Below are 72,089 nucleotides of genomic sequence, written 5' to 3'. Positions count from 1 at the left end.
ACATTCAGCATCAGTATACACATTCTTCACAGCAGCTCGAGAAAGAGTCTCCAAAATAGAACATATCCTATATCACATAGAAATTCTATCCAAATTGAAAGAAAAGTTATTTGAATTCCCATATATTGTCAGACCACAACAGAATAAACTTAGAATTAAAAAAGCTAAAGCAAAAAAAAGTTCCCAAACCCATGAAAACTGAACAACACATTGCTGAATGACCAGTGAGGCACTGAATACATTAGAATGAAAATCTGAAAGTTTCTGAAATTTAACAAATTGAACACACAAAATAACAACTCCTCTTGGAAAGAGTAAATGCAGTACTTAGAGGAAAATTTATAACTCTAAGTGCCTACATCAAGCAATTGGGGAAATCTGAAGTCTTTTTTTTAATTATATACCTGAAAATTCTTGAAAACAGGAAAAAGGCCAAACCCAAAGCACAAGACAGAAACAAATAAAAAAATTAAATCAGAAATATCTAAATAAAGACAAACTAAAACATAAAAAGATCAACAAAACAGAATTGGTTGTTTCAATAAATTAACAGACTTGGCAGACCCTTACCAAATCTAAGAAGAGAACTTACATAGATAGAAAGATTAATAGAAAGCACACAGATTGGGAGAAGTTCGTTACTTGCTCTGCAACAGGCAATGGCCTTACATCTTAAATATATTTAGAGCCCTAGCAGTTAACTCCCCAAAAAACAAATCTTCAAAGAAACAACCCTCTTAATAAGTGGGCTAAAGATTTAAAGACAGACCTCTCTGAAGAAGAAATATCAATGGCCAATTGAAACATGAAGGAATATGCAACATTTCTGGCCATAGAAATACAAATAAAAGCAACATTGAGATTCCACCTCCCCCCAGTTTGATAACCATTATGAAGAAAACTAATAATAACAGATGCTGGTCTGGTGGGAATGTAGCCAAACAGGAATGTTACTACACAATTTGTTGAAAAGTAAACTTGTTCAAATACTCCATAAAGAAGTATACAGGTTCCTCAGAATATCTCCCCTTTAACCCAGCAATCCCACATCTGGACAATTACCCAAATGACCACAGACAAGGCCACACTAAAGTTACCATCACAACTATGTCAATTGTAGCAGTATTTACCATACCTAAGATAGGGAACCAACACAGATGGCCCTCAGTAGATGAATCGATCGAGAAAATGTCATATATATTCACAACAAAATTCTATGCTTCCGTCAGAAAGAATGACATTGCCCCATTTGTAAGGAAATGGAAAGACTTGGAAAACATAATACATCAAACAAGCCACACCCAAAGAATCATAGGCTACATGTTTTCACTCATTAAAAAAACTAGAATATGTCTAGGATATTCTTATAAAAGATCACAACAGCTCAATAGTTATATGCATGTCATCATAGAAAATGATGCTTATTGAAATGAGCTCCAAGAAATGGATACAAGATAATTGTATAGTGAACTGCTTTTAGTTATTTCTATTTACTTTTTCCCCTTTGGATTATTCCCTGTAGTCACTGTTTTTGATTTCTGTACCCTTTGTCTTAAACATAAGTTTATCTGATTTGGGGAAGGGAAGGGAAATCACAGCAATGGTCAGACAAAGAATAACCAAAGCAACAGTGATATACACTAATCACTATGTTAGAAATGAACTTTACAACTTTGGGGAAATGGGATATCAGTGTTGGGGGAAGCAGGAAAAAATGAGGAAGTGATAACACTGTAAAAAAAAGGTACTTTTACTTTTGTAACTGTAACCCACCCTTTGGAATATCAGCTTCATAATAAAAATAAACAAAAAATAAAATAAGAGAGCTGACAGGAAGCTCAGCCTGACTTTTCTGCCATGCTCCCTAGGATAATGGGTGCTATTCAGTCCCCTTCTTGTGGTGGGAAGTCCACTTTTTGTCAGCCGTGGGGCTTGAACTCTGGGCCTGGGCACTGTCCCCGATCTCCTCAGCTCAAGGCTAGCACTCTGCCATTTGAGTCACAGCACCACTTCTGTTTTCTGGTGATTCTTTGGAGATAAGTGTCTCACAGATGTTCCTGCCCAGGTTGCCTATAAAACATAGTCCTCATATCTCAACCTCCTGTGTATTCAGAATTATAGGCCTGAGCCACCAGCACCTGGTTTAAGTGTAATTATGACTCTCTCTCTCTCTCTCTCTCTCTCTCTCTCTCTCTCTCTCTCTCTCTCTCTCTCTCTCTCTCTCTCTCTCTCTCTCTCTCTCTCTCTCTCTCTCTCTCTCTCTCTCTAACTTATTTAATGGATGCTAGAGGAGGTGGCCCAGCATCCCCATGTGGCTGGAACCAATGTGGCCCTCTCATTCTGGAGGTGGGCTGTGGGTCAGGAGTTGTCTTGCTCAGTCTGTTGTTCCAGCTCCATGAGGTAAGCCCCTCTGTGCTCTGGCTAGACCATGATGGCTATTCAATGTCCATCTAGCCTTACTGGACTCAGTACTGTGTTCAATGTCCTTTTCTAGCAAAAATTTCTGGCTAAAATTATGATACATATTTACAGAATGAAAAAGTAATGCCATCTTAAGAAAGCCATTTAGGGCTCTGGGAACAGTACGGTGATTGATTAGCATGCATGAAAACTTTGGTTCAATTCTTCAGTACTACATAAACAGAAAAAGAACCACTGGAAATAGTGCTGTGTCTCAAGTGGTAGAGGGTTAGCCTAGAACAACAACAACAAAAATAGCTGAGGAATAATTCCCTATCCCTGAGTTGAAGCCCCAGGACTGGCAAAACAACAAGAACAACAACAAATATTTAGTTAGTAAATGGAAAATAAACAACTCATACTTGGAATATGTAATTGCTCCTTCCGTACTGATACCTGACAATAGTCCCTAATTCATGTGCTTTACCTATATTAGTATAAAATATTGAAAAAAACCAAAAACTTTTGTTCATTAATTCATGGCAATTAATGCCAGGAATGTGCTTAGATGTCAGGTGAAGATTAATTCTGGAAATTCAAAGTTTCCAGGCTTTTGAGTGGTCACTGCTAATCACAATCAGAAGGATAGTATAAGTGAGATTTGGAAATCTTTTTGATAAGATATGGCACCAAAAAGGGAGAGGCTAATTATAGTTTTTACAGAAGAGAAGGAATAACTCCAGATGGAAGTAATAAATGGTAATAACTAAGTTATACCACAAAATGTTCTAGGGAACCATTTTTTGTTATTAAAGAACTAGTCATCCACTAGGCTTATTCCTCATTGCCTTTAGCATTCTAGTAATTAGGCTAATTCTTTATCTCTCTGTGATAAATTGTATATCCTTCTATGCTGTACTTTCATACCTGAACTCCTTTGCTTTCTAAAAATCTCAGTCTTTTATATTTCTCTATGAACAATTTCTGATACTAAGTCGACAAATACAGACAGAAGAAGATGCTAATATAAGAGTCCCATAACACATGAATCATTAATGTAACAACATGGAAAAGGGGGATAAATTTATTGCTACCTCGATTTTCCTAAAAAGTTGCAATGTCATCATTTGATACAAATTTCCATTCTTTGTCTACATAGTGTCAATAAGTGCACATAAATGCAAATATAAGACGGATGTTGGTGGCTCACACCTGTAATCCTAACTACTCAGAAAGATGAGACCACAGAATTGTGGTTCAAAACCAGCTTGGTCAGGAAAGTCCATGAGACTCTTATCTTTAATTAACCACATGAAACCCAGAAGTGGTACTGTACCAAAAGTGGCAGAGTGCTCAACTTGAGCTGAAGAATTGAGGGACAGGGTCCAGTATCAGAGTTAAAGACCCATGACCAACTAAAAAGTGCAAATATGACTTTAAGTTTCCCCAAAAGGAACTACAAAGTCAATAGTAATCTTCCCAAGTAGAAAAAAAAATATTCCAAAATCATTCAGTGCACCTACTTTTGTTGAGTTATTTAAGGTATGGTTTCTTTGTTGGACATATTCTCTTCTTTTAAAAATTGTCAAATATTAGATTTATATAAACTTCATCTAATATTTCGTGATTCAAAAGAGAAATACAGGGGGAAACAAAGGAGGGGGCTACAATGCTTGATAAGAAATGTACTCATTATCTTGCCCATCTAATTGTAACCCCTCTGTACAGTATTTTCACAATAAAAAATAAATAAAAATTAAAAAAAAGAAGTCCATACAGTTGAAGTCACTTGGATTTATTACTATCTCAATTAAAAGCCAACCTAGGAAGGAGCGTCTGTCTAACTCTTATCAGTAATTAAACACTAAAAAAGCCAGAAGTGGAGTTTAGGCTCAAGCAATAGAGTACTAGCTTTGGGGGCAGGTGGGCAGGAAAGACAACTGTACAGGGACCGGGGCCACCCTCTGGGTTCAAGCCCCCAAACCAGCACAAACTAAATAAACAAACAAGCAAATAAAAAAAACCACCTGTTTCTTTGTGACCATCCTTAAAACATTGGTTTGAGAAGAGGCTCCTTTTGCTGATTGTACTCACTGGATCCTGCTTTTTGGAAACCTTATTGCTATGGAGAACTCAGGACCAGACTAAACAATTGGGTAACTGACTCCTGCAACAGCTTTTTCTTGCTTGTCCTTCTTTTAATGTATCTAACAAGTAGTATGTGATTTTTTTGTTTCTCTTCTATTTTCTTCCTCCATGGTATAACCCCTGTTTTCACTATATTTATTGTCAGAGACCTGCATCTTTCATATACATTTTTCTAATGTGGGGAGGGGAAGGGAAATAACAAAATGCTTAAACAATTATACAGTATGACCTATTGTAACAATGATTTGTATAAGGCACTATGTAGAAAATTAGCTTTACAACTTGAGGAGGGGAGAAGGGAGTTGGGTTGGTGGGGAGGAAAAGGAGTGAAGGAGAAATACAAAAGAGGAGGTAACAACGCTTGATAGATAATGTACTCATTAACTTTCATATGTAACTCTAACCCCTCTTTAAACCGTTTTTACAATAAAAAAAACATCCTGGACTACTTTAAGTTCAAAATTTCCTAAGTGCTCTGTAATTAAGACCAATTTTATGTGGGAAGAATGTTCTCAGAAACATTTTTTATGAGTGTGTTTGTTGTGCATTATTTCCCAAGTGTACATAAGTTAGAAGTAGGAGAAACAATAGGAATAATAAGAGAAAATGAAGTTTTGTGCTTAAGTATAATGGTTCAATACACTATAGAAGACTCTTCAATAAGACAACTTTGAAACAATAAATCCAAGGCCAGTATGTAGATCTATGGGGGTGATATAGGGAAAGCTTTACTACTAAGTGGAATATGAAGGATGAGGCCTATCTTCTTGTCTACTAGATCTAAATCATGGTAGCTAATCATGCAAATTTGTAAAAAGTAGAACAGAAGAGTAATTCTGGTTCCAAAACAAGTCAGATATAAGAGCATAGACAACTGGAAAAAAAGGTCATGTTGAGAGAGCAGGAAATATAGCAGCAATGAACTGGTGGATAAGATCACATTTCTTTTTCTTTTTTGGTTTTTTTATTGTTGTGGGTCTTGAACTCTGGGCCTAGGCAATGTCCTTCCCCTCTTCAGCTCAAGGCTAGAGCTCTACAGTTTGATCCACAGTTCCAATTCATTTTCTGGTGGTTAATTGGAGATAAGTGCCTCAGAAAACTTTCTTACTGGTGCTTGATCTGAACTGCAATACTCAGATCTCAACCTCCTGAGTAACTAGGTTTATAGGTTTGAGCCACCAGTACCAGGCTTAAGATCACATTTCTAGCAGTGTACACTCAGGATTTGTAATGGGTATGTTCATCTATCTTTCTATGAATTCTTGAGTTAAAAATCTAGGCTATGGGTTAGACTTTACATCCACAAAAATGTTTGTAGCTTAAAACCATACTCCTGGAAAAAATAAAAACTAAGAATTTAAAAGAGTCTGAAAAGTTCAGTTTGCATCCAGCCTCGGCAGAACAGTCTTTGCAACACTACCTATAATTAACCAGCCAAAAGCTGCATTGGACGAATGGCTCAAGTGATGGGATATTAGTTATGAGCAAGAGTGCTGAATAATAGCCTGAGGTTTTTGCATACATACATACAAACATTTACATACACACAGAAGATCTTATATGTGCAAACACACATATGAAACAACTCTCACAATGTGTAGAAAAGTTAGAAAATAATAGAAAATATGTCTTGAGTAAGACTAGAATCAAGTGATAATTTTTAATATTAGAAAGTCCTCAAGTGAACTTTCCCCCCAAAAGATTGAGACTATTACATAGGTACTGACCAGACATAGTAAAAGAGCCAAGTAATAATTATTAAAGGGATTGGATCCATGGAAGAATGAATCAGAGACCCCTGCAGGTGCATCTGAAAATGTTCATATCTTGTGTCAAGTGTTAGAACATCTTTGAAAATTGCACAGAAATAGTTTGAGCAGTCAGTCATGGATAAGATCATCGGAGAAATTCAGAATTACTAGCATGTTTGTCGATTAAATAAACCAAGAAACTATGGCAGGGCAATGTGATACAAGTCTGGAATTCTAGCACTCAGACTAATACAGGAGATTAGAGAGTGGATTAAATAGTAATACGTTCCCTGGACTAGGTAGTATAATTTTGCCTCCATAAAACAAACCAAAGAACAAGAAAGGAATACACAGTTGGAAGTTTGGGCTAATTTTGTCATTATGTTTTGAGAAGCCAAGTTTCCTATTGAAATGCAACTCATATATCATCCTCAGTCATGTTTTAAATGCTCTCTTCATTACAGAATACTTCTAGATACAAAATACGTCAGTATTCTGAACCAAAAATTTGGAAAATTTAGCATCATTCTGTTGGATTCCAAAGAAATAATGAAGGATTACAAAAGTTTAAGCCTGGAGAAACAGCAAAGTTATCTAGTGTAGGACTTTGTAGACCTTTCTAAATTCGAATTTAGATTTAAAATAAATATCTTTTGCTTGTAATTTCATATTCTATAGGATACTACAAAATACTTTTTAAGTAGAAGTTTTAATTTACAAATTCACAAATGATTCAACAAATTATTTGTCTAGAATATTCTTTCAAGAGAGTTGTAATTAGGACTTAGTTAATAGTTAATTCCAGCAGTTCATGTATAACATGATAATGTGAATAATCTAGAAAGAGTTGAGAATAAATAGAAGCTATTTATTTATAAATTTAGAAAAAGAGCCATGTTTTGTGACTTTTGTGTAACATGGTATGAAGAGAGTTATTGTTTGAAATCTTTTTTCTTCTACCTGTACATAACATAGGAAGAAATTTCCTTATTTATATACCTATGTATACAATGAGAAAAATGCTAGGTTTGGGGTATGTTTTCATTTTGCTTTTGTTGTTTTGTTTGTCCTAGGGCTTGACGTCTGGGCCTGGGCACTGTCCCTGAGCCTTTTTTTTTGCTCAAAGATACTACCAGTTGAACCTCAGTGCTACTTGTGTCTGGCTCTTCCTGAGCAGTTTATTGGAGATAAGAATCTAAGGAACCTTCGTGCCTGGGTGGGATTTGAACCATAATATACAGATCTTTGCGTCATGAATATCTATGGTAGACGAAAAGACAAGTATAAATAATATTTTCAAGTTTTCTGATCTGAAAGATACCACTTGAGGGAAAACGATGCAGCAAAGTTTAGTGTCGTGTTCTTTCAACAATAGAAAGGGCATAATATTAGCAGAAGTGTAGAATTTTTTCATAATAGTGATAAGCTAGTCATGCTGTCAATTTAGGGAATTTTAAGGTGCGGCTTACAAAGTGTAAACTGTTGGGCTAGAATGACTTTACTGCATAAAATGTTGGGATTGATTGCCATTGAAATAATAGCTTACTATGATGAAAAAATGTTTACTCTAGAGGAATTAATTATTATAGATACTTCATAGTTTTATCTTCTACCAGAATGTGGCTAGTTTCTCTGTTAACCTTTAAATATGTCATGCCCCATTGGAAACTGTATCTATTGAAGAATTAAATAAAATGCATACAGGCACTGTTTTAAATGTCTCTGGTATGGCATGCTCAGAATTTGAAAATGAGTAGTTAGTAGAACACATATATTCTGTCCTCTTAACAAATATTCAGTTTCAAAAATTAGGAGTTTCCAGAAAAATGAACTGTTTTCTATTTAGTATGAGACAATACTAAAATAATGTTTTTTTTAATAATGGCAATATATTGTGAAAATTTTGTATAGTTTGATAGGATTCAAGTTGATGACCCTCTGAAAAAGAAAGGGGCAATTAATTCAAATGAGAAGCCAAATATTGTTCATTTTTTAAAAATGAAATACATATAGAATATCATTTACTATAGAAATACAGGGAAATTATATTTTATGTAGCTTATTTTTAAATTTAATTTTATTGTCAATGTGATATATGGAAGGGGTTGCAGTAATTGTAAGGTAGTGAATATCTAACAAGTCGAATGTTTTATGCCCTCCCTGATTTTTCTCACACTTTTACTTCAACCCAATACCCCTCACAAGTTGTAATGTGAATATCCTACATGTTGTCTTGTGAGTATTGCTATTGCATTGGTTTGTCCTTTGTCCTTTGCCTCTCCATTTTGTTGTTCCTCTTCCCTTGCCAAATTAAAATGCATGTGTATATAATACACATATATGTGTATATATACACATATATGTGTATATATACACATGTGTATATAATACAGCAGGGAATAAACCATAGGGGAAAACACAAAAGAAAAAAGAAATCACATAGTACAGTAAAAACAACAACCACAAAGCAAAACCTCTGTTTCCATGTCTAGGAGTTCATTTTGCTTAGCATCCTCTTATATGTATATTTATACATAGCTATTGAGCCATCCTGCTCATCCGCTAGGACTATCTTAGACATTACCTAATTATTACACATGAGGAAAAGCACGGAATCTGTTTCTTTGTGTCTTGCTTATTTTTCTTAGTAGGATTTTTCCAAGTCTTTCCATTTTCTTATGAATTGGAAGCTTGGAATTCCACTGTGTGTGTGTTTAATGGATTTGTTCATCTTCTGAGTGGCATATTGGTTTAAATCATGATTGCATGTAAGTATCATTAGGGTCATTCAAAAATGGCAGATGCCACCTCCCCAGATATACTAAAATCACGATTTCTAAGTAAGATAGTTATTTATGGTGGTACAAGTGTTGAGATACCTGGATAACTCTAATGTATTTCTTGCAGAGTTAGGCAGGAAGACATCATATAGGATAAAAATGGTAGTGACAAAATATTCCCTTGAAAAAGATATAGGAGGCTTCCAGAAATACGAAGAAATTCAGATAATTTTGAAGAATTTAGAAACTCAAGCTCAAGTAAGTCTCCTTAAATAAAAATATGTTAGTGGAAGAGCAAAAGAAGAGGAAGAGAAGAAATAACTGACAACAGATCATTGTTCTAAGTTAGAGTATAAAAAGACATAATCTATAGCTTCCCAGTTAAAAAGAGACCAATATAATGCGTCCCACTTAATTTAGGTACATGAAAAATATTGGCTTTTTCCTACTTTAAAGCTCGAAAAAAAAGTGAAGACTTATAAGAAAAGTTATGTGATTGCCATTACTTCAATCAGAACACTAACTGTGATGAGCCTTCTTTTTCGTACTTTGCTCTTGGAAAATAGTCCCTAAGTTGATGATGTTGTATTGTGATTAAAGTCAGAGTTAGGGGCTTCTTCTGATAGTTAACCCAAAGTAGTTTAAAGCAGTTATCCACCCAAGATATCCAACTGCATTGTCTGAAGCTGTACTTTGAACACACCCTCAAACGTGAGTACATAATTTGAAATTATACTTCAGCATTTCCTTGACACATTCTACTTTGTGTCTTTGTCTTTTTTGCACATTCCTTTTGAGTTCATAGTTGCTCTATTTCAATTTCATCTTTATAAACTAATAAGAACGTTGTTTAACTATCACTTGTTGTTTGCACACACCCAGTGTCTGTATCAAGGTACTTTGTCTATTTTAAACAATAGGGTAGTACTCACTCTCTGAGGAGAAAAGTTCCACAGTATAACCCTATGCCCATCTTAGAGGATGTAGAATTTAAAGCATTTTGAGACAAACAGTGATATTAGTAGTGAAAGCCTCGGAAGATGGCGGAGGAGAAGCTGGTGGCTAAACAAGCTCTTGCATAGAAAGCAGTTTTAGAGTTCCAGTGAACAGTCCTAAGCCAGAGAATCACAACAAGTGTGCCATCACAGGACAGAAAGTTAGGCCAGAGAAGGAAAATCCAGGCAAGGAGAGAAATCTGAGCTCTTGCCACCACTGCAGTGGCCGAACCCACCATACTTGAATCACAGAGAGTGCGAGACCAAGGAACCAACACTGCAGGCAAGCGGATTCTACTCAACACCAACAAGAACCAACAAGGAGCGGACATCTTCATCCTGCAGTTCTCAGACCAGAAACAACCCTGGAACCAAGACTTGGCATGAGCAGAAGCCTGACATCCTCACTCCTTCTCAGGGAGCAAAGGAGGGAAGGCCACCCCTCCCCCCCCAGTACCGGAGATCTCCATCTTGGATACCGACAAAGCTCGACGGAGCTGCTAGCTCCAACTCAGGCCTTTGAATAAAATTAGAGTCATTTAGCAGGTCACAAGAACTTAAGCCGACCTGCCAGACTCAGCTTCACCCAGGGAAAAGACACCCAGCTCGGGCACCAGCCCCAGGAGTGGCTTTCTTCAACAGGTAATCAGAGCCAGAGGCTGCCCCTCACTTTAGCAGCCTCGACAATCAATTGAAATTCAGTAAACAGAAACCCTGAGAATGGCTCCAGGCTGGGCTCTGTGAGTTTCTCAGAAACTAGCCCCCAGGAAAAGCTACTGTTTGCTGACAGGCCTCAACACTACTCAGAATCTAGCCTGAACACAGCATCTCCAAATTTGAGGAAAAAGCTATCTCCCTCTTTTGTGATATTCAAAGCAGATCCTACTCCCATTGAACTAGCCTAGGAGGAGGAATGCAAAATTCTGGGTAAAGCAGAGTATTTTTCTCCCTGTTCAAACACACTGACTTTAGAAATCAACCAAGCCACAGGACCACAAGCAGAAGAGAGACTCCAACAAAAGGCTGGTTACAGACAAAAGGGAGATACAGGATTTTTTCCATCCCTCCCAAAAAAATGAAAGAATTTTTGGTCTTTTTTTTTGCTACATTTCATAATTTTTTTTCTTTTCTAAAACTTTTTTTTAAATTTTTACCATTTTTGGAAAAAAATTGTTTTCTAGTAACTTTTTTTTCCTCTTATAATTTTTATTTTAGGGATCCATGTGTGTGTGCATTTTTCTTTCTTTCTTTTTTTTTTTAAATTTTTCTTTTTGATTTTTGTTTAGCTCTACTGAACTTCTGATCTTTTTTCTTCCTTTCTTATCCTTTTCACCTTTTCTTCTCTTTCGTTCTTCTTTATGTGACTTAATTGTTGTCCTGCACATCCTCAGATAAACCCGAGGTTGATTATTATACCCTACCCCAATTGTGTGCACACTTAATCCACAAATTTATTACTCAATTCAAAACCTCTAAGACTTAAATTCCTTAATAGCCATACTACCTCTTTATACCTATATAATATTTTAAGTATTTTTATTTTTAACTTTTTCACATCTCCTTTATATCCCTCCCATAGTCTCATTATATTCATGTTCTTCTCTGAATAGTTTGTTTTTGTTCTGCATAATATTATTATTATTTTCTATTTTTTTCTGGTCTCTTTTCTTTTCCCTTTCTCTTTCTTCTTTTTTTTCTCTCTACTTCCATCCTATCCAACCTATTTCCTGCTTTGAGATTAGGACTTAGTTAAGATAACTCTCCCTGTGCCTTCCCAGATCACTTTTTTCATAATTTTTTACGCACATCTCTCCCTAACGCTAATAATTTCTGGTTTTCCAAATTCTACTTTGAGTTTGTAGCCCATAGTTGTTTGATGTTGAATAGATTTATCTGTTGAACTAGATTGTATCTGCAGACTATTGACTGTGCTAATTCAGACTTTGGTTGATGCTTGCCTTAAAATAGCATTCTAGCACAAAACTGGTGTTATTTTCATCCCAAATGGTCAGAGTAAGCCGGAAAAACACAAGCAAAATGGCAAGTCCTGGTATCTCAATTCCCATTCATGATAATCCGGAGACAGAACAGATAATGAATAATCCAGAGGAGAGTTACAAAATAGCTCTACAAACACTGCTAGCAAACTTGATAAATGAAAAGATTGAAAACACACAAAGGACTTTGATTGAGCGTGATAGGGAGAGAGAGGAGGCAAAGAAAAGATCAATGCAGGAAATGATTAAAAACCTACAAAGGACTCTGTATGAGCATGATAGGGAGAGAGAAGAGGCAATCTAAAGGTTTAAACAGGAATATCATGAGCGTGAGGAAGCTACGCAAAAACTGATACAGGAATTGGGTGAGCAGCTTGAGAATACTCAAAGAGAAAGTCAGGAATGGCGTGAACAGGCTGAGAACACTCAAAGAGAACTACAGGAATGGCAAGAAAAGGAGCGGGAGGAAGTAAAGCAATGAGTAATACAGGAATTGAGAAAGCAGGATGAGAATACACAAAGATCACCAAAGGCATTCATGGGATCCATTAACAAAGAGCTGAAGGAATTCAGGGAGACAACAAAGGGAATGCTGAATAAAAACCAACAGAAGGAACGGGAGTCCAAGGAAACCATAACCAATCAATTAAATGATTTCAGAATAAACACTGAACACCAAATTAAGGAAGAAAAGAAGTTCATACCAGACCTAAAAAAAAGCTACAACAAAGAATTTGACCAATCAAAGGTGACCAATTAGAAGGAAAAGAAATAAAAAACAAAGTAGAAAGCCTTGACAGCAGGTTAGACTGTGTAGAAGATCGAATCTCAGGGATTGAAGACAGCCAAGATAATATAGAGAAAGAACATACAAAAATCCAAGACAAGTCCAAGAAATATGACAGAACTATCCAAAACTAGAAAGACACCATCAAAAGGCCTAATCTAAGGATAATGGGTGTAGAGGAGCACATAGAAACAGAAGTTAATGGTCTAGGAAATGTGTTTAACAGGATCCTAGCGGAGAACTGTCCAAACATACAAAAAGACAGGCCTATTCAAATACATGAAGCTTTTAGAACTACAAATAGACCAAACCAGAATAGGACATCCCACCGTCACATTATAATCCACACAGGATCAACTCAGACCAAGCAAAAGATCCTTAAAGCTGTCAAAGAGAAAAGATGAATTACCTATAATGGGAAACCAATTAGAATCACCTCAGATTTCTCAGGAGAGACAATCAAATCAAGAAGAGCCTGGAATGATGTATGCCATGACTTAAAAACAAACAATTATCAACCAAGAATACTGTACCCAGCTAAACTCTCCTTCATAACTGAAGGCCAAATAAAAACCTTCCATAGCAAAGAAAAATTGAAACAATACATCTCCACCAAACCAGTCCTACAAAAGATTTTTAAAGATGTCCTACACATAGAAAACCAACAAGACCACAATAAAGACCAAGAAACTGCACCCAAACTGAGAATCCAACAATCAAACGAGGAACCCAGATTTCACAGCCCCCATGGCAGGAGCTCCCATATAACTCTCAGTCCTATCTCTTAACATTAACGGACTTAACTCTCCAAATAAGCGACATAGACTCTCTAGTTGGATTAAAAAACAAGATCCTTCTGTCTGCTGCCTTCAGGAGTCACATCTTGCCCATAAAAACGAACACATTTTCAATGTTAAAGGCTGGAGCAAAATCTATCAAGTAAACGGCCCCCATAAACAGGTGGGAGTGGCAATCCTAATATCAGATAAAATAGACTTCAAATTAAAATTCTTGAGAAGAGATAAAGAAGGTCGCTACATACTAATTAAGGGCTCTCTCCTTCAGGAGGATATTACCATTCTAAATATCTATTCGCCAAACAATGGAGGACCCAAATTTATCCAAGAAACACTACTTTCCCTCAAATCCCACATAGATCCAAAGACATTAATAGTTGGGGATTTTAACACACCACTCTCCCCACTAGAGAGATCAACTCAGCAAAAACTCAACAGAGAAACCGCAGATCTAAACAGCTGCATAGATCAACTAGATTTAACAGACATCTACCGAATATTTTATCCAGCAGCAACAGAATACATGTTTTTCTCAGCAGCACATGGAACATTTTCTAAAATAGACCACATTTTAGGCCACAAAGCAAACTTGTCCAAATTCAGAAACATTGAAGTAATCCTGTGCATTCTCTCTGACCCCAAGGGAATAAAATTAGAACTCAACACCAAAAGCCACCAAAGAAAGCCCAGTAATACATGGAGGGTGAACAACACACTGCTGAATCACGAGTGGGTCATGGAAGAGATTGGAAAGGAAATTCAAATGTTCAATGCTATTCAACAAAAGCGAGCACTCAAAATTCCAGCTCCTCGGGCTGGGATGTAGCTCAGTGGCAAAGCACTTGCCTAGCAAGTGCAACGTCCTGGGTTCGATCCCCAGTACCAAAAAAGAAAAGACAAAAAAAATACAGTTAAAAAAAAAACCCAAACAAAATTCCAGCTCCTCTGGGACACAGCAAAGGAAGAACTCAGAGGCAAGTTTATAGCGCTGAACTCCTACATCAACAAATTGGGGAGATATGAAACCAACAATTTAATCACACATCTAAACCCCCTTGAAACAGAGCAGCACAATAAACCCCAATCCAGTAGATAAACAGAAATAATTAAAATTAAATCAGAATTAAAAGAATTAGAATCCAAAAAAACTATAGAAAGAATCAACAATACAAAGAGTTCGTTCTTCGAAAAAATTAACAAAATTGACAGATACTTAGCAAATCTTATCAGAAAAAGAAGAGAACACACCCAAACAAATAAACTCATAGATGAGAGTTAAACCATCTTTACAGGCCCATATCAAGCATTGAAATAGAAACAGCAATAAGAGACCTCCCAGCTATGAAAAGTTGAGGACCAGATGGTTTTTCAGCGGAATTCTTCAAGGCCTTCAAAGCAGAGCTCACACCAATACTCCTCCATGTCTTCAATGAAAATGAAAGAGAAAGTTCACTACCGAATGTCGCAACCACATCGACCAGGAAGGAAGACACGACCCGGGATTCTTCTCAATGCGGTTTATTCAGGACCTTGCTGCAAGCTTCTCTCCCGCTTCTCTGCCCGCTTCTTCTCCCCCTCCCCCGCACCTGCGCTCCGGTTATAAGCCTCCTGGATGGCCAATCCCGAAGCGCCAAGTGGCATATAACGATAGGGTCGCAAACACGGAAGTAAACTAGGAGCCAAGTCATAGCCATATAAGGAGTTGTTTTTACAGAGAGCACTCGTCACCGGGAAGACGGAAAGCGGGAGCCAGTGCCATCTTTGGTTGCAGCCGCGCCATTTGGTAGTGCCATTTTTGTGGCCACGCCTTTCGGCCACGCCATCGTTGGTCGCGGCTCCTGCAGCTCTCCAAAGCTCCCCGTTTTTTGTTTTATTAAGCAACAGGTAAGAGTAGAGGTTGGGCCTCTGTCTAAAACATTAATGAGAGGACTTTGCACTGGGCTTCGCCTGAGGGGCTCCTACCCCAGTGATGACCATGCCTGTCAGATGCCTTTTTTGCAGAGGTGGGATCTTGGGCATCAACCCACTTGCAAGCCAACATGCTCTTCTTGGGCTCACGCCAGGGAGTGATTCCCAAGTGCAGTGCATTTGCATCGCACCCTGTGCTATTTCTTTAACGTGGCAAGCCACGTGTAGTGGGACAGTCCGGCCTCAATGGCAGTGAAGGCCTGGACCACCGTAGCCATACTCCTGCTCTGTGAGCTCCTAATCTGGCATATGCACCACAGGCACAGCAAGATCACCAATGCCAGGATACCAATAAGGGAGCCCATTCCCACCCACTCCTTCAAACGATCCACAGCTGTCAAAATCCAGGAGGAAACATCTTGTAACAGGGCATCATCCATCCGGGTAGAGTTTATCGCGACAATGGCCGATCGTAGCTGCAATATCAATTGGTCGAATTCCCCCGTCCAGTTGCCTAAAAGATAACTTGACAGTTGTTTAGACAAATTTGCTGCTTGGGTATAGTTATAATACTGAATAGCAGTAATACAAAGCCCTTCATATTTTTGAACACATCCCAGCTGAGCCAACTGCCACATGATATCAACCTGCTCCTGCACAAGGTCAACCCTTTGATTTAACAGCATCAGTCCTCCTTTTAATTTTGCATTGGCCGCTTGTTGTAAATCCAGAGCTCTGGCTGTAGTAGTCGACAAGTTATTTAAAGTCTGAGCCATCTGCATAATATGTGACATGGCGACAGCGGCAGCCGTCGCACCCGCAGCAGCCACAGCTATAGCAGTTACAATGGCCACAGTGATGCCAAAATCTCTCTTATGCCTAAACAAGGTTACAGCTTGAGAAGCATCTACTGGCACAGGCACCCAATGTGGGATGCGTGCACCTATAGCTAACGGATACTGAGAACTCCAGCAGGTAGCATAATAGCAGGTTTCATTAGTGCAAGCACATACATCATCTGAGCATACAGAGGTGTTGTTAATTCCCAAAAACACCACAGGGAAACCACACACACGGGTGTAGGCTGATAGCTAAATACCGTATAATTCTTACTAAAATGCATTTGGCACCCACAGTACGGGCAGTACTAGTCAAATTGCAAGTCATGTTTGCTATAAAAAAGTGACCTCCTTGCAGCATAACTATAGGCTCGGCATGCAAGCAACTTCCATTAAGACCACATAACAGCCAATTATTAAAGGGATTAATTCCAGCCCAGATTTGTACACTAGCATTGGACAAAACACTAGGGGAGAATGAAAAACGCTCAGACTCATCAGCCCAAACAGCGCGTCGTGATTGGCAACCTGTCCAAAGCCAAGCCTCCCCCATACGGTCAGGCAAGCAAAAAAGGGGCCCATTTAGGTTGCTTTACAATCCACGGGTCAGTACTTAACTTTAAGCTTTCATAATATCTGCCTAAAACAATACCAACAAATCCAGTAGCATTTGCCCAAACCTCAGTTGATCCCAGATTCCCATACCAATATCTAAAATAAGCAGCCGGGGAACAAGTCAAGGCCATGCAACTACCATTAAGGGTCACATCACTTAAGCAAAAGCATAGCATGACAATCAAGCTAATATTTCTAGCTTCACCTATCCCTGCTATTTGTTTATCCTCTGGGTAAAAGGGAAGGTTAAGAGTCTTATTTGTAGTGAAAAATCTAAGGAAAAGAGAGGTGTCATGTCTCACGGGCATGGGCCTCGGGAGTGCAGACAGTATCCCCCATCTCGTTACCCTCTGCCCCTGTTGGATCATCAGGAGCTGTATAATCAGCAATGCAATCTTTTGTTTCTTCCGTGTTCCGTTCATCTTGGACTCGCCGCACAAGTCGTTCGGGCACCCACACTGGATCCGAACGATTCTGAGGAAAAACACAAACAGATCCTCGTGCCCATACCAGCACGGGGTCAGGCCCGTTCCAGAGGCCCGTGAGCACATCCTTCCACAAAGCCGATCCTAAGCCGAAGGAGTGGAACAGTTATGCCTATCCGCCGCTGAGCGACCAGCATTATCCTAATTCAAAAAATTTAGGGTGAAAAGTGTCATGGCTATTCTTTGTCTTGCTGTAGCCATCAGGGGTCCAGCTCCCCCTTTCTGTTTTATTAACATTTCCTTGATAGTACGATGAGCTCTTTCCACAATTCCTTGTCCTTGAGGGTTATAGGGCAGTCCATGCACCAGGGTAACACCCATTTGAGTGCAAAAGGAAACAAAGCGCTGCCCAGTATAGGCCAGACCATTATCAGTTTTTAGCTGTTTTGGCATTGCCCAGGCCACCCACGCTTCCAGGCAGTGAGATATTACATCAGTAGCCTTTACCCCTGACAGGGGGTTGGCAAGTATAACACCAGAAAAGGTGTCAACAGAAACATGTAGATATTTTAAGCGGCCAAATTCTGGTACATGAGTTACATCCATTTGCCATACTTGTAAGGGTCTTAGACCACGTGGATTAACTCCAAACATAGGGGGCTTATGGTAAATAATACATCGGGGACACTCCTTTACCACTTGACGTGCATCCGCTCTAGAAAGGGAAAAGCGGCTTTGTAAAGTCCTGGCGTTTACATGAAATTTGTCATGAAAATCTTTTGCTAAGTCAACAGAAGAAGCATGGAGGGCCCACTCAGCACGAGTGTGTACATCAGGCAGGGCATTACCCTTTGTCAGTGGTCCTGGGAGGCCCGTATGTGCTCAAATATGAATTGGAAAAAAGGTTCCTTGTGTTGCCATATAAGGGATTGTAGCAAGGTAAAGGGAGCTAGAACAGAACTGGTAGCCTTTATTGTACCAACCGCTTCCAATATCTTTAAAGCATTTATTACATAGGCTGAATCTGATATTAAATTAAAGGGACAGGGGAAAGCTTTAAATACTTCAATTACAATCATCAACTCAACAATCTGTGGATTCCCAGGGACAAATTGATGCTGCACGGGGTCTTGGTTACCTGCGACGTATACCCCGCATCCCATTTTGGAACCATCCGTAAAAATATTTATAGCCCCTCCAATAGGCTTTTGGGCAGTTACCTTTGGAAAAATCACTGGATGTTCCTTTACAAATCTCAGTAGGGGGTAATGATTATCAATATCTCCTGGAAACATGCATCTCAAAATGGACCAATTATCAATAGTGGCACATAAAGTCTGAACTTGGTAGGCATTGTAGGGAACAATGATGAAGTGCGGATAAATTCCAAAAAATTGTAAACTCTGTTGAACTCCTTGCAGAGCTAAGCCCATTACCACCTCAGGGTAATACTCCAGTGCCTTTCTGGGGGAAACATGAGAGTGTAACCACATCAACGGCCCCTCTTGCCAAAGTACCCCAGTTGGTTGGGTCTCAGTGGGAAGAATGCATAAATCAAAGGGTTGGCCATCTTGTAGCCTGTTTAAACAGGCAGCACTTAAAGCCTCCTTCACCCTTTTGAGAGCAAATCAGGCGCTCTCAGTCAGGTCTCGTGGAGAGTTTAAATCTATATCTCCTTTTAACATATCAAATAAGGGTTTTAATTCATAATTTGGCAATTTCAAATACCCCCTTATCCAATTAATATCCCCCAACAATTTTTGAAAATCATTTAAAGTCTTTAAGTTATCTTTTCTCAGGGTCAATTTTTGGGGCATGATCGACCTGGGATATATCTTAGCTCCCAGGTACTCTACCACTCTGCCTGTTTGTATTTTTTCTGGTGCTGGATAAAGACCCTGTTCCATTAAGGCAAAAACCAATTCTGCATAGGCCTTTTGTAACCCAGCTTCTTCCTTATGAGCTATCAACATGTCATCCATATAATGGACCACCCTGAGTTTAGGATGCTGTTCTTTAACAGGAGCTATAGCCCTGCCGACAAACAGCTGACACATAGTGCGGCTGTTGGCCATACCTTGAGGCAGCACGACCCACTCATATCTTTGGTCAGGTTCTTCATGGTTACAGGAGGGCACAGTAAAGGCAAAATGCTCACAATCAGCAGAATGCAAGGGGATAGAAAAGAAACAATCTTTTATATCTATTACCATAATAGGCCAATGGGCAGGGAGTACGGAAAGCAAAGGTAACCCTCTTTGTACAGGGCCCATAATTTGCATTTGTGCGTTTATGGAACGCAAATCATGAAGTAATCACCATTTACCCGACTTCTTTTTTTATCACAAATATTGGAGTATTCCATGGTGAAACTGAGGGTCTCACTTGGCCCAGGGCTACTTGTTCTTCTACAAGTTTATGAGTGGCTAAAAGCTTTTTGGAGGATAGAGGCCACTGAGCTACCCATACCGGTTCCTCCGTCTTCCAGGTAATGGGAACTTGATTTTCAGCGGCCCCTATGAAAAACCCAGCCCATGTCTATCAAGTTTTTGGTGGACATCAATAGTCTCTTTCCAGCCTTGCAAGTTTTTTTTCCCAGTCCTTGCCCTGGGCAGTAGCCCATTTGTAACATCATTTCCTTTGAGGTAAGAGAATATTCATTACTAAGGCAAAACCCCATCTCTTTTAGTAAATCTCGACCCCACAGGGAGACAGGCAATTCTAAAACATAAGGCTGGATGTTTCAAGAGTGTCCCTCTCCATCCTTCCAGTTGAGGGGTCTTGCACTTATGTCAGGGGCTTTGGCATAGCCCAACCCTCTCAGGGTTTGTTCTGAGGCCTGTAATGGCCACCCTCTCGGCCAATCCTTTTTGGCAATAATGCTACGATCGGCCCCTGTGTCTAACAGTCCTATAATCATTTTTCCTTCAATCTCCAGCTCAAGCGTGGGTCTCTGGTCTAAATCCAGGGCTAGGTACACTGACTCAATTCCGGAGGAGCCAAAACCCTTTTTACCTCTCTCAGACTGTATGGCAGGAAAATTTTCATGTAGGCTAGGCAGGAGTAACAATGGGGCAATTCTGTCTCCAGGGGAAATTGCTACAATACCTTTTGGAGCTTCTACCATGATTTTAACTATACCTGTATAATCTGGGTCAATAACTCCTGGGTGAATTTTAAGCAATCTAAGAGTAACGGAAGACGGCCCAGTAGTAACCCCACTGTGCCCCGTTCTAGAGGACCTTGAAAATCTGCCTCTATTAACTGAACGCCCATTTGCGGGGTTAGTACGAGTCTGGTGGTGGCGCGCAGGTCCAGTCCCGCCGAGCCTGTAGTGGCTCTCTGCGGTTCTTGGGATGCCTCAGGGTAGGCCATCCTTCTTGGGAAATTTCCTCATTTGGGCTCTCCATTGCCCCATACATTTGCGGGCCCTGGGAACGGGGGCCCCTCTGCCAGTTTTTTTGGCTGCATGATGGGGCCCAAGGGATGACCATTAACATCTTTGACTGATCTACATTCATTGGCCCAATGTTTTCCTTTCTTACATCTGGGGCACAGCCCTGGCTGTTTACCCATTGTAACTCCTCCAGCCCTTCCGGTTCCTTTTCTCTCTAGGCAATCTCTCTTAAAATGACCAGCCTTACCACACTTAAAACATACTCCAGATGTCACTCCAGAGTTCCCCCCCCCCATTTGAATACTAGAGTACTGAGGCAGCAAGGCCTGCATTAGTTAGAGGTCCTCCCAGCTCCCTGCACACTTTCATCCATGCCTCCAACCCTCTATGTTTATACGGGGTAATGGCAACTCTGCATTCTTTGGTGCATTGCTTATAGACTAATTGTTTTATAAGAGGCATAGCCATGTCAGGGTCCCCAAATATTTTGCCTGCTGATTCCACCATTCTGGCCACAAAATCTGAAAAAGGCTCTGTAACCCCTTGCAGGATCTTGGTGAGATTGCTGCTAACTTCCCCTTTATTAGGTAGTGATTTCCATGCCTTAATGCAAACATCATTTATCTGTTGATACACTTCAGGGGGATATCCTGTCTGAGCATTAGGAAAGCGACCTTGTCCTAGGAGCATGTCTCTGTCCCAAGCCTGGTGTCCATTCGCTTGATTGATGGCTGCCTGGTCATTACAAAATTCCAGCATAAATGCCCTCCAATCCAAGTATTGGCCTGGACTCAAACATGTCCTTGCTAGGCTCGCCCAATCAGAGGGGGTCATGCAGTATCTCTTTATAGCTTCCACTTGAGCTACAGTAAAAGAGGCTATAATCCCATATGTCCAAACAGACTCAGCCAGGGACTTAATTACTTTAAATTCTAGAGGCTCATGGAGTCTCTGTTGATTATTGTCTTGAAAAACTGGGAAGGCAAGTTCTGATCGAGCAGTTCGCCAAGTGTCCAGGCAAAACGTGTGCCCATTGGCTCCATGTTGATATGGAGGAGGAGCTAAAGGGGTCTGACAGGAAGTTCTTTCTACGTCCTCATTAAATGCAGGTTGGCTTAGCTTACGTTCCCCTTGTTTTATACGGCTCCTTTTCATCTGTTGAATAAGTGCTCTCAATTTTTCTTCCACTAACTCGCTGGAACTCCCTCTTTCCGATTTTAGCTCGGACAGATCTGAGTATAGTTGCCCCCTTTTGTCCTGTTCATTGTCTCCCTTTTTACTGATCGCCTTCTCTGACCTCTCCTCCTGTAACTGCTCCAGTGCTGACTGTCCATTTTCTATAATCTCACAGCAGCTCTGATCCTCCAGGCAGCCACTAATCAATCTCCTAATGGGGCGGACTCCTGCCTTTAATGTGCCCTGTTCATAGGCAAAGTCCAAATCCCTCCCTAATTTATCCCATGAGGCTATAGTAAGGCTCCTGGACACTATAAACCAAGGAGCTACAATGTTGCATTCTTCAAGGAACCTCTGTAAAGTACCCTTCTTTAACTTTAGTCCTTTCGAGCGTAGTAGCTCTTCCAGGGCCAGAAAAAGTGGATGTGGCGTCACGGCACACATCTCAGTTATTAAAAATTTTATGTTTTGTTACTTTCACTTTAGGACTGTATTTTATTTCTTCCCGGCTTTCCACTCTCTCTTTTATCTACAAAGAAGAGCCCCATATTATGCCCTTTTTAATCGCGGATTCCCACTTCACCTGGGAACTTACCCCCGCTCTTGTCGCGGATTCCCCCTTTTCCAGGGAACTTACCGGTGCACCACCCTGATTGCAGAGAGTTCTGAATTCCCCATACGGGCCACCAGCTCTTGCGACCAACTCGACCAGCAAGGAAGACGCGACCCGGGATTCAGGACCTTGCTGCAAGCTTCTCTCCTGCTTCTCTGCCCGCTTCTTCTCCCCCTCCCCCTCCCCCACGCTCCGGTAATAAGCCTCCTGGATGGCCAATCCCGAAGCGCCACGTGGCATATAATGATAGGGTCGCAAACACGGAAGCAAACTAGGAGCCAAGTAATAGCCATATAAGGAGTTGTTTTTACAGAGAGCACTCATCACCGGGAAGACGGAAGGCGGGAACCAGCGCCATCTTTGGTCGCAGCCGCGCCATTTTTGCAGCCGCGCCTTATGGCCGCGCCGTCTTTGGTTGAGGCTCCCACAGCTCTCCACAACTGAACACATTCTATGAGGCCATCATAACCCTCACCCAAAAGCAGGCAGGGACTCATCAAAGAAAGAGAACTATAGACTCATTTCTTTGATGAATATTGATGCAAATCTTCTCAATAACATATTGGCTAATCGACTTCAACAATTCATCAAAAATACACAACACGATCAAACAGGATTCATTTCAGGGATGCAAAGCTGGCTCAATATAAGCAAATCAATTAATATTATTCATCACATCAAAAGGAGCAAGAATAAGAACCACATGGTTATCACAATAGATGCACAAATACTTTTGACAAGATCCAACACCCCTTTATGATGAAGGTTTTGGAAAAATTAGGAATACATGGAACATTCTTCAACACAATAAAGACTATATGACAAACCTACAGCCAGCATTATACTTAATGGTGAAAAACTAAAGCCATTTCCTCTTAACTCAGGAACAAGACAAGGATGTCCACTCTCTCCACTTCTCTTCAGCTTAGTATTAAAATGTCTAGCTACAGCAAAAAGACAAGATGGAAACATAAAAGGGATCCAAATAGGGAAAGAAGAAATAAAACACTCCCTCTTTACAAATGACATGATCTTGTATGTAAAGAATCCCATAGACTCCACTCCCAAATTACTCAAACTGATTCAAAACTTTGGCAAAGTAGCAGGGTATAAAATTAACCCTCAAAAATCAATGGCTTTTCTGTATGCATGCCAACAATGAGAAAAGTGGGGTTGAAATTAGGAAAGCAACTCCATTTGTAATAGCCTCACAAAAAATAAAATACCTAGGAATTAACTTAACCAAAGAAGTGAAGGACCTCTATGATGAAAACTTTAAAAAAATCAAAAAGGAAATCAAAACAGAACTTAGAAAATGGCAAATACTCCCATGCTCATGGATTGGAAAGATTAACACCGTGAAAATGGCAATACTTGCCAAGGCTATCTACAAATTCAATGAGATACCTATCAAAATTCCAAACTCATTCTTTAAGGAAATACAAGAGGCAATCCAAAAATTCATATGGAACAATAAAAAACCCCGAATAGCCAAAAGGCTCCTCAATGGAAAGAACACTGCTGGCAGAATAGCAATACCAAATTTCAAACTCTACTATAAAGCCATAGTAATCAAAACAGCTTGGTAGTGGCATAAGAACAGACCTCAGGACCAATGGAATAGAATTGAAATCCCTGAAATGAACCTACAGACCTATAGCGATCTAATCTTCGGTAAGGGTGCTAAAAAAATAGAATGGAAGAAAGACAGCCTCATCATTAAATGGTGTTGGCAAAATTGGTTAACTACTTGTAGAAACTAAAGCTAGACCCTTATTTATCACCTTGCACCAGAATCAACTCCAAAGGGATCAAAGACCTCAGAGTCATGAAGACACTCTGAAAACATTACAGGATGGAATAGGGGAAACCCTAGGTCTCCTTGGCCCAGGCTGAAATTTTCTTAATAGAGACCCGGAAACACAACAAATCACAGAAATGTTGGGCAAATGGGATTGCATGAAGTTGCAGAGTTTGTACATGGCAAAGGACATAGCTAGCAAGATCAATAGAAAGCCCACCGATTGGGAGAAGATCTTTACTAGCCATACAACGGACAAGGGTCTCATATCTAAAATATACTTGGAACTCAAAAAATTAAATCCCCCAACAACAAATCCTCAAAGAAACAATTGCCCATTAAATAAGTGAGCTAAAGACTTAAAGAGAAACTTCTCTGAAGAAGAAAGAAGGATGGCCAATAGACTCATGAAGAAATGCTCAACCTCTCTAGCCATAAAAGAAATGCAAATCAAAACAACATTGAGATACCACCTCACCCCAGTTAGAATGGCAAAAATCAAGAACTCTAATAACAATTGATGCTGGAGGGGATGTGGACAGAAGGGAACCTTACTTCATTGTTTGTGGGAGTGTAAACTTGTTCAACCACTTTGGAAAGTAATATGGAGGTTCCTCAAAGACTCCACATAGAGTTCCCCTATGACCCAGCAGTCTCACTTTTGGGCATTTATCCAAATGGTTACAAACAAGACCACACTAAAGCTACCAGCACAACTATGTTTATTGCAGCATTATTTACCATAGCTAAGACGTGGAACCAATCCAGATGTCCCTCAGTAGGTGAATGGATCAAGAAAATGTGGGATATATACACAATGGAATTCTATGCCTCCATCAGAAAGAATGGCATTGCCCAATTTGTTAGGAAATGGAAAAACTTGGAAAAAATTTTATTAAGTGAAGTAAGCCAAGCGCAAAAAAGATAGGTCCCATGATTTCCCTTATTTGCAATACCTACTATATGTATGAGTCAATCAGAAAAGGTCAGATAAGATGATGTTAGGAAAATGAACCCTAAGATATGTATTTTAAATGTTTTTTTCTTCCATGCATTTCTTACTAAGGCAATTTTAAAATTATTTCTTTGTTTCTTTGTAAGTCCCTCCCCCACAGTATAACCCCTGCTTTCACTGTATTTGATGTCGGTATAATTTGTGGAGGGAAAGGGGAAAACAAGTTGTTTAATTAAGAATACAGGTGTACCTGTTGCAACAATGAGAAGTACAAGTTGTCATGTCAAAAACGAACTTTACAACTTGGGTGGGGGGGAGGATTGGGTGAAGGGGAAGGGAGGATGGGAAGGGATGTGAAGGGTAAACAAAGGAGGAGGCTATAATGCTTGATAAGGAAAGTACTCACTATCTTCCCCATGTAATTTTAACCGCTTTGTACAGTATTTTCACAATAAAAAAAAAAGAAAAGTGAGTATACATTAGAGAGACTGCAGAAATAACATTAGGGTTTTTACTGTCTCTACCTATTAATGTAATTTTATTTCTTGGTATTGAAACTCTCCTCTTGTTATTATTGTATATAATCCAATTCAGTTTATAATTGTATTCAATGTGGGAACTCTAGCTTCAAAGTATTGTAAAGTTTTTTTTTCCTTTTCAATAACTTGATCATTGTCAGGCTACACTGTGGTCATCATCATCTTTATCAAAATTATTATTAGCATCATAAGTGCTAATTAATGAAATTCTTATATGTCCCTATGATTTTGCTATTATTTTCTTTTGATTAGTATTTTTAATGTTAAAACTGTGCATGCGTCCATATTAAAATTTTGAACAAATAAAGAAACAAAAAAACTAAACCATATCAAGTGGCTTGACTATGAGTTTATAACAAATTATGGAATACATTTTTGAAGCATTGCTAATTCCTAACCAGTATGAATTAACTTCCTCTCTCCCCCTCATTATACACAAATATTTAAGAGTTTGAACAGAACTTTTTCAAGTAATACACTGTAAATATTATTACAATGTCATAAGTAGACCTAAAATTCCCTTGAAAGTAAAAGCTCTACTTTCTATTGAAATATTAGTCATTTTATTCTAGGAAACTTTTACAAAAATAGACTGTATATCTTTGAAATATAAAAGTTCAAAAATAGTAGCAAAAATTTTTAGAGACAGTCTGTCTTCAGAAATATTTTTATATATAAATATTAATGTTATGTGTAGAATGACATATATTTTATCAGAAATATATACACATATCTAAATTTATGTGTAGAATGATGTGCACTATAGTGAAACAAAAATTTTAAAACATAATTAAAATAAAAAAAATACATCACACCAAGTGCCAATGACTCACTCTTATAATTCGACCTATTCTGGGTAATGAGATCTTAAAAATGTGTTTGAAAGTGGCCCAGATAGAAAAGTACTTGTTAGATTCTTATCTATAATTAACCACTAGAAACATGAATTAGCTCTGTGCCTCAAGTTGGAGATTGCTGTCCTTGAGCATAAAAAGTCTTAGGGATAATGCCCAGGCCTTTCAAACAACAACAACAACAATAATAACAAAATGTATCACATTAATTTCACAAAAGCATCTTTTAACTGCTGTGAACATTTCTTAGAAACATGAGTACATGCCCCTGGAAAATGTTAAGTAAAACGTATAGAATATTTACGTCTATGTTAAAGACATGACTATTTAGATTGTTTAAGATATTTAGGTAATGATAAGGAATTAAGAATAATGATGGGTAGGTAATGGGAGTGGTTTGTCATTCTATTTTATGATAGGAATAGAATGATACTTATAATGGTTATATAAAATTACTCTTGCTTCATATTTGAATTATAATAAATGATAAACATTTTTAAATGTTTCCAATGGAAAGGAATATCAATTCTTATGTAATTTCAAAGCAACTGAGAAAATTATTCCAAGGCTGGTTTGCTCAAAGACTATATTTCTTTTCTTGTTCTAGTTTTCATATGTTCATAGAAATTAAAATTCCCAAAATTCAATGGATTTTGGCATTCAGGAACATGTTCATAGATACTAATATTGGAATCCCTTAAGTGGAATTGTTTATTTCATTTGTTACTTTCACAAATAAATCAAGATGACAGTGTATTTTGTTTCTTTTCACTGATATTGGCTCTTATCTTGAGAATACTTTTTCCCTAGCAAAGTAGAGAAAAACAATTGGATTGACCAAGTAACATATGGCTTTCATAAGATGCAGATGCATAGATTTGTGTCTTCTGTCATTTGCCAAAAGTTTCTTCCAGAAAAGGTTATCAATTATTTATAAGTGTTGCTTAATTTCTAGGTATTCCAGTTATCACATACACTTTTTGACTGAGTTATATCTGAATAAACTCAAAATAAACAGACAAAAATTCCTCAAAATGAACGGAAATCATATTATTGTTTTAAATGTTGCAGTTTACAAAGTTTTTAAGCAAACACAGAAAATATCTTTTTAGGTATTCTGCATTTTGTGTGAAGTATTTTAACAATAGTTTTTTTTGCTGACATGTAATTCACTTGAAATATATCTTCTCCTTTTATTGTATGCATTTTAGTGCTTTGGAAGTGAATTGTACAATCATAGGTTTTCCAAGCTTAATTTTCACGAATTTGCTTATCTTCAAATAAAAATGCTCCAAATTTTAGAACAGACATTAAAGTAGATATAAAATTCATTTACAGGAATTTGTCCAGCATACATCCTCGATAGTGATCCTTTTCAAAATTTGGTTTTGGGATTATTTCCAGGGTCTCACACAAAGTATTCAAGTGCATTCTCAATGAAACACATTCCCTGTCCAAACAAGTTTTTTACTTCTCTTTAATACATACATAGACGTGTAATGGATAGAACCTTTTCAATTCTCTTTGACCTTTTGAAAACTTGCTTGCTTTAATGATTGAAGTATTTTACAAATTCATTTGCTATGTGGAGTATATCAATTTCTCCACAAGTATATTACTATATTTGTGTCATCTTTTTATATTATGGTCCTACTAGTGAGCTTTCTCTTTATTTATTCTTGGATACTAAAGAGGAAATTAATTCATATGCTCCTACTATTTACATATGTTCTTTAAAGAAATATCCTATTTGGGGTAAAATTATATGGAATTAGAAGATATAAAAATACTTAGACTCAGAATCATTGTAGCATTAACATTGTAGCATTAACAAATATGTGTCATCTATCTGTTAGATATGTTTTCACTTCTGTTATATTGTCCTTTGAATTATGAAAGATTATAAGTTGACATTATCCAGTTCATTCTTGTTTTTCTTTACCCACTAATGTTTTCTATGTTATATTTTAGAAACCTTTACTGATCCAATGCCATGAATTTTATGTTTATGTTTTATATGTTTTTATATCTCACATTTAGTTTGTTAATCATTTTTATTTAAAATTTTTAAATTTTTGTATAAGGATTGAGGTAGTAGTCTAAGAACTTTTCTTTTAAATCTAGGGAGGCAATAGTGCCACTACACCCATTTAAGATTCTATTTTTATTTCATAAAATCATGGCATCCTTTTCAAAATCTATTGACCATAAATCAGTGATTTTTTTATTGTGAAAATACCATACAGAGGGGTTACAATTACACAACAGTATTAACCAAAGCATCCTATTTGCAGAGGGGTATTTAAAAGATGTAATTTCTTATAAAATTGAACTTTTAATCCAACAAAATGAATATCAGGAATCTATCACTTGGAAGATGTGAGGGGAAGTCAAAGGGAAGGAATAAAGAGAGTTATGGAGGAAGAGAGTGAAGACATACTATACAATGCAGATAGTATGAAACTAGAAAACATGAAAGTGGGGTGAGGTTTGGAAGAGTATGGGAAGGTTATGTAAAGATCCATTGTACTTATAAACTGATTTGTGGAATGGAAATTCTTTTGAACAACTATTTAATAAAAATATAATTTAAAACAATGGAGACATCTGATCTTAAACTGCATTCTCTTAAACCATGAATCAATATAATAGTTTCCTCCTCAGAAATTTTCTTTGCAGGAATTTTTCTTATAATGTCAAAAAACTGACCAATGCAATGAATATCAATATATCACATTGCAAATTGTAAATAGACACAATATAAAAACCACAGTAAAAATGTTAGAATTCATCACATGATAAAATAACAGGTAGAAAGTATCAAATGCTGAATGATAGTTTTTCCAAGTACTTTACCTATGTTATCTAACTTAATCCTCACAATAATCCCATAAAGTGGAACTACTTCCATTTTTAATTCTCAGATGATGTTCTTGAAATCTTCAGAATTGGAATTACTAGTACAGCATTGCACGCATGGTAAGTGTTAGCCTGAGGCCCATCTCCCACTCTATCAAATAACTTCATTTTATTTTATGACTAAAATACCAGCACTTAGTCTACTAATTCTAGGAAAATTTCCCAGAATTATTGTGTACACTCTAATAATATTTGACTTTATCTTTGTTAGAAAATAGGTAGCTGTAATATGAAAACTCCAAGCTCATAATCGATTTAAACTTCCTTGGTGAAATGAACTGCTAATGTATAACATTCTTGATTTCTAGCTCAAAATAGTAGAAATCATATTCTATCCTTTCACTCAACACTGCACTGCCTGGGGACCCCATCTCTCTTTAACACACTCATATCGAAAGAGTGTCCTTCTCAATTCTGGATGGAAACAGATTGCAGGTGTTATGGACCAATCATTTCCACATTGTAGCTCACCTAGGTTGTTTACCATTATAAATATTTTGACTGCGTTTTATACACAACATTCTGAGGAAAATGTACTACTTTAAAATGTTATTAAGGGCTGGGAAGGTGGCTCATTGGTAGAATGCTTGCCTTGCATGCATGAAGCCCTGGGTTCGATTCCTCAGCAACACATAAACAGAAAAAGCTGGAAGTGGAGTTTAGGCCCCACAACCAAAATAAAATAAAATAAAATAAAATAAAATAAAATAAAATAAAATAAAATAAAATAAAATAAAATGTTATTAAAGCAAGACTGATATAAAAATCATCTTTGACTACAGATAAATATTTTGCCTTTCATATACCCCAAAATGCACTCTGAACTATCATTAATGTCAGGAACAAGAGGTTAAAAATCATAGACCCAAGACCTAAGCATGAATTAAAGACTCTCCACCTTGTCAATACAATTGGTTTAAAAAGTCGTCAATACTACTGCATTTTTAAAATTTTCTTATGAAATGAAGATTCAATTATAAACTATTAACACTTGAAAATAACTCATTTTCTTGGGAGTAGGACACAAAGGTCAAGATTAATCCGAATCATTTTAAAGGACCTTTATTTATACTACAAATTCACTCCCATAACTACAATGATATGAAAAATAACTGAAGTACAGAAACACAAAGGAAATAATTTAACTGCATCATCTACATTCAAAGGACTCTGTTAATAGAAAACAAAGTTAAACTAATAATTAGCTTACCAAATTCACTTACATTCTTTTATTTTATTTCATTTAGTTTCATAAAAACTGGATTTTCATAAGATTATGCATAAAAAAGCCTATATACCCACTTCCATTTTCAGATCTTAATATTTATTTCAGAAATGTCTTTAGCTCCATAGTCAATGAACTGAAATAATACTAAAATATTCAAAGGGTTTTCCGAAATTGCAAGACTCGCTCTGGGATGTTATTTATATTGGAAAAGATATTCAAAAAGCCTTATTTGTTAAGTTGGGATAGTTACTCCCACAAAAGAGCCATTAGCCCTTTGCATGTACAAAACAACTTCAGATACATCCACTATCTGGAGATGACACATGCTTTTTGTTCGTTTGTTTCTGAAAGAAATATCTAACAAGCATGTCAACAATACCGATTTTCAGTCAATATGATGGGATATTCAAACTTGATAAATATTGGGTTGATTACCTCTTAGTGTGAATAGATATGATCTTACAAAGAAAGTTATTTTCAACAGAAAGCCAGAAAGATTTTATCCACTTTGTGTTTCACGGGAATAACCAGAGAGCAATACCTATTTGGTCCAGTTGGTCAAACTCACTCCATGAGCATATGTTAAATGTATAACACATTTAAGAGGTCAAATACATATTTTGTACCGACAGTCATCATACAGCACTAATTTACTACCTAAATATGTCTGAATCTTCTCACCTAACATATAATAAGAGCTGAAAGCAGTCTCTTTTATCTAACTTAATGTGGTAAATCCTTTGATTCTGATGATATTATTTGACAAATAAAATGTACAAAAGGGTGGTCCAACTGAAATGACATGACAGAATACTGATAAATAAAAACATTGCAACAAAGTTACCTCTTTTCAGCCTCACCCTGTCCACATTGGCAAGCAACATTGCAACAGCACATGCACACATATACACATACACACATATGCACACATGTACACACACCTATACATACATGCTAAATTCAGGATTTATTGTACAAAAAAGTTCAAATAAAAATTAATGATTAGTACAAATAATAATTTGCCTTACTACAAAAAAATACACAATCCAGTCACCACAGATGTTATATTTTACCTGCCTATCCACATGTGACCACTTAATTTAAATTTAATTACTTAATTAACGAATTAATTCAATTATTTGTTTGGTGCTAATACTAAGGCTGGAACTCAGGACCTGTCTCTGTCCCAGAATTTGTTATTTTTTTTGTTTTAGTTTTCTCAAGGATATCATTTTACTGCTTGTACCACATCTCCAGTTCTAGCTTTGGTGGTTTCTTTCAAAGCAGAATCTAATGGACTTTTTTTTTGTTTGGTCTGGTTTCAAACCACAATCCTCAGACTTCATCTTTCTGATTAGCTAGGATTAATGACATGAGCCACCAGCGTGGCTTCTGCTTTTTCCTTTATAGTTATCTATTGCACATACTTAGATAGTAATTTAAAAATGAGAGTATAGAAGCAAGATGTACATGATGATTTTGTCCTATCAGAAATTCAAGTTAGTAATGTAAATTTCTTCTTAAGAACATACACAAAAAATACCATGATATAGTATAAGACAACTCACAATTGGACATATAAGCTTTAAGAGATTTCTAATAGATCCATTATTTATTGGTACCCAACATTAGAAAAAAAAGTGTATAATGTAGTACTAAAATAGAAGTCCTTTACATGAATGACAAGTTACATTCCATGTTTTTTTAAAGACACTTGTTTTCATCTAAAAAAATAGGCCTGTCTATTTTCTTCATGTGATTTCAATGATTGAAGGTGCTTAATGAGAAATAAAAATGTATTAGTAGTTCTTTGCTATCAATTAAATCTCACTTTGTCTTTTTGGAGAATATAATGATCAAAGCAATAGTTGAGAATCAGCAAGCAATTGTTCAGAATCATGCTTCCAGTGCAAGTGGATCAACAGTAAATAATGCTCAATACCATTTTCCACAAAGTTTTGTCACAGATACAATCAGCCTGACTTCTTTTGCTGCTTTCCTAGCCTGGATCTATTCCTTCATTGTACGTGAAAAGTGTGATTCAACTGATTTCATACAGATCTGTTCCTAGAATTATCAAGGATTTAGATTCTTGTCTGTAATAAGATTAAACCTACATCTCTTCATGTAGGCTGCTAAAAATGTATTTACCAAATTCAAGTAAATACATAAATTCTATTTCCATCTTTTTTAAAACATAAAATTCTGTTTGCTCTATAAATTGATCAGAGGCATGCATTTGTGGCTATCTAGGTCATTGCACATGTGTCTCTCTTCCTCTCTCTTTAATGTTTCTTATAGATAATAGGATTGCTCTATAATTATCGTAATTTATTTTGCTTTTATATTTTTGGTTGCATCATTTTACTTTCTGCTCTGCCATTTCCCAAATGATTTATATAGAAGGCATTATTTCATCTTTTCTCATTCATAGAATAAGCTGCACATGAAGACACTACTGGTCCTTATTTTCAGTCTGTATCTTTGAATACGGAGGAAAATCTTTCCTCTGCTATCCATCAATTCCCTACTCTCCAGTTAGAATAATTTGAAATAGTAAAAATGGAAAAAGGGAAAATAAATCATGGTGAAAAAACAGATGCAGAAAATTCACAGGATTTTTCTGAACAGTTCAACTAATGTGAACTATTAGGGAAATACATGGATGCCTCATTCCCACTGTCACTCAAAGTCTCTAGTTAGGCAATTTTTAGGAATATGAGGAACTTGATGAAAAAGTGAGGAATGGTATCAATTGCAAAAAAAATGGAGAAGGATCCATGCAAATTTCTTCTTTGGGCTGCTGAAAATAAACAGGTTATTACAGTGCGGAGACTACTTTCCAAAAAGTCCACTCATGTGAATACTAGGGATGACGATGAGTATACCCATATTCATCAAGAAGCCTACAGTGGACACTTAGACACTGTCCATGAGTTGTTTCCTCAAGCAGCAGATATTCATGCAATAACTGTAGATGGTTGGACAACCCTGTGCAGTGCTTATATATGGAATAATACTATAGTGGCTTTTTTCTTACTTCATCATGATGCAGATACCAATGGCCCCCTTGCATCTTGCTGCTGGGAATAGAGATAGCAAAGACATGTTGCATCTGCTTCTGTTGAACCATTATGTCAAATCAGGTCTGAAAAACAACTTGGAAAAACTGTATTTGATATTGCCAAAAGGATAAGTATGTATCACTATCTCTTTGAAGTTTGGTAAGGCTGCACAAATTGCTCTCCTAAGTCATAATAGTTCGGTTAACTTTATTAAATTTCAAAAATGCCATTGTATTCTTTGTTTCCATAGAAAATATTTTCAGAATCCAAATAACAATAGCTTATTGTAACAATTAATGGATTCCATGGAAATCTTCCAAGTGAATTGCCTGACTTTTATGTCAAAATGTATTCAAGAGTTATTTGTATATATCTATAATGATTTCTGGAGAGTTTTGCTATATTTATTGTAATTAAGTGGTTATATAATTTCCCTAATTTCACAGTATTGTGGAATAGTGATGCTCAGTTAAAGTCACAAACACATTCTAACATTTCTGGAGCAAATTGTCTATCACAGTCTATAACATTTATGAGTTCTATGAGCTTTGCGATACAGTTATTCCTTCCACATTGGTTGGTATGTACATTTCTTTTGTTTTGTATAACATCAGCTGTTCCTGTTTTCCCACTTGTTTCCTCCCTCCCATCCCTGTCATTAACTTGCTTTGTTCATTTTGGACAATGTCCAGTGCAGCTGATAGGTTTTTCCTTTATTCCCTCTAGTTCTATGTCATCTTCCTGGTTCCCCTCCATTGTACATATATACAACATACATGTGATCAGCAGCATGGGGTTATTTAGTACAGATTCGACCAGATTGTTTCTTAAGTCCTGTTAATTTTGTCATATTACCTAACATTTTGGTTTTAACATCCACTTATCAGGGAGACCATGTAATGTTTGTCTCTTTGCTCTTGGCTTACCTTGCTCAACATGATCACCTTCTAGCTCCATCCATTTCCCTGCAAATGCCATTATTTTGTCATTTCTAATGGCTGCATAATATTCCATTGTGTATAGATAACACAATTTTGGGATCCATTCTTCTGTGGTGGGGCATCTGGGTTGTTTCCATATTCTGGTTATTACGAACAGTACGGCAATAAACAAGGAGGTGCATGTGTCCTTGTATACTGGTTCCTGTTGTTCAGGATGGATGCCTAAAAGTGGTATGACTGGGTCATAAGGGAGGTCAATATTTAGCTTTCTTAGGACCCTCCAGACTGTTTTCAAAAGTGGTTGTATGAGTGTACATTCCCAACAGCAGTGTAGTAGGGTTCCTCTTTCTCCGCATACCTTCCAGCATTTGTCATTGGCTGACTTGAGGATGTGGGACATTCTGACTGGGGTAAGGTGGTATCTCATGGTTTTCTTTATTTACATTTCCTTCAAAACCAGGGATGGTGAACATTTCCTCATGTGTTTCTTTGCCATTTGTAACTCTTCTTCTGAGAAGTCTCTCTTTAGTTCCCTTGTCCATTTAGTAATTGGTTTGTTAGCTTTGGGAGGGATTAGTTTCTTGAGTTACCTGTATATACTGGATATTAACCCCTTGTTGGATATATTTCTGGTAAATATTTTTCCCAATTAATTGGTTGTCTTTCTAGCTTTGCAGAAGCTTTTTATTTTAAGGTAGTACCATTTGTCGTGTCTCAATCCAGTTTATTGTGACCCTGGGACTCTGTTGATGAAATTCTTTCCTAGGCCTATAAGTTCAAGTGTCTCTCCTACTCTGCCTGCAGAGGTTTCAGAGATTCAGGTTTAATGCTAAGGTCTTTAATCCACTTTGAGCTGATGTTGGTGTATGGTGATATGCGGGGGTCCACTTTTATTCTTCTGCATATGGCCAATGTGGAGAGCTGTGGGAGCCACGACCAAAGACGCCCACAAAAGCAACATTTTAGCTAAAATGGTGGGGCCGCGTGGTGCAGCTGCAAACTAAGATGGCGCGGGTTCCTGCCTTCTGTCTTCCCGGTGACTAGTGCTCTCTGTAATAAACAACTCCTTATATGGCTATGACTTGGCTCCTAGTTTGCTTCCGTGTTTGCAGCCCTATCGGTATATGCCACGTAGCGCTTCGGGATTGGCCATTCAGGAGGCTTATAACCAGAGCGCGGGGGCGGAGGGGAAAGAGAAGCAGGAAGAAGCAGGAAGAAGCGGGCAGGAGAGAAGTGGGAGAGAAGCTTGTTACAAGGTTCCTGAATAAACTGCATTGAGAAGAATCCCGGGTCGCGTCTTCCTTGCTGGTCGAGGTGGTCGCGACAGCTGGTGGCCCGTACGGGGAATTCAGAACTCTCTGCGGTCAGGGTGGTGCACCGGTAAGTTCCCAGGAAAAGCGGGAATCCGAGACAAGAGAGGGGGTAAGTTCCCAGGTGAAGTGGGAATCCGCGATTAAAGCAGGCATAATAAGGGGCTCTTCTCTGTAGATAAAAGAGAGAGCAGAAAGCTGGGAAGAAATAAAATACAGGCCTAAAGTGAAAGTAACAAAAAATAAAATTTTTATTAACTAAGATGGGCGCCTTGATGTCACATCCAATTTTTCTGGCCCTGGAAGAGCTACTACGCTCAAAAGGACTAAAGTTAAAGAAGGGTACTTTACAGAGGTTCCTTGAAGAATGCAACATTGTAGCTCCTTGGTTCATAGTGTCAGGGAGCCTTACCTCAAAGGAAATGATGTTACAAATTGGCTACTGCCCAGGGCAAGGACTGGGAAAAAACTTGTAAGGCTGTAAAGAGCCTATTGATGCCCACCAAAAACTTGATAGGCATGGGCTGGGTTTTTCATAGGGGCCTCTGAGAATCATATTTGAAAGAGTTATATTTTACTGTTCATCATTATCATACCTTGTAACTAGCATTTAGATATTTAAAGGATCTATTAAATTAGCATTGTATTTGGACAAAACATAACCAAACTGCAGGCCTATTTTCTTTCATACCTAATTAGAAATAAAAGCTAGAAGTTCTTTAAATTCAGTAGGCCAGTAATAGCTTATAATTCCCTTTCTTAAATTGACTCTTCTGCTGTCAGCTTTCTAATGACTTTATTTTCGAAGTTCCTGCTCAGGAACTTGAGGACAAAATGCTTGGATTCAGGTTGATTTTGAATGTAAGTTTCCTATAACTCAAACACAAATTTTGATTAGTTTTAATTGGATCCTAAGTGTTTTGAATTTCTTGATTGATATAGTAGGATAGTAGAAAGATTCAAGTTTCATGGACTCACAAACATTAGAAGACAGTACAGGGTACATTTATTTAATGCTAAGATCTTTTTATATGTAACTTCTTAATCTTCTTCAGGAGTGAACAGTCTTAAATTGTGCATTCCAATGATCTGTATTAAATACTGGAAAGTTTTAACATAAGCTTTCAATTAACACATTTTAAGTACTAAGTGATACTAGGAAATGTTTAATAGAGTAAGGAGTAAAGTTTTTAAAGTTTTACTTAGTTATTTGCAGTTATACTTAGGACTGACATATTCTTTTGAAGAGAAGTGAAATTTGTTGTTCTAAGTGATGAAGAAAATTGTGATATTTGTAAAAAGCAGGTACTACTTATGTATGTGCTTGCACTAATGAAACCTGCTATTATGCTACCTGCTGGAGTTCTCAGTATCCGTTAGCTATAGTTGCACACATCCTATGTTGGGTGCCTGTGCCAGTACATGCTTCTCAAGCTGTAACCTTGTTTAGGCATAAGAGAGATTTTGGCATCACTGTGGCCATTGTAACTGCTATAGCTGTGGCTGCTGTGGGGTGCCACCGCTGCCGCTGTCGCCATGTCACATACTGTGCAGATAGCTCAGACTTTAAATAACTTGTCGGCTACTACAGCCAGAGCTCTGGATTTACAACAAGTGGCCAATGCACAAGTAAATGGAGGACTGATGCTGTTAAATCAAAGGGTTGACCTTGTGCAGGAGCAGGTTGATGTCCTGTGGCAGTTGGCTCAGCTGGGATGTGTTCAAAAATATGAAGGGCTTTGTATTACTGCTATTCAGTATTATAACTATACCCAAGCAGCAAATTTGTCTAAACAACTGTCAAGTTATCTTTTAGGCAACTGGACGGGGGAATTCGACCAATTGATGTTGCAGCTATGATTGGCCATTGTCGAGATAAACTCTACCCAGATGGATGATGCCCTGTTACAAGATGTTTCCTCCTGGATTTTGACAGCTGTGGATCATTTGAAGGGCGGAAATGGGCTCCCTTATTGGTATCCTGGCATTGGTGATCTTATTGTGCCTGTGGTGCATATACCGGATTAGGAGCTCACAGCGCAGAAGTATGGCTACGGTGGTCCAGGCCTTCACTGCCATTGAGGCCGGACAGTCCTTGCCACGTTAAAGGAATAGCACAGGGTGTGAGGCAAATGCACTGCAATTGGGAATCAGTCCCTCGCGAGAGCCCAAGAAGAGCATGTTGGGTTGCAATTGGGTTGATGCCCAAGATCCCACCTCTGCAAAAAAGGCATCGGACGGGCCTGGTCATCACTGGGTAAGGCGCCGCTCAGGCGAAGAACAGTGAAAGGTCCTCTCATTAATGTTTTAGACAGAGGCCCAACCTCTACTCTTACCTGTTGCTTAATAAAACAAAAAAGGGGGAGCTGTGGAGAGCTGCGGGAGCCACGAACAAAGATGGCCGCAAAAGCAACATTGTAGCTAAAATGGCGGGGCCACGTGGTGCGGCTGCGACCTAAGATGGCGCGGGCTCCCGCCTTCCGTCTTCCCAGTGACAAGTGCTCTCTGTAAAAAACAGCTCCTTATATGTGTATGACTTGGCTCCTAGTTTGCTTCCATGTTTGCAGCCTTATCGGTATATGCCAGGTGGCGCTTCGGGATTGGCCATCCAGGAGGCTTATAACCAGAGCGCGGGGGCGGAGGGGAAAGAGAAGCAGGAAGAAGCAGGAAGAAGCGGCCAGGAGAGAAGTGGGAGAGAAGCTTGTTACAAGGTTCCTGAATAAACCGCATTGAGAAGAATCCTGGGTCGCGTCTTCCTTGCTGGTCAAGGTGGTCGCGACAGCCACCCAGTTTTCCCAGCACTAGTGGTTGAAGAGGCTGTGATTCTTCCATCGTCTGTCTTTGGTTCCTTTTTCAAATATCAGCTGACTGTAGGCATGTGGATTTATTTCTGGATCTTCTATTCTATTCTATTGTTCTTCGAGTCTGTGTTTGTGCCAGTACCATGCTGTCTTTGTTATTATGGCTCTATAGTAGAGTTTGAAGTGCGACATGGATATAACTCCCATGTTGTCTTTATTTGCTAGAATTGTTTTGGATATTCTCGGTTTTTGTGGTTCCATATGAATTTTTGGACTGTTTTCTTATTTCAGAGAAATACATCATTGGGATTTTAATAGGAATTGCATTGAATTTGTATATTAATTTGGGCAGAATTGCCATTTTCAGTATATTGTCTGCCTATCCAAGATCATGGGAGGTCTTTCCATTCCCTAGTGTCTTCGGTAATTTTTTTCTTTAACTTTTTATAGTTTTCATTAAATAGTACTTTTACATCTTTGGTTAGGTTAGTTTCTGAATATTTTATTTTGGGGGATGTTATTGTGAATAGGCTTGCTTTCCTTTATTTCCCTCTCTGCTTGTACATTGTCAGTGTACAGGAATGCAACTGATTTTTGTGCATTTATTTTGTATCCTGCTACTTTGCCGAAGTGATTCATGATTTCTAAGAGTTTTGGGGATGGAATTTTTGGAATTGTGAAGGTATAGTATGATGTCATCTGCAAAAAGGGATAGTTTAATTTCTTCTTTCCATATACAGATATTTTAATGTCTTTTTCTTGCCTTATTGACCTGGCTAAGAGTTCCAGGGCTATATTGAACAGGAGTAGAGACAGTGGGCATCCTTGCCTTGTTCCTGATTTTAAGAGAATTGGTTGTAGCTTTTCCCCATTAAGTATAGTATTAGCTATTGGTCTGTCTTAAATGGCTTTTAATGTTTTAAGAAATGTTCCTTCTATTCCTATTGCCTCCAGAGCTTTTAGCATGAATGAATGTTGAATTTTATCAAAAACCTTTTCTGCATTTGTGGAGATAATCATGTGATTCTTGACATTGGCTCTGTTGATGTGTTGGATTATATTTATTGACTTACATATGTTAAACCATCCCTGAATCTCTGGGATGAAGCCTACTTGGTTTTAGTGTATGGGTTTTTTTATGTGTTTCTGGATTCTGTTAGCTAGAATCTTGTTAATGACCTTTGCACCTGTGTTCATCAAGGAAATTGGCCTGTAATTCTCCTTTTTGGTTGGGTCTTTGCCTGGTTTGGGGATGAGTGTGATATTGGCTTCGTAGAATGTGTTTGGGAAAGCTCCCTCCTTCTCTGTTTCTCTGAAGAGCTTGAAGAGTATAGGTGTTAGTTCTTCTTTAAAGGACGTATAGAATTCTGTTGTGAATCCATCTGGTCCTGGGTTTTTTTTTTTTGTTGTTGTTGGAAGACCTCTGATTGCTTCCTGTATCTCGTTGTAGGACATTGGCTTATTTAATTGATTTACTTCTTCCTTGCTCAATTTGGGAAACTTGTATTTCTCTGAAAATGCATCCATTTCTGCCAGGTTTTCTTTCTTTAGAGGGTATAACTTTTCAAAGTAGTTCGTTAAAATTGTTTGGGCATCTTGGGTATGTGTTGTGATTTTTCCCATGGCATCCCTAATACTGTTAAAATGGGTTTCCTCTCTTCTTTTTTAAATTAATCTTGCCAAATATCTATCAATTTTATTTATTTTTTCAACCATCTTTTTGTTTGGTTAATTTTGGCTATGATTCTCCAAATCTCTATTTCAATAATCTCCGCTCTTAATTTGGTTATCTGGCTCTTTAATAACTTTAGGTTCCATCTTTTCATGTTTTTCTAGCTGTTTTAATTGCATCATGAGATTATTTTCTTGGTCTGTCTCTATTTTCTTGATGTGGGCACTGAAGGCAATAAATTTGTTCATCAGGACTGCGTTTGCTGTGTCCCAAAAGGTTTTTGCGAGGTATTTTCATTTACATTGTGTTGTAGGAATTTTTTAATTTCTTCTTTAATCACTTCCATTACCCAGGCATTGCTTTGAATTGAGCTGTTAAATTTCCATGTATTTGAGTAATTTCTGCAGTATGTTTTGTTATTGAGAACTAGATTGATTCCACTATGGTCACATAGGATACAGGGGATTATGTCAATCTCTTGAATTTTCTTAAGTTTCTTGCATGAACTATTATATGGTCTATATTGGAGAAAGTACCATGAGCTGCTGAGAAGAATGTGTACTGTGTTGTTTTTAGGGTGAAATACTTGGTAAATGTCAGTTCTGCTTGAAGTATGACCTCATTAATTCAATAGCTTCTTTGCCAATATTCTGGTTGGTAGACCTGTCCTTTGGTGAGAGTGGGGTGTTAAAAGTCTTCTAGTATTATCATATTGGATCTATTTTATTCTGTAATTTTGAGAGTATTTGCTTAACATATTTGGGTGCACCGATGTTTGGGGAATGATAGGTAGATGATGGTAATATCCTCCTCTTGTATTGTTCCCTGTATTAATATGTAGTGTCCATCCTTGTCTTTTTGTATTGATTTTAGTTTATTTTTTTTACTGTTGATTGGATCTTTTTTTAAATTTTTTATTGTAAAGATACTATACAGAGGTTATAATTACATGAGCAAGGTAATGAGTACACTTCCTATTGAGCATTGTTACCCCCTCTATTGTTTTCCCCCTACAATTCCTTCCCTCCTTACGTCCCTGAGGTTCTTTCTTTTTATTGTGATTAAGTGATTACATAACTTCCCAAATTTCACTGTATTGTGAAATAATGATGCTCATTTAAAGTCACAAGTTCATTCTAACTTTCCTGGAGCAAAATGTCTATCACAGTCTATAACATATAATGGTGTACACAATACAACATACATGTGATCAGCAGTATGGAGATATTTAGTAGTGTTTCGACCAGATGAGTGGGAGTTCTTTGTTTCTTAAGTCCTGTTAATTTTGTCGTATCACCTAACATTTTGGATTTAGAATCCACTTATCAGGGAGACCATGTACCGTTTGTCTCTTTGCTCTTGGCTTACCTTGCTCAACATGATCACCTTCTAGCTCCATCCATTTCCCTGCAAATGCCATTATTTTGTCATTTCTAATGGCTGCATAATATTCCATTGTTTGTAGATACCACAATTTTTGGATACATTCATTTGTGGTGGGGCATCTGGGTTGTTTCCATATCCTAGCTATTGTGAACAGTGCTGCAATAAACATTGAGGTGCACGTGTCATTGTATATTGGTTCCTGTTGTTCAGGGTAGATGCCTAAAAGTGGTATGACTGGGTTATAAGGGAGATCAATCTTTATCTTTCTAAGGACCTTCCAGAGTTCTTTCCAAAGTGGTTGTATAAGTGTACATTCCCACCAGCAGTGTAATGGGGTTCCTCTTTCTCCACATCCCCTCCAGCAATTGTCGTTGGCTGATTTGTGGATGTGTGACATTCTGAATGGGGTAAGGTGGTATCTCATGGTTGACTTTATTTGCATTTCCTTCACCACCAGGGATGATGAACATTTCCTCATGTGTTTCTTTGCCATTTTTATTTCTTCCTCTGAGAAGTCCCTCTTTACTTCCCTTGCCCATTTAGTAATTGATTTGTTAGGTTTAGGAGGGATTAGTTTCTTGAGTTCCCTGTATATACTGGATGTTAACTCCTTGTCTGATATATTGCTGGTAAGTATTTTTCCCAATTAGTTATTTGTCTTTCTAGCTTGGTTGCAATAGATTTAGCTGTGCAGGAGCTTTTTATTTTAAAGTAGTCCCATTTGTTGAGCCTCTCTCCAATTTGTTGTGATCCTGGGACTCTGTTCAGGAAGTTCCTTCCTGTGCCTATTAGTTCAAGTGTCTCTCCTACTCTGTCCTGCAGTTGTTTCAGAGATTCAGTTTTAATGTTAATATCTTTAATCTATTTTGAGTTGATATTGGTGCATGGTGATAGGCTGGGGTCCATTTTTAGTTTTCTGCATGTGGCAGCGCAGTTTTCCCAGCATTAGTGGTTGAAGAGGCTGTGTTTCTTCCATTGTATGTCTTGGGCTCCTTTGTCTAATATCAGCTGGCTGTAGGCCTGTGGATTTATTTCTGGATCTTCTATTCTGTTCCATTGGTCTTCCGATCTGTTTTTGTGCTAGTACCATGCTGTCTTTATTATTATAGCTCTGTAGTATAGTTTGAAGTGCAGCATGGATATCCCTCCCATTTTGTCTTTGTTCCCTAGAATTGGTTTGGCTATTCTAGGTCTTTTGTTGTTCCATATGAATTTTTGGACTGTTTTCTGTATTTTAGTGATGTAAGTCATTAGGATTTTAATAGGAATTGCATTGAATTTGTATATTAAGTTTGGCAATATTGCCATCTTCACTATATTATGTTGGCCTATCCAAGAGCATGGGAGGTCTTTCCATTTCCTAGTGTCTTCTGAAATTTCTTTCTTTATCTTTTTATAGTCTTCATTAAATAGTTCTTTTACATCTTTGGTTAGGTTAATTCCAAAATATTGTATTTTTGGGGAGGTTATTGTGAATAGGGTTACTCCCTTTATTTCCCTCTCTTCTTGTACATTGTCAGTGTACAGGAAGGCAGCTGATTTTTTTGGGTTTATTTTGTATCCTGCTACTTTGCCGAAGTGATTTATGATTTCTAAGAGTTTGGGGATGGAATTTTTGGGATCATGAAAGTATAGTATCATGTTGTCTGAAAAAAGGAATAGTTTAACCTCTTCTTTCCCTATGCGGATCCCTTTCATGTATTTTTCTTGCCTTATTGACCTGGCTAAGGGTTACAGGACTATATTGAAGAGCAGTGGAGACAGTTGGCATCCTTGCATTCTTCCTGATTTTAGGAGAATTGGTTGTAGCTTTTCCCCATTAAGTATAATATTGTCTATTGGTCTGTCATAAATGGTTTTATTGTTTTAAGAAATGTTCCTGCTATTTCTGTTTTCTCCAGAGCCTTTAGCATGAATGAATGTTGAATTTTATTAAAGGCCTTTTCTGCATCTGTGGTGAAAATCATGTGATTCTTGACTTTGGCTCTATTGATGGGTTGGATTATATTTATTGACTTACAGAATAAAATAGATCCCAATACGATAATACTAGGAGACTTCAACACACCGCTCTCACCAAAGGACAGGCCTACCAACCAGAGGATTGGCAAAGAAGCTACCAAATTAAGTGAGGCCATACTTCAAGCAGAATTAACTGACATCTACCGAGTATTTCACTGTAAAACAACACAGTACACATTCTTCTCAGCAGCTCATGGAACTTTCTCCAAAATAGACCATATCATAGTTCATGCAAGGAACTTAAGCAAATACAAAGGGACGACATAATCCCCTGTATCCTATCTGACCATAGTGGAATCAAGCCAGTTCTCAATAACAAAGCATACCGCAGAAATTCCTCTAATACATGCAAATTGAACAGCACACTCCATAGCAAATGCCTGGGTAATGGAAGAGATCAGAGAAGAAATAAAACATTTCCTACAACTCAATGAAAATGAAAAAAATCTCACAAAGAAACTTGTGGGACACAGCAAAAGCAGTCCTGAGGGGCAAATTTATTGCCCTCATTGCCCACATCAAGAAAATGGAGACAAACCAAGTAAATAATCTCATGTTGCAATTAAAACAGCTAGAAAAACAAGAAAAAATGGAACCTAAAATTACTAGTCGGAGCCAGATAACCAAATTAAGAGCAGAGATTAACCAATTAGAAAATAAAAAAATACAGCCAAAATTAACCAAACAAAAAGCTGGTTCTTTGAAAAAATAAACAAAATTGATGGACCATTTGCAAGATTAATTAAAAAAGGAAGAGAGGAAAGCCATTGTAACAGCATTAGGGATGCCACTGGAAAAATCATAACACGTACCCAAGATATCCAAACAATCCTAATGGACTATTTTAAAAAGTTATAATCTCTAAAGGAAGAAAACCTGGCAGATATTGATGCATTTTTAGAGAAATCCAAGTTGCCCAAACTGAGCAAAGAAGAAACCAATTAAATAAGCCAATATCCTACAACGAGATACAGGAAGCTATCAAAAGTCTTCCAACCAAAAAAGCCCAGGACCAGATAGATTCATAGCAAAATTCTATAAGACCTTTAAAGAAGAACTAATACCCACACTCCTCAAGCTCTTCAGAGAAACAGAGAAGGAGGGAGCTATCCCAAACTCATTCTATGAAGCCAATATCACACTCATCCCCAAACCAGGCAAAGACCGAACCAAAAAGGAGAATTACAGGCCAATTTCCTTGATGAACACAGGTGCAAAGATCCTTAAGATTCTAGCTAAAAGAATCCAGAAACACATTTAAAAAATCATACACTATGACCAGGTAAGCTTCATCCCAGGGATGCAGGGATGGTTTGACATTGCAATGATTTTAATGACAAGTTTATTTTGTCAGATATAAGGATTGCTACGTCTGCTCTCTTACTAAGGGCATTTGATTGGTAGATCCTTTTCTAACCCTTCACTCTGAGTTTGTTTGCATGTTTGGCTTAGAGGTGGGTCTCCTGAAGGCAACAGATGGATGGGTCATGTTTTAGGATCCAAACTGCAGTTCTTTTTCTTTTGATTGGTGAAGTAAGCCCGTTAATCTTAAGAGATAGTATAGAGAGATGCATTATGGTCACTGTTTTTCATCTTTCCTTTCCTCTGTCCTTGCTCAGATAGACTTCTATTAATGCCTGTCTCGGTGCAGGTCCCTGTTTCTGGTTGCTTTTCTCAGGTTGTGTTCCACCTCTTAGTAGTCTTTGTAACGCTGGCTTAATGTTTATGTATTAATTTAGTTTTTCTTTGCTATTAAAAATTTTCAGTTCTCCATCGAATGTGAATGCTAGCTTTTCTGAGTATATCAGTCTGGGTTGGAAGTTATTGGCTCTCAGGGCTCATGTGGTACATTCCCAGGCCTTTCTTGCATTCAGTGTTTGTGTGGAGAGATCTGTAGTGATTCTAATATTTTCCTATAGTAGTATAGCTCCTTCTTCATTTTTTGCTGCATGCAAGATTGTTTCCTTATCATTCAGATCTATCAATTATTCTATAGTGTGTCTAGAAGTGTTTCTCCTGGGATCCTGCTTGTTAGGTGTTCTATATGCTTCTGTTATGTGGGTAAGATGTTCTTTTTTGAGATGGGGAAAATTTTCACCGATTATCTTGGGGAATAGGTGTTGCATTCCCTTGCTTTGATATTCCTAACCTTCGTATATGAAGGTTAATTTTCTTGGCACTATCTGCTTGCCTTTGAATTTCCCTTTGGTATAATTTAAGTGAATTTTCCATATCTGTCATTTTTTGTTCCAGTTGATGTATTCTGTCTTCTGAATTCCATTTTGTTCACTCTGTTAACTGTGGCTTCCATTGTGTTTTGCATGGAGGAAATGGACTCATTGTTGATTTTAATGGATTCAATGTTGGTTTTCAAAATACTAATCTCACCTCTTAATGAGGTGTGTACTGCCTCTATTTTGTCACTTATCTCATGGCTTAGTGAGGTGTGTGCTACCTCTATTTTTGCATGCATCTCCTCTTTGATGTCCTGCACCTCTTTTGGTATTTTGACCTGGTGTTCTTTCAAATTCTGGTCTATTTCTCACTTTATTTCTTGAGTCATTGCCTCCAGCATGTCTTGGATGTAGTGTTTGTCTTCCATTCCTGCTTTGCTCCCAGTGGGGCTCTCCCCTGGGTTGCTGCTGGCTTTTAGAGATAGCTTGCTATCCTAGCTGTTGATAAACCTTATAATATTTCTCTGTGATTTTCTCATGGTTATTCAGGGATTATTGCAGACTAATCTGAAATTTTGTTTTGGTCAATAGGTGTCTGTCTTTGCTTGGTTACTGTTTCTGTGCTGGTAGAGGGAGTCTGTACCTGATCTCGGTTCTGTTGGGGGCCGACCTCCAGCTGCTGGTCTGACCCACACAGGATTCTCAGCTCTCTGCTGTAGATCACTGGCAGTTCCCGCCGTTAGAAGGGTTGAGCAGCCTAGACTGCTCCTGTTTGTTCCTACAGGTGCTCTTGGCTAGTTTGGATGTGCTGGATGTATTCTCCCAGATGCTGGAGTCTGCTATGGTCTCCTGATGTTTTGTTTTGTTTTACTTTTTTGGCTATTTGTGGGCTTGAACTCTGGTCTTGGGTGCTGTCCCTCAGCTCTTCAACTCAAGGCTGGCACCCTACCATTTGACCCATAGCACCACATCTGGCCCTTTCAGCTTATGTTTTGCTGAGGAATCAGATCCAGGGCCTCTTGCACCTAAGACAAGCACTGTACTGTTGAGCACCTTACCAGCCTGAGCTCCTGACTATTATCGGGTGCTGGAGGCCTGTGTTGTTCAATTCTTAGCCTAGAATACATGGGTCAGGTTCTTGTGGAGTTTGGGCTTCTCTTGTCCTGAACCCCCCGCATCTTTTGCTGTCACAGTCATGATTACCAGGAGTGTAGTTCCCTGTTTTTCTCCCCTCTACTGAGGCGTATGCTCAGCTTCTGATTTCAGTTGGGAGGTGTTGGTTATGTTGCTCAGGCACCAGATCCCCAGGCCTGGTCCCAGACCCCAGCCTGGGCACACCTGTTGGACCTGTGCTGCTGTGTATCCCACCTAGATTACGCAGCTTGGAGTACACAGTTCAAATTTCTTCCACCGTTGGGTTCTTGACCCAATGGCGCTGTACCAGGCTTGGGCTTTTAAGCTTCCTTCCAGGGTCTCTCTTGTTCTAGCCTGGCCAGCTGAGTGTGATTCATGAGCTGGTGGAGCTCTTGAACAGTTTCTAGGTTTAGTGGGTCCTGTGGTGCAGGTTTTGGGATAGGGGGTCTGGGAATTACCACCAGCTCTGGTCTCCCTTGAGGAATACACTGTCCCCTGCGGGGTACTCACCCTGGAGCTATTTGTTTTCATGTGATGTAGGTTGTTGTTGGTTGCCATTGCAATCAGAGTTCAATTGAGGTGGTTGTGGGCTAGGCTGAGAGGTGGTGGCTCTGTGTGTTTCTTTTCTGTCACTGCCCCCATTGACACTGTTTGGGTCCGCTCCAAGGGATGGGCGTCTGGCCTCCACCCGAGGGGTGGGGTGGGGACTCTGTTCAGGTTCTGATTGCTGGGGTTTGTCTCTGTGCTCTCTGGATCAGCACCACTTCCTTTCAGTTCTTCTGCTCTGGTGTTCTGTGGGCATCTCATGTATCTCTGAGGTTCCTGCCATGGGGCTGAGTGGCTTTGGTGGGATGGAGCCTCCCTGCTCCAATGGAGAGTGAGGGGAAGGGGTGGGATCTTTGTGCAAGTTCCCTGCTCGGAGGTTTCTTCATTCGTCAGGATCAGCCGGTCTGACACTCATACCTCAGGGGTCTTTGGTGCCGGTGATCTGCAGACAACTCCCTGTGTATCTATCTGGGCCACTGGTAGCTCCCACCAGGCCGGGCTGGCCATGGCTTGGCACGCTGCTTTGTGGCCAATAGACGTTGGGGGAGGCGTCTTCAAGCTTCTCTGTTGTGAAATTCTTCTTTTCAACTCCTGTTTTTCTCTGGATGTTGATTTTTTTGTTGTTGTCGGTCTCTTGGGGAGATTAAACGTTGGAACTCAAACTCTCTTTTTGGTTGGGGAGAGCTGTGGCATTCCCCTAGTTCCCCGTCACCATCTTGGACACCCTCGAGTTTTTGCTTTTTTTTATTCACAAATTTTAATTTATCTGTTGAAATGAGTACTAAAGAAACTAAAGATATTTCTGGTGCTTATGTGAAAAATTATACCTTTAAATATTCTGTATTCTGTTTGTATAATGCCAATTATCTATTTTATTCTTTCCTAGATATAAGACTTTGAATTCTACATTGTTTTATAATATATAGGCTCATTAATAAATGTGTCCTTTCAGATTGCATTCCATACCAAAACAGTTTAAGATTCCTTTTTTACTAGGTCCTTATAGTATATTTCTTTGGAATAAAATGACAATGTTGTCTAATTTTAAAAGTTTTATAACGATTATGCTATGTAAAGGCCTTTCTAAGGTGAAGATTTAATACACTGATGTCAAACTAACTTTTATTTATATGGATTACATGTATTGTTACACTATTAATTTTGTAATCAACTTTTTAATAATTGTTTTTCATTTCTTGCATCTGAAGAATGAAAAATCTGGAATAATTCACAGATTTTCATATCATCCTTTGCAATTGCCATGTTAATCTCTGTATTGGTGTAATTTGGGTTCATGTGCTGCTGAAGCATGTAATGTCCTCTAAATTTAGGTAGTTAATGATGCAATATTTATACAGGATTATATCCTTGGGTGCCTGTTTGTAACAAGGAAACCTTATTGTTTCTAACAATGCTACTGATCTTATTTCCCTAAAATTCTGTGTATAATGGAAAATAATTATATTGTTCAGTTGAATGCTCACGTTTGTAATTTTTTTTTTGTCAATGACTATTTTAAATCTTTTTCATTTTAGTTTAATCATACTTTGAAGCATTTTTAGCTAGGTCCAAAGGGGATGGCTTTTTCAAATACTTATTTATTCAACTGAGTTTGCTCTGTGTAGCTAACGGATTCAAAGTAAGCCTTGCTTAAGAGCTACTTCTAAACTTCTGCAGCTGAAATTTTCCCAAATGCGGTCTCATTGGCACAAATGTCTACCAGATGCTTTACCCTTCTTCCATGTAGGATCAGACCAACCAGAATATCTTACCCTGATCGCGTAAATTGTCTTACTTGAACAAAATAAATCTTAGTTCCAAGGGATCATAGAAAAATGAATATTTCAGACAGAACTTTTCAGACTAGAAGGTTTTTTATCAAAATATAATGGTTTATTATACCTACCATTTCAAAAGTAGCTAAAGCCAAGAAGGTGAAAAAATTGTTCATATGCATGATTACCTAATGTCCGGGCCTGTCTACCTTCCAACCAGGCAGGAACTTAGACTACTGCCTTTCTATCACCAAATATTTTCATAGCTCCAGGAGAAGTCCATATGTTTCTCCTTGTTATTAGGCCTTAAATTGGTAATGTTTCCTCTTGCCTCCAATCTGTGAATCTACAAAAGGTAAAGGTTTAAATCTAACTCTATCAAACACTGAGGTAGAGATAATGGAAAAATACTTTAAAACAGAGTAGCTTTGGATACCCTAACCAAAACAGAACAATGCAAAACATGTGCCATTTTATTATATTATATATAGTTATATATTTTATATTTATATATGCTGATTTTATATTTCACACAGTGAAACTTACTAGAATCAATTGATAATTTGACAAATAAATTGATATTTATTTATTCCAATAAATAGAATTGGAATGTAAATAATTAAGTTTAGAATATATATTAGAATATAAAAAGTATCAATGCAATGTCTTCGGTATATACTTGTGATACCTTCTAAGTGTTCATGGTCTTCTGAATTCACATTGTTAAAAATAAATGTTGTTTTCCTCTAATCTATAAGAGATTTTACTCTGATGCTCTGTTTATTGTTTTAACTCACTGGTCCCAAACTGTTTTTCTCCATATTTCTGATTCATTCCTCCTACATATTATACTCCAATTTTGCTAATATTATATCTAAAAGACATTATTCTTCTATAGACCCATGGGTCCTAATATCTTATGGCTGAGTTACCTGCATCATCAGATAACAGGGGCAATACTTCTCACCTAGGACTACGCAACATGCCAGCAGACAGTAACTGAAAATCCATCTCAATTTCTCATTTCTTATATTTCAGGGCTCCAATTCCTTGAGAAACAAGAATTAGCAGCAAGCAATTGTGTAATGTAAGGCAACTTAAAATGAAAGATGAAGTCACAAAATCGAGAGAAATTACTGTATTTCAACCTGAATTGACAGATGACCAGCCCATATGAGTGAACAAGATCAGAAAGTGTCACAAGATTATTTTTAATACCCCTCCCCTTATGACTAATGTCATATTTCAGTCCAGCATAAGTGGGCCAAAAAATAGTTCCTGGAAAGATAGATCCGTGATTGATCTACCATGGTCAGGAAAATGACTTAGAGGTTAAATTTAATTCAGCAAAACATTAATTGAGAAGATCGTTTGTGCTTCAAAACACTGGTACTTTAGTACAACTTGGTTCTGTGGTATAAAAATGTTGTCATTCTCAAACCAACCTACATTTAATCTCCTGAAAGTGTATTCCTTTTCAAATGAACTTTTTGAAATCACACTTACCAAAATAACATTTGATAAGTAGATGACACTTAGTGACACTACAAGTTTTTCAAGTGTAGGGAGCAAGTTACAATAGACTTGATTCATTTACCCAGCACTAATGTCAGACAGGTTCAACCATTCATTAAAGTCTAAAAGTAGTACCACGCACCATTTGTGTTGCTCAGTAGGTGCCTTCCAGAAATTTGTTTAATAGATCAGCCTCCCATATTTCAACCCTAAACATTAGCTAATAAAGTAAATTTCATCACTTAATAAGGGGCATTTTAAAAAGTCACAAATACTTGCCTTATCATATGCTGTTTTGTTTTCCCTCTGTCTAACACAGTAAGAAATATGTCTTTAAGTCTTGAATATGGGTACTCATCTGAGATGTGACAAAATCTATCTTCTATTTCTATCATATTCTTCTATATTAGTATATGTTACTTTCCTTCTTTTTCCAAAACTTATAGGTAGTAGAAAGTTTTATTCCATGTAATATAAAATAATCACACATCATTGTACAAAACCATTTATAAAAACTGGTAGTTAAGAATACATTCAAAGCCATTTTTAAACTTTCTTGTTGACTAAAGATTAATCTTCAAATGGATGAGAATATAATCATGTCTAGGTGTTTCAAGTCTCCAGTCTTGCAAATTGTTATTGCAGATGAATGAATTATGGAAATATAAGCTGACATCAGTTCAAGTATGTGCAGGACTGAAACTCCATGGAATGTATATAAACCTTTCAAATATTAACAGACAGTTTAACAGAATGACTATCAGGAAGTTGAAACCAGAGAGCCATAATAGTAAAGACATAGAATGAATGAAAAATGGAACAAGGGGCAAGTACAGCTAGAATACTCAATGTACACATTTGAGAAAGGAAGTGGTAAATCGGAAATAAATCTTGGAGAATGGAGTGGTTGAGAATGATAGATGGTGTCACTGTGATCCAGGAGCAATGGATAATTAGGTGGACATATTTAATTGTAAGACACTTGCACAACCTTTGGAAATTCAGTTAAAAAAACACAAAAACAAATAAAAAACACAACCAAACAGCAATCTGTAGGGAGTATGAATATGACCTCTCAAAAATTTTAAGCAGTTAATGGAGGGAAGTCTTAGTAAAAGCAAACAAAGATGTTCAAAGAGGGCAGTTTGGCGTAGGGGAGTATTCTGAACAGATTTAAATAGATTATCTAAGGTTATAAATCACATATATCTGCTGCAAATATTATCTTTCTTCTATGAGTTCTCTTTGTCTGAACTTGATACTCCAGTCCTGAGCCACAATTGATAGCTTGGAAAAATGGAATGGAAGAAACAAAATGAAGAACCCATTACTCCACTGTAGAGAAAAAAATCCTTTATTTTTTCCTCTCATCTCTCTTCACTACATTTTATTCATACTTTTAGGTCAATTCATTTTGAATTACATTTTCCTTCTTTATTCTGGCAAAGTAATTGGTCAAATAATTCACTAAAAGTTATTTGCCATTTTATTTTATTATGCTGTTTAATTGACTAAGCGAGTCCATTAAACTTTCCTCTTGTATTTGGTTGCCATGAAACAACATCTATGTTAATGAGGACAAATCTAATGTAAAATTGTCTCCAGAAAACCAGTCCAAGAAACTGTGATTACAAATACTTGGCTAACTTTTTTCTTTTTCCTTTACCTTGAAAGTCTTCTTGTGTCTAAATTGCCCAGAAAAATAGGTGCTCCATCACTTTTTGTTTCAATCAATTCTAACCTCAAGGACATATTTTGCTAACAAGATGCTTAGAGGAAACCAAAAAATACTCAATTTTTATCTTCTCACTTAAGACTCTCCTTAGATATCATATCAGGAACAGTGAAGTTTCTCTTTGCAAAATTATTTCAATATATTATTTTTCTCTTGTTCTTGCATTTGCTCACCAAGATGTATGGAGAAGAATAGAGGTAAATCACCCATACCTTGGAAGACAGGTCTGTTACAAAAAGACAACGCTTCTGTGTCCTACTTCTATGTCCTCCTCTCAGCTCTTTCCTGATTTCCAATTAAACACAGCTTCTTGGCTATTGAAGCCTCACCCACTGCTTCATCTTCATAGTTTTTTTAAAACTCTTTTAAGGGTAGAGACCCAGCTATATACAACCAATCTGAAAAGGATCCCAAACCTCAAAATCTAAAGGAGTTTTATGACTCTTCAGGAGGACGATTGGGAGACCTAGGACCCCCCATGCCATTCGTTTGATCATCACATTCCTGCCTCATTTTGTCCCCTTTCCTATTGGCCAATATTCGTCGCTGTAACTGATCTGGATATGACCAGGTGTCAGGAATGGTAGTGGTTAGAGCCCCGTTCTTTTTTTGTCTAGGAGACAACTCCTCCGCTACTTGCACTCTCAGCAATCACTGGCAACCCAATGACTCATATCCTTTTGCAGGTTTGGTACGTGTTCCCCCATTTATTGTTCTGGCTACTAATGACTCTCAGTTTTCCCAGATTCATTTGATTCATCCGTGCACTAAAAGAGCAGTAGGATTGATCCTTGCAATCGGGTCCGCAATCATCGCTACAGTGGCTTCAGCTACCACCGCGGCTGTATTGCTGTCCCAAAGCGTGTCCACCGTGCAACAGATAAACCAGCTCATCCCTCAACTGTCATCCATAGAATTATAACATTTACAAGTTGCCAATCATCTTAAGGGAGGCCTCCTTGTGCTCCAACAACAAATAGACTTGCTCCAAGAACAGATTACGTTTCTTTGATTACAACAAGGAGGACTATGTAATGCTTTGACTAATTCTGTCGGTCAGCTTACCACTCCCGCACCCAATTTCACTGAACTTAGTAACTACCTCAAAGGCCCTAAGTCCCTTAAGTACTTAAACTTCAACCAAAACCTGCTGCATGATGTTACCCACCTAAACCAGACCACCATTCAGCTTATTCCCGCTGTCTCCTTTTTAGAAGATGTGCTTAAAAAGTTACAACAATGGTTTTCGCCATCCTCTCTGGTCATCTGGGGAGGCCGTGCACATGTAGGGCTTACTCTCCTAGGAATTATTAAATGCTTGCACTCCCGGCAAAAATGCCTCCAATGACGGGTCACCATAATGACGGTCCTTTTAAAAGAAAAGGGAAAATTTGTGGGTAGAGCCGGTCAGATCTGGTTGAGTCAGCTAGAGTAGCAGTTGAAGCACACTTCCTGCTCATAGAGACGTGACCCACAGGCACGTCTGCCTAGCTTTCCTGCCATGAGCTGTCCCTGCTCCCTACATGCCCCCGGGGGACCAATCAGTGCCTGTCACCAAGCAGTGCCCATCATCAACTCCCCGCTAAGTAATTGGCTGGGAAGGACTCAGGAGGTTGGGAAAGTTGGAGCTATAAAATCCCAACCCTTGTGCAGAAATAAACCAGAACTGCTTAAGCCTGTTCTCCCAACGTGTGTTCCTTGAGTGCATCGTTCACACTTACCTCCTGCCAGAGATCTAGCCCTACAATGTAGCAATGGGGGAGTCCTTATAGTCCTTCACCTTCATTAGACTTGAAGCTAAGAATCTGTGATTAGTTGGAAATCAGGCAAGAGCTAAGAGGAGGACAGAGAAATAGGACATAGGAGCATTGTCCTTTTGTGAAAGACACTGTCATCCATGGTATGGGTGATTCAACTCTATTATTCTCCATACATCTTGTTGAGCAAATGCAAGATGAAGAGAAAAAAATAATCTATTGAAATAATTTTGCAAAGAATAACTTCACTGTTCCTGACATGGTATCTAAGGAGAGTCTTAAGAGAGAAGATAAAAGTGCAGTATTCTTCGGTTTCCTCTAAGCATCTTGTTAGCAAAATATCTTTGAGGTTATAAGTGATTGATCCAAAAATTGGCAGAGTACTTATTTTTGAGGGCACTTTAGACAAAGAAGACTTTCAAGGTAAAAGAAAAAAGAAAAATGTATAGCTAAATATTTGTGATCACAGCTTCTTGGACTGGTATTTTGGAGACAAAGTTTTACATTAGAGATTGTCCTCATTAACATTGATGCTGGGTTTCTGTGGCAACCAAATGCAAGCGGGAAGTGTAATGGACTCGCTTGGACAAGAAAACAGCATGATAGAAAAAAAAAGGCTAATAATATTTAGTGAATTATTTTGACCAATTACTTTGCCAGAACAAAGAAGGAAATATTTAATTCAAATCACTTGACTTAAACTTATGAATAAAAGTAGTCAATAGAAATGAGAGAAAACGTAGACGACTGTTTCCTCTCCAATGGATTAATGGGTTCTTGATCTTGTTTCTTCCATTCTACCTTCACAAGCTATCAAGTGTCGCTCAGGATTGGAATATCCTTTCAGACCAAGAGAACTCGCAGAAGAAAATATTTGCAGCAGATGTAGGTGATTTATAACCTTAAACAGTCTATTTAAATCTGTTAAAATTTCTCCTCTACCACAAATTGCTCACTTCGAACAGCTTTGTATGCTTTTCCCAAGATTGTCCTTCATTAAGTATTTAAAATTTTGAGAGGTCATAATCGTACTCTATAGAGATTGCTGTTTGGTTGTGCTTTTTGTGTGTTTTTGTTTTTTGTTGTGTTTTTTCACTGAATTTCAAAAAGTTGTGAAAGTGTGTTACAAAAATGTCCATCTAATTGTCCAATGTTCCGGGATCAGAGTCACTCCTTCTATCATTCTCAACCAACCCCTTCTACAAGATTTATTTCTGATTTACCACTTCCTTTCTCACATGTGTATATTAAGTATTCTAGCTGTACTTGCCCCTTGTTCCATTCTTCGTTCATTCTATGGCTTTATTATTATTCCTTTACTATTATTACTATTAATTCAATTTCCTGATACTCATTCTGTTAAACTGTCTGTTAGTACTTTGAAAGGTTTATATACATTCCATGGAGTTTCAATTCTGCATATACTTGAACTGATGTCAGCTTATATTTCCATAATTCATTCATCTGAAGTAACAATTTGCAAGACTGGAGACATGAAGCACCTAGACATGATTTCATTGCCCTCCATTTGGAAGATTAATCTGTAGTCAACAAGAAAGTTTAAAAATGGCTTAGAATGTATTCCTAACTACCAGTTTTTATAAATGGCTTTGTACAGTGGTGTGTGATTATTTTATTTTACCTGGGATATTTTCAACTAACTATAAGTATTGGCAAAAGAAGAAATATCAAATTTACTACGGTAGAGGAATATGATAGAAATAGAAGACAGATTGTATGTTTGTCAAATCTCTGATGAGTACCCATATTCAAGACTTAAAGTCATATTTCTTACTATGTTAGACATATAGGGAAAACATAAAACACCATATGATAAGGCAACTATTCATGACTTTTTAAAATGTACTTATGTTATGAAATTTACTTTATTAGCTAATGTTTTGGTTTGAAATATTGGAGGCTGAACTATTTAACAAATTTTTGAAGGTACCTACTGAAAAACACAAATGGTGGGGGGTACTATTCCTACACTTTAATGAATGGTTGAACCTGTTTGGCATTAGTGCTGGGTGAATAAATCAACTCTATTGAAACTTGCTCCCTACACTTGAAATACTAGTAACCTCACTAAATATGATCACTTGTAAAGTGTTATTTTGGCAAATGTGATTTTTAAAAGTTTATTTGAAAAGGAATATACTTTCAGCAGATTAAATGTAGGTTATCATTTATTTGAGAATGACATTTTTATACTACAGAACCAAGTTTACTGAAGTAACAGTGTTTTGAAGCACTAAGGATCTTCTCAATTAATGTTTTTTGAATTATATTTGACCTCTATGTCAAGTATTCCTAGCATTGGTAAACCAATTATGGATCTATCGTTCAGGAACTATTTTTTAGCCTGCTGATACTGGACTGAAATCATTCATTAATCATTAGGAGAACGGTATTACAAATAATCTTGTGACATTTGTGGTCTTTTCCACTCATATGGCATGGTCATCTGAAAATTGAAAGTTTGAATTACTGTACTTTCACATTTTGTGATTTCATCTTGCATTTTAAGTTGTCTTGCATTTCCCAATTGCTCACTGCTAATTCCTTCATTTCAAGGAATTGGGGCCCTGAAATGTAAGAAATGAGAAATTGAGATGGGTCTTCAATTACTTTCTCTTGGCATGTTGCATGGGCATAGGTGGGAACTTTTGCCCTAGTTATCTGATGATGCAGATAACTGGGACCTGGGATCCTAGGACCCATGGATCCTGTAGAAGAATAATACCTTTTAGACATCATATCAGCAAAATTTGAGTATAATCAGTAGGAATGCTTCAGAAATATGGAGAAAAACAATTTGGGACCAGCGAGTTAAAACAATAAACAGAGCAGCAGAGTAAAATCCCTCATAGATTAGAGGAAAACAACATTGTTTTTTTTACCATGTGAATTCAGAAGACCAAGAACACGTAGAAAGTATCACAAGTTTATACCGAAAACATTGCATTGATACTTTTTATATTCTAATATATATTCTAATCCTGATTATTTATATTCCAATCTATTTATTGGAATAATATAAATTAATTTGTCAAATTATCAATTAATTCCAGTAAGATCCACTGTGTGAAATATAAAATCAACACATATAAATATAAAATATATAATTATCTATAAGAAAATGTTTTGCATTGTTCCGTTGTGGTTAGGGAATCAAAGGCAACTGTTTTAAAGTATTATTCCATTTCCTCTACCTCATTGTTTAGGAGAATTAGAACTAAAGCTTTACCATTCGGGGATGTACAGCTTAGAGGCAAGAGGAAACACTGTGGTTAAAACACTACCAATTTAAGGCCTAATAACCAGGAGAAACATATGGACTTCTCCTGGAGCTATGGAATATATTTGGTGATAGAAAATCAGTGGTGTAACTTCCTGCCTGGTTGGATGGTAGTCAGGCCAGGACATTAGGTAATCATGCATATGAACAATTTTTTCACCTTCTTGGCTTTAGCTACTTTTGAAATGGTAGGGTGTAATAAGCAGTTATATTTTGAAAAAATACCTTCTAGTCCGAACAGTTCTGTCTGAACTGTTTGTCTCTATATAATCCCTTGTAACTAAGATTAGTTTTGCTCCAGTAAGACAATCTATGCTGTCAGGGTAAGACATTCTGGTTGGGCTGTTCCTACATGAAGCAAGGGTGAAAGGTCAAGGAGACATTTGTGCCAGCAAGACCTCATTTGGGAAATTTTAAGCTGCAGAAATTTAGAAGTAGCTCTTAAGCAAGGCTTACTTTTAATCCATTAGCTCCACAAAGCTAAATCAGTTAATAAATAAGTACTTGAAAATCCATCACCTTTGCACCTATCTATAACGGCTTCAAAGTATGATCAAATTTCAAATGAAAAAGACTTAAAATAGTCATTTACAAAAACTTGCAAATGTGAGCAATCGAACAAACAACATAAGTTTTTTCCACCATACACAGAATTTTACAGAAATAAGATGAATAACAATTTTGGGAACAATAAGGTTTCCTTGTTACAAATAGGCAACTAAGGATATATACCTGTCTTAAGATTGCATCATTGATTACTTAAGTTTATAGGATACTACATGCTTCAGCAGCAGGTCTACCCGAATTACAATACAGAGATTTACATGCCTCTTGCACAAGGATGATATGAAAATTTGTGAAGTATTCCATATTTTTCATTCTTCAGATGCAAGAAATGAAAAACAGTTATTCAAAAGTTGATTACAAATATACAAGTGTAATAATATATGTAATTCATAGAAATAAAAGTTAGTTTGACATCAGTGTATTCAATCTTCACCGTTTTAGAAAGGCCTTTACATAGCATAACCTTTATAAAACTTTTTAAATAAATAACATTGTCATTTTATCCCAAAGAAATAAAATTCTATAAGGACCTAGGAATTAAAAGAATTTTAAAATGTTTCTATATGGAATGCAATCTGAAAGGACACATTTATTAATGAACGTATGTATTATAAAACAATGTCGAATTCAAAGTATTATATCTAGGAGCGAATGAAATAGATTATGGACATTATACAAACAGAATATTAAATATTTTAAAATATACTTTTTCAGACAAGCACCAGAAATATCTTTAGTTTCTGTACTACTCATTTCAACAGATAAATTAAAATTTTTTCTGATTTAAAAAATCACAAACTCTATAGAAATCATTATAGATGTATACAAACAACTCAAATATATTTTGACATCAAAGTCAGGCAATTCACTTGGAAGAATACCATGGAATACATGAATTTTTAAAGTAAGGTATTGCTGTTGCTTTGTATTGTTAAAATATTTTCTATGGTCACATAGGATGGAGTGGCAATTTTGAAATTAAAGAAAATTAACTGATCCATTAGGACTTAGGAGAACAATTTGTACAGCTTTCCACAACTTCCAAGAGGTAGTGATACATACTCATCCTTTTGGCAATATCAAATTCAGTTTCTTCCAAGTTGTGCTTCAGACCTGGCTTGATATAATGGTTCAATAGAAGGAGATCCAGCGTATCATTGCTATATCTATTCCCAGCAGCAAGATGCATGGGGGTCAAGAAGCCTTTAACTTGGCCATTGGTATCTGCATCATGATGAAATAAAGAAGCCACTCTGTTATTATTCCATGTATGAGTACTGTGCAGGGATGTCCAGCCATTCGCAGTTATTGCATGAATATCTGCCTTGAGCCACCAACTCATGGACAATATCTAAGTGTCCACTGTAGGCTTCTCGATGAAGAGGGGTATGCTCATCGTCATCCCTAGTAATCACATGAGTGACCTTTTTGGAAAGTAGTCTCTGCATTGTAGTAAAGCGATTGTTTTCAGCAGAACAAAGAAGAAATTTGCTTGGATACTATTTCATTTTTTTTGCAATTGATACCATTTCTCACTTTTTCATCTTGTTCCTCAACTTCATCAGAATTGCCTAACCAGAGACTTTGAGTGCCAGTGAGAATGATCTGTCCATGTATTTCCCCAATAGTTCACATTGGATGAAATGGTCAGAAAAATCTGGTGAATTTGCTGCATCTGTTTTTTTCACTATTATTTATTTTCTCTTTTTTCATTTTTACTATTCTAAATTATTCTAACTGGAGAGTAGGGAATTGGTAGAGAGCAGAGGAAAGATTTTCCTCCGTATTTAAAGGTACAGACTGAAAATGAGGACCAGTGTTTTCTTCTTGTGCAGCTTATTCTAAGAATGAGAAAACAGGAAATAATGTCTTCTATGTAAATGAATTGGGATATGGCAGAGCAGAAAGTGAAATGATGCAACCAAAAATATAAAAGCAAAATAAATTATGATAATTATGGAGCAATCATATTACTTATAAGAACCATGAAAGGGAGAGAGGAAGAGAGAGACAGATGTGCAATGATTTAGCTACCCACAAAATCCATCCCTCTCATCAAATTATAGAGCAAATAAATTTATTTTTTAAAAGAGATGGAAATAGAATTTAAGATCAGATGTCTCCATTGTTTTTAATTATATTCTTATTATCTTAAATACTTGTACAAGGGAATTTTCATTCAACATATCAGTTTTTTAAAGTAAAATGGATCTTTATATAACTTTTCCACACCCTTCCAAACCTCACCCCATTTTAATTTTTTCTAGTTTCATACTATCTGTATTGAATATTATACCTTCAGGCTCCTCCTCCATAACTCTCTTTATTCCTTCCTTTTGACTTCCACTCACATATTCCAAGTGATAGTTTCCTGGTATTCATTTTGTTGGAGTAAAGTTCAATTTTATAAGAAATTACGCCTTTGAAATACTCCTCTGCAAATAACATGCTTTGGTTAATATTTTTGTGTAAACTTTCCAAATATGGCTCTGACTCAGTTCCATTAATATATTTTTAGATCTATCCATTTCGTTGCAAATAATGTAACAGTCTTCAAAATGGATGGGTTCAATCCAATTGTGTATATGTGCCACTCTTTCTCTAATCATCACTCTGCCAAAGGGCATCTGGGCTGTTTCTGTAACTTGGCTACAGTGAATAGTGCAGCAGTGAACATGATTGTGAAAGTGATTTTACTGTTACGTTTTGGAATAATTCATCACTTCCTTTGTGGGAGCAATACTCTATCCAGTTTTCCATAATAAGAACATCCTTCCCTTCATCTTCATCACAATGTATTGCAAGTCCTCAAAAACACACTTACCCCTACACTTACCCCTACAGGTCTCAATAAGCTAAAACATCACTGTGCCCATATTCTTTCAAAACATTTTTTCATAATTGTACATATAATTTAGTGAGAACCTTCTATGTACTTTCCTAATGTGGGAATGAGGGACATGACAGAGTAAACGTAAGAAATATGCAACTTAATTAGCTATTATCATATTTAAAATCATGTTCAGCTCTAATTCATAGCCTCACATAATATTATTTTAATCTTTATTTGATTACTTCATCTAACCTGTAAATTATATCAGGTGAGTTAAAAGCATAGGCAAAAAGTGTGGTTTGATTTTGACACTCATGTGTGAGGTTGCACAACATGGGCAAATAGATGGATTGGAATTAATAGCTCTTATCCATTTTGTTAACGTAGAGATGATTTTCCCAACCTGATTCTTGAATTCTTATTCCATTCAACAACAAGAAACATGTGATAATTTCCTTTGTTTTGCTCCTTATTAACTTTTTTCCATTTTATTTTATAATGGATGATTTCATAAATGTACTGTACATACAAAGATATGCTAAATATTTCTATCCGTATGCATTGATATATACATACACACATATATTATGCAGGTTATATGATAATATATAATTTCAGTAACTGTACAATTTACTAAATTATTAAAACTATCGATGGTTCATGCCTGGCATCCTGGTTACTCGGGAGGCTGAGATCTGACAATCATAGTTTGAAGCCATCCTGGGCAAGAATGTCCAGGAGCCTCTTATCACCAAACGATCAACAGAAAATCAGAATTGGAACTGTGGTTCAAATAGTAGAGTGGTAGCCTTGAGAGAAAAATCTCAGGGATATCATCCAGGTTCTTAGTTTAGGAAGTACAATCTACCCAAATAAAATCTATTTAATTTACACCTGTGTAATTAAAGTATTTCCATCACCCAAATGCACAACCATGCTCATTTGCAAGGTAACTCTGTTTTGTCTGAAGTACCATAAAATATTTTCACTTAAGGTGAAAGCATTGGAACGTGGGTTCATTCTATCTCTCTCATGCATTTTTCCACTCAAATATTCAAATCTTACAATTATTCCAATTATTTAAAATAATAGCTTTTTACTTTAATACCCAAATATTAGAGTTTGAATTGAGTGTCTTGTGCCCCATAAATGGGTGTTCTTACCACTTTGTCATGTCCCCAGCGCTAAATTATCCTGATTATTTTTCAGATCCTTGTGTATGACCTTGGGCTCAGTCCATGTTATGTTATTCTTCCTGGAATTTAGAATAACAGGTGCATGGCATTGTGTACTGATTTTTTTGTCCAGTCTGGGCTTTAACCTCTATCCTCTCAAGAGTAGACTCCCATGTAGTCAGGATTTTCATAAGTTTGTGATAGCTGATGTTTTTTTAAGACTTTGCATTTCCTGCAGGTTCTTGACTACTGAATTAATTTGTTTTCTTGGGTTGTGTTGTTTCATTTGAATGTATGTGTTGAGTTGTTCCTCACTTGTACTTTTGTTTCTTTCAATCAAGTTCTTACCTAAAATGCTGAGAAACCAATTCTTCTTTTTCATGATAGTCAAGGTGAACATGATTTATTACAAAGCAATTTCAGTAATATTTAAACATCTTCATATCTATGGATGGTACATAAATGATAAGTGCTGTGACGGGTTTTTTTATTTTCACAGCAGTCTTTGCCATGCACAGACAGATCATCATAAAATCTATGAAGATAATAAAACTACAAATGCAAGCAAAGAGAAGAAAAACCTATTATTAATTTTTTGACAGAGGCTTGCGTTCTAGAGAAAGAAATACGTTGCTTGATGCAAGATTTCACAAAATTGTATTGCTAGGGTGAAGCTAAACAATCATCTAATTCTACAGAATTGAGGGAGAAGAATCAAACTCCTGAATAGTTTACATATGGGTCAAATAAAAGCATGCTTCTAAAAAGAGAGTTTACTTTAGAGAAACATGATGAGTTCTATGTAAATAGGTGCTTAGCTGATTTTGTTAATTTGTAAACTAATACAGGGAAATAGGGTACAGCAAGGTAAAAAAAAAGAACTTCGCATTGAAATACTCATGTGTGTGTGTGTGTGTGTGTGTGTGTGTGTGTGTGTGTGTGTGTGTGTACATGCACGTGTATACACGCATGCATATGTGCAAGTGCTCATTTATTCATTCATCATCCCTAAGCTTCTTTGTCCAAGGATAGTGGCTTACCACTTGAGCCATTGTTCCACTTCTGGTTTTTTGGAGATAATTGCATGTATTTTCATGAGTGGACTGGCTTTGAATAGTGGTCTTCATATCTCAGCCTCCAGAGTAGCTAGCTAATCTTACTCAGCCCCCAAGTAGCTAGTTAAAATTCGGCCTGTCCTCTATACTTCACTGCTTTTTTATTCTTGTCCTGAGGTGTTCACATGCCTAAGTCATATATATGTCTGAACTCTTAACTACTGAGGAGGCTTGAGAACAGAACCCAGGCCAAAAGTTTAGTGGACTTCTTTCTCAATCTATAGTTGGGTGCATTGGATCATTTCTACCATCCTGCCCTATCTACAGGTTAAGATTGGAAGGGCTGCCGAATCCAGGCCAGCCAGGTTAGGAAGCAAGACAATTTGGTGTGCAACTCTTATGCCCTTGATAATGAGAAGGTTAAAAAGTCAGATCAGATGCATGTTCTTTTGAAAGGGAACCCCTATCCTAAAATTAACCACGGTTATGACACCACTCTACAAAAACAATACCCAAGTTGAACACAATTTCCCACAACCAAAATAAGCATATACTTTAACATGCAAAAACTTAGTACAATCTGCTCTTTGCTCTAATATCAGCTTCATCTAATTATCATATCATGTGACAGAATAGTTTCTTCATTAAACTGATTATATATTTTAAGAAACCTAGAAAATTCTTTCTCACATATTAAATCAAACGAATGGCAAATTGCCTCATTTCTTACCTATTTGACTACCACTATAAATTCATCTTATGACTATTATTAATAGTAATATATTCAGATTTATTAATTTACTTTGTAACAGTTTTTAAACTTTTGGCTTCTCTGCTGAAGTTGAAGTATTTAAATAGTATCATCAAATTTTATTACTTGGGTACTTAGGGCAGTTTTTTAAAAAGTTTTAAACCAATGGTTTCTAGTAATTCTGTTTTTTTTTGGGGGGGGGAGGGTGTCGGATCATGGGACCTGAATTCTGGGCCTGGGTGCTGTTCCTCAAGGCTAGTTCAAGGCTAGCACTCGACCACTTGATCCACAGCGCCACTTCCAGTTTTTTTTTCTGTTTATGTGATGCTGAGGAATTGAACCCAGGGACTCAAACATGCAAAGCAAGAGTTCTACCACTGAGCCACCTTCCTAGCTCTCTATGAATTCTTAATTGGTATATTATTTAGTTTATTTTTAATTTCAATTTAATTTTATTGTAAAGGTAATTTACAGAGGGGATACAGCTACCTAAATAAAGTAATGAGTACATTTATTATGGAAGGAACATATTTATCGCTTCCATTGATTTTTTTGCACACTCAAAAAATAAAACTACTGATGCTTTTCCTGTCGATATTGACCAATGGGTACTTTTCTTTCTTCATGCATTTTTTATTATAAAATTGATATACAGAGGGCTTACAGTTATTTAAGTCAACTAAAGAGTACACTTCATTTTATTTTCTAAATTTTGAACTTAATTATTTTCTTTTGTTTCTTTAGGGTAATTCTTTTTTCAGAGTTGTAAGATTAGTTAATTTAGTTTTGCATAATTTTAACACATGTAAATTATTCAGAGATATATTTTTTGCTTTCAAAATAGTTAACATGTGAATTTTTACTAGTATAGGTATGAGTCAAGCCGAAAAGGTCAGATAATGTGATGCTAGGAAAATGAACCCTTAAATATGTATTTTAATGTTTTCGTTTCTTTCATGCATGTATTTCTAATGCATTTATAAGATTATTTCTTTGTTGCTTTGTATGTCCCTCCCCCACAGTGTAACCCCCGTTTTCACTATATTTGATGTCAGTATAACATGTGGAGTAGATGGGGACAAACAAGTCGTTTAAGGATTCAGGTGGACCTGTTGCAACAATGAGAAGTACAAAATGTCATGTCAAAACCAGCTTTACAATGCCGGTGTGGGGGGGGGGAGGGGGGTATAATTGGGTGGGGGGAGGGGGGTAAAATTGGGTGGGGGGAGGGGGGAGGCGGGGAAGGGAAGTGAAGGGTAAACAAAGGAGGAGGCTGCAATGCTTGGTAAGAAATGTATCCATTATCCTGCCCATGTAATTGTAGCCCCTTTGTACAGTATGTTCTCAAATAAAATAAAATACAATTAAAAAAAAAAAAAAAAAGTTCATGGCAAAAAGTAAAAAAAAAAAAAAAAAAAAATTATTTTCTTAAATTTTATATGGTTGATGAATTTAAATAAATTTAATTTCTTAAAGTTCTAAACATATTTGTTCAGGTAATGAATACTGTATTTTCAAGAAGCACATACTTAATAAAAAAGGCTGCATTACATGGTCACTTTTTGGAAATATTTATACTTGAATTAAAAAAAAAACTGAGCTGGGCATAGTGATTTGTAGTTTCCATTTTCTAACTATGGTGGGAAGTGTAAATAGGGTTTGCAATTCGGGAGAGACTTGGAAAATATGAGACCTTATCATAAAATTTCCAGAGTGAAATGATTAGAGATATAGCCATGCCTAGCAAGATATAGAGCACCTGGTTATCATATACTAAATCTTGAGTTAAAACACCAGTAACATCAATCTTTTATCAAAATAAAAGTATACATGTTTCAAAATGTTTATTATTTAAAACTTGTTTGCAAATTTCTCATGTCTTTTATTTCTTAATTTTCAATTTACTTAATCTATAAGAATCCAAGTATCTTGTGACTTTTATTTCTACTAAACTTTTAAATAGTATGAGCAATATTATGATTTCATATATTAAAATACTTTTACTGTTTGTGATAATTTCCTCTGTTTAATATGATAATAACAGTATTCCAAATGTGTGTATGTGCTATGTGTGTGTGTGTTTATGTGGGTTTTGTGTGTGTGTGCTTTGTGTGTACTTTGTAATGCTTGGGAGATCACACAATTGTTTCACATATGTTAGGCCAAAGTTTTATCACTGAACTATACTGTCTAGTTATAATACAATTTGTGTTTTAAGTTATGACTTTTTAAAATTTTCATTCCTAGTATGCTTTTCAAAATTATATATGATAAAATGTGATCCATCTTCTATCCACATTAGCAACTGTTAGTTTTATTCTTTCTCTTATTTCTTTGGAAATGAATTATATTCCTATTACAACTTTTTTACATTGTAACAGCTCTATACAATGCTTTGTTTTCTATTTTATTTTTTCCATGTTATCTGACTTTCAGTCCAAACTATCAGGTGGATTAAAAAGAAACTTGATTCAGAACACTTTATTTTTCTCCTTCTCTTCTCTGAAGTCTTTCTGTTTTTTGAAACAATACCAATGACATACAGCTCCTATGTGATCCACCATTCTTCCCCATCTCTCTCTCTTCTGCAGTACAGCTCAAGTCGTTATCATTCAGCTTTATTATGCTATAATGTTATCTAAAACTTAACTCATTCCTAAATTAATTTTAGTTGCTTTGAGCAATCTCTAAAGACATTTATCTATATATAATATCAGGGGTTTGTGTTTCCACAATGTGCGAAATATGAGTGACTATCAAACATCCAGATATCTCTGGAGAATATTGGTCCACCTGCTCAATAATACCGTATGTAAATTCAAGGAATTCATAACAATCTTGTAAAATGGTGTAGCTTGAGCCTTCATACAAGCTTTGAATCTTATTACCATGTTTAGTGAAGATAACCTAGTTCTATTATAAGAACAGACGCATAGAAGAAGGTAACAGATTTTTCAAAAATAAATTCTTAGTTTTATGTTCCACAGATAATGAAAAGGATGCTATGAGACTTTATGAAATAAAAACAGAATCTTAAATGGTTGTATTGGCACTATTGCCTCTCTAGATTTAAAGAATGATCTTAGAATATTACCTCAATCCTTTGTTTGTGTGTATGTATGTCGGTCATGGGGTTTGCACTCTGGGCTTGGGAGTTGTCCATGTGCTCTTCAGCTCAAGGTGAGCACTCTACCGCTTGAGCAACAGCAAAACTGCCAGTTTTCTAGTGGTTTATTGGAGATAAGATTCTCATGGACTTTCCTGCCCAGGATAGCTTTAAACCACCATCCTCAGATCTCAGCCTCCTAAGTAGCTAGGATTACAGGCGTGAGCCACCGGCACCTGGCCTACCTGAAACCTTATAAAGAATGATTATCAAACTAAATGTGAGATGTAAAAACCTGTAAAACATAAATGTAAATATTCATGACATCGGATTAGTAAAGGTTTCTAAAAATTTGACATGGAAAACATTAGTAGCTAAAGAGAAGCAAGAACTGGATTATATCAAGTGATAACCTTTCATAATTCAAAGGACACTATAACAGAAACGAAACCATATCCAACAGATAGAGGGCATATATTTGTTAATGCTACAATGTTAATGCTACAATGATTCTGAAACTTAAGTGTTTTTTGGGAGGGGTCCGGTTGTGGGCCCTGAACTCTGGGCCTGGGCCCTGTCCTTCAGCTCTTCAGCTCAAGGCTAGCACTCTACCACTTGAGCCACAGAGCGCTCTACCACTTGAGCCACAGAGCAACTTCCAGCTTTTTTTTTGCTTATGTGATGCAAAGGAATCGAACCCAGGGCCTCAGGCATGCAAGGCATCGCTCTACCACTGAGCCACCTTCCCAGCCCCTGAAACTTAAGTATTTTTATATCTTCTAATTCTATATAAATTTTTTCCTGAATAGTATATTTCGTTAAATAACATATGCAAATTAATAGTCAATAGGAGGAGCATATGAAATAAGCTCCTTTTTAGTGTCTAAGAAGTAATAAAAACTCACTAATAAGTCCATAATATAAAAAGAGGACACAAAATATAGTAATGCATTTGTGGAGAAATTGATATACTTCTGATAGTGATCAATTTGTATAAAACTACAATCATTTTAGCAAATAAGATTTCAAGTCTTCAAAAGGTGAAAGAGAATTTTTATAGGATCCAGGCATTACACTTCTATGAATGTATTAAACAGAAGTAAAAAAACTTTTTTGGATAGAGAATGTAGTTAATTGACAGTGAACTTGAATAGTATGTGTGAGACCCTGGAAATGATCCGCAAAAAACAAATTTGGAAAAGACACACTATAGAGGATGTATGCTGGGCAAATTCCTGTAACTGAATTTTATATCTATTTTTAATGTCTGTTCTAAAATTTACAGCATTTCTATTTGAAGGAATGCAAGTTTGTGAAAATCGGGCTTTGAAAACCTATGAAGGCACAATTCACTTCCAAAGCACTAAAATGTATACAATAAAAGGAGATAATATATTGTAAGTGAATTGCATGTCAGGAAAAAAAAACTATTGTTAAAACTTCTTCACACAAAATGCAGAATAGCTAAAAAGATGTTTTGGTGTTGGCTAAAAACTCTTTGTAAACTACTGCATTTAAAACAAAGATGTGATTTCTGTTTATTTTGAGGGTATTTTGGCCATTTGGATTTATACAGAGATAACTCAATCCAAAAGTATATGTGATAACTGGAATAACTAGGAATTATGCATCAATTCTAAGTAATTTTTTTATTATTTTTTATTGTGAAAATACTGTACAGATGGGTTACAATTACCTGGGCAAGATAATGAGTACATTTCTTATCAAGCATTGTAGCCTCCCCATTTGTTTCTCCTTCCTCTCCCTTCCCATCCTCCCCTTGTCCCCCCACCCAATCCTCCCTGTTCCCCCCCAAAGTTGTAAAGTTCATTTTTCAACATAACGACTTTTACATCTCATTGTTAAAATGAGTCCACCTGTATCCCTATTGTTTTCCCATGGTTTCCCTTATTTGCAATATCTAGTATATGTCTGAGTCAAGCAGAAAAGGCCAGATAAGGTGATGTTAGGGAAATGAACCCTAAGGTAGGTATTCAAATGTTTTCTTTTCTTTCGTACGATTGTTTCTAACACATTTATGATTATTTCTTTGTTGCTTTGTATGTCCCTCCCCCACAGTATAACCCCTGCTTTCACTGTATTTGATGTCGGTATAATTGTGGAGGGGAAGGGGTAAAACTTCTAAGTAATTGAGAAACTTTTCTGGAAGAAACTTTTAGCAAATGACAAAAGACACAAATCTATGCATCTGCATTTTATGAAAGTCATATGTTACATGCTCAATCCAATTGCTTATCTCTAGTTTTCTAGGAAAAACGTATTCTCAAGATAAGAAACAAAAGCAGTGAAAATAACAAAATACACAATCATCTTGATTTATTTGTGAAAGTAACAAATGAAATAAAATAATTCCACTGAAGGGAATCCAATATTAGTGTATGTGAAGATCTTCCTAAATGCCAATATCCATTACATTTTTGGAATTTTAATTTCTACTAACATAGGAAAACTAGAACAAAAAAAACAAATACAGACTTAGAGTGAACCAGCCTTGAAATCATTTTCTTAATTGTTTTGAAATTACAAAAGAATTGATACTCCTTTGCTTTGGAAATCATTTAAAAATATTTATCACTTATGATAATTCAAATACCAAGCAAGAGTAATTTTATATAATCATTATAAATATCATTTTATTACTATTGTAAATTAGAATAAAAAAATCAATCCCAATATATGACGTACCTATCATTATTCTTAACTTCTAATCATTACCTAAATATCTTAAACAATCTAAATAATCATGTCTTTAACATGGACGTAAATGTTCTATACTTTTTTACTTAACATTTTCCAGGGGTATGTATTCATGTTTCTAAGAAATGTTCACAGCAGTTAAAAGATGCTTTTGTGAAATTAATGTGCTTGCTACATTTTTTGTTGTGGGTGTTGTTTTTAGTGGTTAATTGGAGATAAGAATCTAACAAGTACTTTTCTGTCTGGGCTAGTTTCGGAAACAATTCTAAGATCTCAGCACCCAGACTAGCTCTTATTATAAGGGTGAGTTACCGGCACTTGATTTCATGAAGTTTTTTTAAATTTTAATTCTATTTGAAGATACTTGTTTCACTAAAATGTATATCATTCTACACATAAATTTAGATATATGTATATATTTCTGAGGACAAATATTCTCTAAAAATATACTATTCTACACATAACATTTATATATATAGAGAGAAGACAGATATACATATATATAGAGAGAGAGAAGACAGACTCACTCTAAAAATTATATGCGACTATTTTTGACCTTTTTCATTTCAAAGATATACAGTCTATTTTTCTAAAAGTTTTCTAGAATAAAATAACTAATATTTCAATAGAAAGTAGAGTTTATTACTTTCAAGGGAATTTTAGATATACACATGATATTATAGTAACATTTACAGTATATTACTTGAAAAGGTTCTGCCCAAACTCTTAAATATTTGATTGTAGTTAGGGGAAGAAAGGAAGTTAATTCATACTGATTAGGAAATTGCAATGCTTCAAAAAATCTATTCCATAATTTGTTATAAGCACATAGTCAAACTACCTGATATGGTTTAGGTTTTTTGTTTATTTGTTCAAAATTTCAATATGAATTAATGCACAGTGGTAACATTAAAATTATTAATCAAAAGACAAATAATAAAATCATAGACACATATCTGATGTTCAATAATTAGCACTTATGTTGCTAATAAAAATTTTGATGGGGAGGATGATGACCACAGTGTAGCCTGATAATGACGATGTTGTGATTGAAAAGGAAAAAAAAAATACGTAGATATCTTTGAAGCTGGATTTCCCACATTGAATGCATAGTTATAAACAGCGTTGGATTACATACAATAAGAATAAGAGGAGGAGGGCTGGGAAGGTGGCTGAGTGGCAGAGTGCTGCCCTTGTCTACATGAGGCTCTGGGTTTGATTCCTCAGCACCACATAAGCAGAAAAAGCGGGAAGTGGCACTGTTGCTCAAGTGGTAGAGTGCATTGAGCGAAGAGCTGAGGGACAGTGCCAGGCCAAGAGTCCAGGCCCCATGACGAACCAAACAAAACAAAACAAAACAAAACAGAATAACAAAAGGAGAGTTTGAATATCAAGAATTACAATCACATAAACAGGTACAGACAGTAAAAACCCTAATGTTATTCCAGCAGTCTTTCTAATGTATATACACTCACTGTTCTTGGTGGTATTATTTTCTTATAAATAAAATCGTTTATTTCCACATTTTGATGGACTAAGATGTAGGTTTCAACTTAGTGTGATTAGTTCAAATAACATTCTCATATAGATACCATTCAATAACCAATGTTTTCAAATGATATATTAAGAGTATGTTCTTCATTACAGCTGTAAATACATGACACAATTTACATAATACTACTTACATTTCTGCAGTTACCATAAAAGGACACAAGCTGCAGAGCCAGGAGTTAAAATTTATTTTTATTTCTGCATAAAACTATTTCTGACTTTATACCAACAAACTGAATTTGACACTTTCCTTATTTGTAAGCTAAGGTAGAAAA

General features: G+C 36.8%; 2 pseudogenes; one reads left to right on the top strand and one right to left on the bottom strand.

The window, feature by feature from the left end:
- Positions 1-49,187: 49,187 nt before the first annotated feature.
- LOC138834527 (U6 spliceosomal RNA) lies at positions 49,188-49,286 on the bottom strand (annotated as a pseudogene).
- A 9,551-nt stretch (positions 49,287-58,837) lies between these two features.
- Positions 58,838-58,934, top strand: LOC138834526 (U6 spliceosomal RNA; annotated as a pseudogene).
- Positions 58,935-72,089: the final 13,155 nt, after the last annotated feature.

This window comes from Dipodomys merriami, unplaced genomic scaffold, assembly GCF_024711535.1.
Source record: "Dipodomys merriami isolate MVZ:Mamm:240054 unplaced genomic scaffold, mDipMer1.0.p SCAF_218, whole genome shotgun sequence".
Lineage (NCBI taxonomy): Eukaryota > Metazoa > Chordata > Mammalia > Rodentia > Heteromyidae > Dipodomys > Dipodomys merriami.
The sequence above is the reverse complement of the archived record's forward strand: the minus strand, read 5'-3'. Positions and strand labels throughout refer to the sequence as shown.